Here is a 72,089-nt window from a genome sequence, read left to right on the forward strand (position 1 = left end):
ATGGTTACAATGTATAAAAATGAATATATTTATTTTAAATTTCATGTGTCCACGAAAATAATCCCAACTCGGCCTCCTAAATTGTTATGTGAACACCACAGGGGCCAAGCCCGTTTTAACATTAATTTCAATGTAACCATAAATAAAGGCTTGGTCCCTGTGGTGAACACTCGTAAAAACGGGAGGGTTAAAGGTGTTATTTGGACATAACATATTGTGAGAATTACTTCCTATATATGACAGATTTGTACACATTGTTTTAGACTGTCCAAAGCAACGCCACCTTCAAAATTCAAAACCCACAAGGAGAGGGGATACAATTTACAATTATAAATGACTTATTTTATTATAATGTTCCCACTGTTGATACAAATTGAAAAGTCTGCACATTCAATCACATTGATTATTATCTGAGAGGTATAGTTTATTTATACAGTCATCTGTTTTCTTATAAACCAATAACAGATTAAATATCGTCATGGAAACACGTTGTTTTGATATAGTCTCCTCAAATGCCATTTTTCAGTAATGTATGCCACGATGGTGAAGTTTTCTTTCTATACTAATTTCTTTCATTAGAATTAATCTGGGCAGCCAACAGTGTACGTTGTGAACTCCAACGGCAATCGACAATCCTCGGCTGATTCCATAATTGTCGAGTGCACGAGACCTTACGAGTGCTCCAACGAAGGACAACTTATTATCTATAAATCAAAAAGAGTTATTGAACTTGGCATTTACCCGAATAACTGTAAAAAATTATAATAAGAATTAAAAAGCTACAATGATTTGGCGGAAAAACATCAAAACTTAGAATTAGGCGTTTTTAGCAAAATTTAATAAGTCTCGAGTCATACATTGAATGACGTGATCTTACAGATGTAACTATGCAGACCAGGAAGTGTAAACAAGGTAAATATACCGGGAATGTTTAAGGTTTGTACAGCTTGAGAAAATGATGATGCTATCTGTATCAACAACACATTTTCATTAAAAATATCATTAACATGATTAAAGGTTAGGTGTTTGTACATCTAAATGGGGATCATAAAATTTTTCAGACACATGTTTTATAGGTTTTGATTATACTGGAACTTTAAAAAATGAACTGAATTTTAAACAGCTGATTAAGAGGACAATTTCATACATAGACACACAATGTATGTCAGGGATTCAAAATCTGTACACATGGTAAAATGTAAATCAAATATGGTGGTGTTTTTTTTCAGAATCCACGCAAGTTCATTGCCGGAACATGTACCCTAGGACTTGGGCCCAGGATGTGTTACGATGTCGTCTTTGTGAGACCCCGAGCCCCCCTATGTACTGTGACATTTGTCACATACATCTGTGTAAAGCCTGTGTGGGGGAACATCTCTCTGATCAATCCAAAGAACACAAAGTGCTGCCATTTGAAAACTGGGGATCTACTCCCAATTACCCCAATTGTCCTAAACATTCTGCAAAACAATGTGAACTTCACTGTGAACAATGTGACATTCCTATTTGTGCACTCTGTAATTCTGGAGAACATTTAGGACATACACCAGTTGACATTGTTAAACATATTGAAAGCAAAAGAGAACTTTTACAAAGAGAAATGCAAGAACTAGAGAAATTTATTTATCCTAAATATCAACATATTGTCTCTAACATCGCAGTTCAGAAAACTGATCTAAATAAAAACTCACAGAAATTGACAACAGCCATCAAGAAACATGGAGAAGATTTGCACAAAGAAATAGACACCATTATACAGAAACTGAAATCTGATCTTGATGAAATGGACGCCAAACACCTGGCTGTCTTAAACAAACAGGAAGATGAAATCACACACACCATTTCTGAAATCACACAGAGCATTGCCGATATACAGAAGTTACTGGACTCCAATGATGTCAGTCGTGTCTCTGCTTACAAATCCAGGATTGCTGAATTCAGAAGATTGCCTCCTAAACTCATAATGTCCTTACCAAGATTTACCCCTCTGAAGATCAACAAGGAACAGCTTTCTCAACAGTTTGGTTCTCTGTCAGCGTTATCCATTAAAACAGAAGAACAAGTCTACAGACCACTCAGTGATGTACCACAGGTAATCACAGAAATAAACACGGAATATGGATACTCTAATAGATTATGCAGTGTGTCATGTCTGAGCGATAATGAGATGTGGACGGGTGGTCAGGACAACAAGATGAGAAAATACAACTTGCGAGGGAAACAAGTGAAGTCTATCAAAAGCAAGTCAGGGAACAATCCATTTGACATAGCAGTGACAAGGAGTGGGGATCTAGTTTATACTGATTACGGTGATAGAACTGTGAACATAGTGAAGAATACACAGATACACACAGTGATCAGACTACAGGGATGGAAACCCCGCAATGTCTGTAGTACCTCCTCTGGCGACCTCCTGGTTGTCATGGTCAGTGATGATTATAAACAAACAAAAGTTGTGTGTTACTCTGGCTCCACAGAGAAACAAAGTATTCAGTACGATGACAAAGGAAAACCTCTCTATTCATCTGGTTACATTAAATACATAAGTGAGAACAGGAACCTAGATATCTGTGTGTCAGACAATAAAGCCTGTGCAGTAGTGGTGGTCAATCAGGCCGGGAAACTCCGGTTTACCTACACTGGTCCTCCCTCTATAACCAAAGGATCATTTAGTCCATGCGGCATCACAACGGACAGCCAGGATCGGATCCTGACAGCAGACCTTCACAACAACTGTATTCACATCCTGGATCAGGACGGACAGTTCCTCCGCTACATTGACAACTGTCATTTAAAGTATCCACAGGGTTTATGTGTGGACACCAGAGACAACCTCTTTGTGGCTGAGTACAACACAGGTAAAGTGAAGAAAATACAATATTGTGTGTAAACAAACTGTGTGCAAATCTACATTTAAAAACATGTAAACTGAGGTTCTTTTTTAATTTTTAAAATGCACTGTTTATACATGTAATGCGTGTATCTAAAGTATACAGACTGAATATAGGTACTAATGATATGTAAACAAACTGTGTATCACTACATATATACATAAAAAATTATGTGTTCAGAAAGCCGTGTCTATAATTACAAACTACTTGTATGTGTGAATATAACAATTTAACAACCATGTATAAATACCACAGATGAAAACATTTCTGTTAATATGGACACAAATAACATATATATATTTTATATATAAATATATTGAATGTGTATGTAAACAAACGATTAATGATTGTGTTTTGAATCAGTTACACTGTAAAAAAATACTTGATATCAATATGAATTTTAATACAGTGTGGTGTTTTAACTTTTGAGACTTTCTCTGTGGTTATCTTTGGTCTGTGTTTCTATTTTTGGATTAACGATGGCATTTAATTTAGTTTTCATTTCGCAAGTTTTGGAGCAATCTAGTAAAATACAATGCATTTACACCTTTTAAGAAATTGTTTCGATGCCATTTATAAAAATGAACACAATAAAAAATATACAGAAAAAAATGTTAAAATTTTAAAGAGAAATTTATTTTTTTGATGATTTTTCTGTTGTTCGGTAGGTAAGAGTTGCTTTTGTGATTTTTAGGACGTTATGATAGAATGAAGTTTTGTAGGAATACGTTATAAGAAATAACATAGAAGCAAAAGGAAAAAGTGTATACTCAGGGTTAGTTTTTTGTTAAATTAATGTGGACAGTGTACCAGTCTACATATGCTATACTCTAAATATCTAGCAAATTTGGTACATTTTGTTCATTGGACTTTTCTCAGATGGAAGAATTTATGATCTTTTAGTACATATGAGGTAGAAAATAATATTACTAACCACATATTAGTATTTGAGGAAAATAACTATTATAGTATTTTTAAAACCTATTCGAAGTGGGGAAAGTGACAATTTCCTATATATTCCTATTGTAAATGAACCTGTATTTTGAAATGGCTCCTTTAAGGACCAGGTGGTTTAATTTCTTGAAACTTTGCAAATATACTAGAGATAATGTATATTACATTTAGTTATAAAATACAGTAAAACACGCTTATAACGAAGTGCCAGAGACGGACGATTTTGTTTCGTTATAAACGTAAATCGTTACATCCGTCAAATTTACAACATGTAATAAAATCACATGGAAAGGAAATCACTTCACTGAGAGTGTCAATTCGTATTAAGCGTTCTCACTATAATTGTTTTTTTTTACTATAAAGAGTTTTAAATTGCTATTGTAGTTTTTAAGCCACTCCCCCATTTAGTCTTAAAACCTATGTGGGCAACAGATATGGTTTTATTATTATCAAAAGTCATTTGCCTTTTAGAGGGAAGTTTTGCGTTTCGCATAATTCATAATATGTGTTGTGCATTCGTTTAAGACATCAGATAGAAAAGATTTGATTGTTTTTGGATTTCTGTTGATTTATCTTTTGGTAATTAGTTCTTAACGAATAAGTCAGAATTTAACTATATTTATTCTTTTAAATCTGAAATGCTATAATATACAAGTATTGAATTCACTTTTAAAATAATTATTAAACTTATTATCTTTAAACTCACATTGTGTTAATTTGTAAAACATTATGCTGTTATATTGAACTTAATAAAGTATTGTTTTAATTATTAGTACGTGTAAAAACCTACTTGTGTTATCGTTGACATTATATTGTGCACAAGATAAGTATATAGTATATATATGTGTGTATTGTGTGTATAGGGTTAGAGTTTGGGTTTGATCATCAAGCATCAGGACTGTGTCCCTCTAGGAGACAATCTTCAAGTGTGCATTTGTATCAAAGCTACATTTATCTTTGCATTAAGACGTATTATGATCCTTTTGTTAATGTTATTCAAAAGGTATATTTTTTTTAATAGCATAAATGTCTAAATGATGAATTAGGCATTTAATTTACTCGTATCTGTTGCAAACGTTGTTTTTGTAAATTTATCAGAGTAGGATTATTTGAACTGGATACATATGGAATACAATATTTTGAGTTTATTGTAATAAATTCGGAAGAGAAGTAACTCGAATTAACATTCTATGCTACGTTGGCATTTATATATATATATGGCTTGTCTAAATCTTGTTTTGTACGACGGTGATTATTTGTATGAATGTGTTTTATATGAATAGTTACAGGATTATGTCTACTGAAAGATATAAATTGTATAAATCGAATGAACCCATTTATTGCAATCAATAATTATAGATTAGTTTTAGAGGGGGTTTAGACTTCCTCTGGAAAATTCGAACATTACATTTACACAGCAGATCAAGTTTTCATCAAAATAATTTTAAGGTCAGCTAGATTTTATTGAACTATTCCAAAAGCCTTGTCCATCTCCTTGCTGTTGAATTATAAAGAAAGGAGAATAAGACGAATGTACTTACATGTAATTTGCTGCTTTCCAAACTTGTTTCATGCGCGGATCTCGGGGAGTGGGGTCATCAGAACCCCTTGAAATATTCAAATTCATTAATCTCATCCAAACCCTGGCAAACACATGGACCCCCCTTGGAAATATGTGTTTGGAAGATTTTCTTTAAATTGAAGATTCAAACGAGACACTGTTTAATCATATTTACTATTTTGTATATCTTTTGACAAATTAATAGTAAAGGTCATGTAGTTCTTATTCCGAAAGACATATGAATCCCCGGACATGTATACAGTTCCCCTCAAGACAGTCTATTTCCCTCGGCTTTGCCCGGGAATTAGAATTGCTCCCGAGGAATAGGAATGTGACTGATTTATTCCCTCAGTGGTATACTGTAATTTTATTATAAATACATGGGCTCGTTCTTATTACCTTGTACGATCCTGACCTTATATACATTTTATAGGCAAATGGCACCGAGACATTTGCCATGTGAGTATATAGCACATCATCACGAAGCGGTTGTACGTTTCCTATGGTGCAGGGATAAGGCCGTCTGTTAGGGCGGTCTTCAGAAGCCATGCACGTAGCATCAGGAGGTGTCGGGAGGGTGGCCTCCCCTCCCTTTTCTTCGCGGCAAACATTTTTCTTAAAAGTGACTAAAGATGTAGTTGCACCCCTACTTTTTTCGAAGCGTGTAAGAAGTTGAAGAAAAACCAAGGAAATTGACAGTGAAATTGAAGTTAAATGATAACTTCGGAATTTCATGAATTTGATAATTTGAGAATGAAGTTGTCCTTTTTCGTTTTATTTTGTTCGTCAAGATTTTTTTGGATGAGTTTGCCCCTCCCCCACTTCAACCCCCCCCCCGATCCATCAAGTGTACTGTGCCTAGAAGCTTAACAGCGCGTTATGAAAAATCATTATGCCCCCACGCTGTCCCAAAACACGCCGTCGCGTATTCATTTGTTTTGTTTATTAACAAGAACCATACGATTCGTAGGTTTGACATATATGCATAAATCAAGTGAACAAACATATGTAAACATTTAAAATTTTAAATTAGTCTGCGGTTGTATTTACTGTAGGAGTTATTCCCCTTTGTACATCAAGCTACTACTTTTAAAAGTTACTTGTTGTGAGAGAAATTTAAATGCCCTTCCAAATGTTTGATGATGTATTTAACTATTATTTTACACAGCTGGTTTCTTTATAAAGAGTCTTGTTTTTAGCGACATTTATGAGAATTGTATCATTGAGCTTTCTGTACATTAAAACTCTTTTGTTCTTCAATCTATATAAATGATATTTCAAATAGAACATGTAATTTCACCTACACTTTAGTACCGGTATTTTTAAAGTCTGTATATCTCTTTATCCCATCAAAAGCTGTTTTATTGTTGGTTAATTGTTTTTCCTGGCTCTAAAATATTCAAATATACTTTTAAAATAGTACCATATTTAAGTGTTGCGTGTACTTTTAGATGGGTGGGGGTTGAGAAGATTGATAGCATATTTTTTTAATACCCTCTGTTAAAACTTTCTTCTTGGACAAGGTGACTGAGTCCGTTATTGTCGAGTGAGAAATCTCAACGTAGATTACGAGTGCAATGGCGGATTTAGAGAAAAATGAAAGTAGAACTACAGAAACATCAGTTTTTATTGTTATTCAGTAACCTAATAATATGTCAGGCACAGCTAGAATAGCTCAAAAAGTGTTTTGAAACCCCCCCCCCCCAAAAAAAAAACAACAAAAAACAAAAACAAAACAAAAAACCTTGGACTCCTGGCCCCCACCAGGGCTTTACCCTGGACCCACTGGCGGCCTCAAGGCGCCCCTCCCGATCCCCGGCCTCCCCCGTTCAATAAATTCTGGATCCGCCACTGGAGTGATCCAACGAGGATCTACAAAACACAAAAAGAGTTATTGAACTTGATATTTACCTGTCATGATTTATAAGAAAAAATCCCAATGATATGGTGGAAAAACATCAAAACTTAGAATTAGGCGGTTTTAGAAAAATTTACGTTAAACAACTTGTCTCGAGTCACATACACTGAATCACGTGATCTTACAAAGGTTAAAGCCCCAAGTTCGGGGGAATTTAATGCAGCCACTGTATGACACACACTGCTTGTTTTAAACTCAATTTAATTGGTTTGTTATCAGAATCTGTCACCTAGCATTAGATTCAGCTGTATATAGAGCAGCTGAGTTGCAGAGCCATCAGCTCAGCACTGCTGGTATATCACTGACTTTCATTGATAAAGACCAATTGCTAACTTTTTATGTAAAATTTCTCAAATTAATACAATTAATTAACAATAGCAATTATTTATCACAGCAAATAAACCATATTTACATAATATTCAGTCATCATTATCACTCTCAGAGTCCGAGTCTGAACTATTTACTTACATCTTTAATATATATTTTGCGGACAAGGTTGTTTTAAAATTAGTATGGTCAAGGTATCCATACCCACTTAGTGTTCCTTACCTTGGACACAAGTGGGAATAAATTTCAACATATTCTTGTTATTTCATTCAGTAATGCTGTAGCTTTTTAGGCAGAGCATCACTGCAGAGTCATAAATCTGACTGGATTGTAACCTTTTGTTGACAGCAGACCCTGATGAAAAAAGTTTCTCCCATGGGAGAAAAACTGGGGCTTTAACTATGCGAACCAGGAAGAGTAGGCTAAACAAGGTAATTATACCCGGAGTCGCCATGATAGAGTTTAACTTTAAGGTTTGTACAGTTTGAGAAAATGATGCTGATATCCTATATCCAGAAAACATCTTCATTTGAAATATCATCAAGATGATTAAAGGTTAGATGGTTGTACATCTTTAAGTGGATCATAAGATTTTTCAGGTACGTGTTATGCAGGTTTTGACCAATTGCACAAATGGGATATAATAGCCCGTTTGGGGTATAATAGCCCAAATAGGATATAAATTTTCAGTGCAAAAAATTATTTAGTAATTTTTGATATAGCAACTTTTGGCAGGGACGTATATGCTAACGTTAATATATACGTCGCTGCTTTTGGTTAGCAAGTTTTCCTACAAGCTAACGTTAGCCTATAGTTTGTAAGATTGATCCCCAAGAAGTTTTGGATATACTGAGGGATCAATCTCCGTAAAAGTATGTTTACAGAAAAAGTTGTATACCAAAAGTTGTTACATTTCATCTCATCAATTCTAATGCGGACTTAGTATATTTTTAGCATAATTTAAATAAAAAATTCTATTTTTTGCACTTAAATTTATATTACATCTGAGCTATTATATCTCAAACGGGCTATTATATCTCCTTTGGGCAATTGGTCCAAACTTGGTATGATTGTACTAGAACTACGAAAAATCAACTAAATCTTAAACAGCCGATTAAGAGGACAATTTAATATTTATAAAAACAAACTGTATATCAGGGTTCAAAATCTGTACACGTGGTAACATGTAAATCAAATATGGTTGATTTTTTTCAGAATCCACGCAAGTTCATTATCTGACTATGGATCCTGAGTGCAGCTTGCAGGATGTGTTACGATGTCGACTCTGTGAGACCCCGGGCCCCCCTATGCACTGTGACATTTGTCACATACATTTGTGTAAAGCATGTGTGGGGGAACATCTCTCTGATCTATCCAAAGAACACAAAGTGCTTAAATTTAAAAACCGGGGATCTACTCCCAATTACCCCAATTGTCCTAAACATTCTGCAAAACAATGTGAACTTCACTGTGAACAATGTGACATTCCTATTTGTGCACTCTGTATTTCTGGAGAACATTTAGGACATACACCAGTTGACATTGTTAAACATATTGAAAGCAAAAGAGAACTTTTACAGAGAGAAATGCAAGAACTAGAGAAATTTATTCATCCTAAATATCAACATATTGTCTCTACCATCGCAGTTCAGAAAACTGATCTAAATAAAAACTCACAGAAATTGACAACAGCCATTAAGAAACATGGAGAAGACTTGCACAAAGAAATAGACACCATTTTACAGAAACTGAAATCTGATCTTGATGAAATGGACGCCAAACACCTGGCTGTCTTAAACAAACAGGAAGATGAAATCACACACACCATTTCTGAAATCACACAAAGCATTGCCGATATACAGACGTTACTGGACTCCAATGATGTCAGTCGTGTCTCTGCTTACAAATCCAGGATTGCTGAATTCAGCAGATTGCCTCCTAAACTCATAGTGTCCTTACCAAGTTTTACCCCTCTGGAGATCAACAAAGAGAAGCTTTCTCAACAGTTTGGTTCTCTGTCAGCGTTATCCATTAAAACAGAAGAACAAGTCTACAGACCACTCATTGATGTACCAAAGGTCATCACAGAAATAAACACTGACTATGGAGACTCTAATAGATTATGCAGTGTGTCATGTCTGAGCGATAATGAGATGTGGACGGTGGGTGAGGACAGCAAGATGAGAAAATACAACTTGCGTGGGAAACAAGTGAAGTCTATCAAAACCAAGTCAGGGAACAATCCATGGGACATAGCAGTGACAAGGAGTGGGGATCTAGTTTATACTGAATACATTGATAAAACTGTGAACATAGTGAAGAATACCCAGATACAGGAAGTGATAAGACTACAGGGTTGGATGCCTCTCGGTGTCTGTTGTACCTCCTCTGGTGACCTCCTGGTTGTCATGGTCAGTGATGATGATAAACAAACAAAAGTTGTGTGTTACTGGTCGATCAGGCCGGGAAACTCCGGTTTACCTACACTGGTCCTCCCTCTACTACCAAGGGATCATTCTATCCAAGCGGCATCACAACAGACAGCCAGGGTCGGATCCTGACTGCAGACAGTAACAACCACCGTATCCACATCCTAGATCAGGACGGGCAGTTCCTCCGCTACATTGACAACTGTCATTTACAGAATCCATTGGGTTTATGTGTGGACACCAGCGACAAACTCGTTATGGCTGATTTGGACACAGGTAAAGTGAAGAAAATACAATATCTGATGTAAACAAACTGTGTGCAAATCTACATTTAAAAGCATTTAAAATGAGGTTATTTTTTTAATTTTTATAATGCACTGTTTATAAAAGCGTGTATCTAAAGTATACAAACTGAATATAGGTAATAATGATCTGTAAACAAAGTGTGTATTACTACATATATACATAAAAAATTATGTGTTCAGAAAGCCGTGTTTATGAATTACATATTTTAAAACAAGCTACATTAATGTGTGAATATAACATTGTTACAACTATGTATAAATACCACAGAGGAACATTATGTGCACAAATAACATGTATATTTTATATGTAGATATATTGTATGTGTATGTGAACAAGATGTTATAGATTGTGTTTTGAATCAGTTAAACTGTAAATAAATACTTGATATCATTATGAATTTGAACACAATGTGGTGTTTTAACTTTTGAGACTTTCTATGTGGTAATCTTTTGATTCTGTTTTTATTTTTCATTTTGCATGTTTTTGAGCAATCTAGTAAAATACAATAGATTTATAAGGCATTGTTTTGATTCCATCTATAAAATTGAACACAATGTACAAAATACAGAAAAAATGTTAACAATTTTAAGGAGAAATATATTATTTTGATGATTTTTTTTTGTTGTTCGGTAGGTAAGAGTTGCTTTTGTGTTTTTTATGACGTTATGATCAAATGAAGTTTTGTAGGAATAAGTTATAAGAAATAACATAGGAAAAGTGTATATACTCAGGGTTCATTATTGTTAAATTAATGTGGACAGTGTACCTGTCTACATATGCTATACTCTAAATATCTAGCAAAATTTGGTACATTTTGATCATTGGACTTTTCTCCGTTGAAATACAGATGGAAGAATTTATGATCTTTTTGTACATATGAGGTAGAAAATGATATTACTAACCACATTTTAGTATTTGAGGAAAATCGCTATTATAGTATTTTTAAGACCTATTCGAAGTGCGGAAGTGACAATTTCCTAGATATTCCTATTGTAAATAAACCTGTATTTTGAAATGGCTCCCAAAAGAACCAGGTGGAAGATTTTCTTGAACCTTTGCAAACATACTAGAGTTAATGTATATAACATATAGATATGAAATACAGTAAAACACGCTTATAACGAAGCGATTTTATTTTGTTCTAAACGTGAATCGTTATATCCGTCAAATTTACAACAAGCATTAAAATCACGTACAGGGAATGGAAATCACTTCACTGTAAGCGTCAATTCATTTTAAGTGTGTTCACTATAATTCACTATATATGTTTTACTGTGAAGAGTTCTAAATTGCTATTGTAGTTTTTAAGCCCCCCCCCCCTCCAGTTATGGATTAATTATTATCAAAAGTCATTTGCCTTTTAGAGGGAAGTTTTGCGTTTCGCATAATTCATAATATGTGTTGTACATTCGTTGAGGACATCAGATAGAAAAAAGTTGATTGTTGTTGGATTTCTGTTGATTTATCTATTGGTAATTAGTTCTTCACAAATAAGTCATAATTAACTATATTCATTCTTTTAAATTTAAAATGCTATAATATATATATATATATATATATATATATATATATATATATATATATATATATATATATATATATATATATATATATATATATATATATATTTATATATATATAAATAATCTAATTAACTTTTAAAATAATTATTAATTTATTATCTTTAAACTCACTTTGTGTTCATTGCAAACATTACGCTGTTGTATTGAACTAAATAAAGTAAATAATTACTAGTACGTGTAAAATACCCACTTGTGTTATCGTTGACATTATGTTGTGCACAAGATAAGTGTATATGTGTGTGTATTGTGTGTATAGGGTTAGGGTGTGATCATCCAGCAACAGGGCTGTGTCCCTCTAGGAGACAATCTTCAGGTGTACATTTGTATCTAAGCTACATTTATCTATGCATTAAGACGTATTATGATTTGCTTATAAGCAAAGCTGTGTTAATTATAAATTAGGCATTTAATTTTTTTGTAACTGTTGTGAACGTTATTCTTGTTTATTTACCAGAGTAGGATTATTTGAACTTTGTATGTATGAAATACAATATTTTGAGTTTATTGTAATACTTTCTGAAGAGAAGTAACTCGAATTAACATTCTATGTTACTTTGGCATTTATAAATATGAGGCTTGTCTAAATGTTGTTTTGTACGACTGTGATTATTATTTTGTATTAATGTGTTTTATGTGGATAATTACAGGAATATATCTAGTGAAAGATATTAATTGTATACATCGAATGAATCCATGCACATGTATTCCAATCAATAATTATATATTAGTTTTAGAAGGGGTTTAGACTTCCTCTGGAAAATCCAAACATTAAATTTACATGGCAGATCAGGTTTTCATTGAAATAATTTTAAGGTCAGCTAGATTTTATTGAACTATTCCAAAAGCCTTGTCCATCTCCTGGCTGTTGAATTATAAAGAAGAAAGGAGAATAAGACGAATGCACTTACATGTAATATGCTGCATTCCGAAATGGGTTCATGCGCGGATCTCGGCGAGGGGGGTTAGAACCCTTGAAAAACAGATTTTCACTTGGACCCCCTTGGAAATATGTTTTGCATCCGGAAATGTGTTTGGGAGATTTTCTTTAAATTAATTCAGACGTGACAATGTATAATTATATTTACTGTTTTGTATATCTTATGACAAGTTTAAACACTCATTGCATAGGCGTAGACCACTCAGGAAATGTTGGTGCTACTCATATTTCAGGCTCAGGTGATTTCATATGTTGAAACTCTGTCGTATTTTTTTCGATATTCTAAAACACAAATCCAATCGAATATGAATTATTTGATTTGTTAAGTAAACAAATATTTATTATATAGAATGGCGCCTCAAGCACAAACACAGAAGACTGTTACAGAGCCAATATATATAAAAAAAGTACATCATTATTTCTATCACATTTAAACTAGGATAGAAAAGAAAATGATCATATAAAACAGGAAGAGGAAGCCTGTTGCAATTTCTTAAAAGCAGCGAATAAATTAAAATACCCGAATCTACCTTAATTAAACGTGGCTAAATCATGCGTATTCCATAAACAATAGAAAATTTTGATTCTCCATTTTTATTAAAGAACCTACATGTAAAATCAAAAATATTTATTAGATATTCTTTCTTATACAAAATAACTATTCTTTTCTGGGAGAATAAAAATACCGATTTTAACCAGACTACCAGATGACTGTGTGTAGCCAGGATCAAGGTCAGAACAAACCACTGCGGTTATTGCTTGTCAGGATCATTTGATAATTTTGTTTTTACTTGTAAGCCCAAGCTTGCTGATGACTATAACAAATCACTAACTTTAGGTTATGATTTGCAGTGACCTTGACTTAGGCTATTATGTCAAACGCCAAGGTCACAATAGATCTCCGTGTAAAAGAAAACAATGTCCTGACGATATTTTTTTTAGTCACTTAATGCTATATATTGCATAAATAGTAAGTTGGATAAAGGATCATTGGTATACAACATAATGATTTATGGTTTAAACAAAATTATTTTGAATGACTTTTTAGGGTAAATTTTGCTTTTTCCTCATCATGTCTTTTCAAAGGTGGATCTTTTGGGATCGTCAATGATATATATATATATGCCACTTATTTTGACATCAAATTACAACGGAATACAAAAGAAAACAATTTTTCAATTATTTTTTGTTTAATAGGTAAGATCACAAAATTAATACTCATATTTACATATTTCATTTGGTATGTAGGTATTTCACCACTCTCTTAATCAAATTGTCTTAATATATTTTTCATCATATTTCGCGGGGGTGTTAAGGAAGCATATGGGCAATTTAGCATCTTATTTTGACTGTTATATTCAAAATCGTGAAATTAAATAATTATTTTGAATAAGATCAAAAACTTAGTATTATCCTTTAAAATAGATGTCAGTGCAATAAAATCAGGTAGTACATCACTGCCACATTGGTGCATTATCACGTGACAACTATAAATAGCTTATGTATATTCCTTAACATAAAATGAGGTAGAACAACACTACCCCGCGGTTTCAAAAATAAAATAAACATACCAAGTGAAAGCAAAACTTCTCAGTTTAATCAAAACCGCTGCTAGAATCCTATGTTTTTCCTTATCAAAAAGTTATTTATCCGGTTCTCGTAAAACCTTCCCAACTTTTATATAGTTTGCACGGAAAACGGCAAATTGCATCAAAACAACACACAACATGGGATTCTAGCAGCACTTTTCAATTTAAGCATTGATCAAACTAACGATACGTATACAATTTCAAGTTCAACATATACGGGGTAGTGTTGTTCTAGTCGGATTTTTATATTGTAAACAACGACAGAGGAAAGCCTGGCCGAGAAATAAAAGCAAATTTACATACCTTTTAGCGAATGATTGATAAAACCAACATCTCCCCCAGTATTCTTATGTTCAATTCTCAATAAATCACACCACAATACTTTATTAGAGTTCTTAGATTAGTTATATTTTGAATATGTTTACAATGCTTTCCGATCAAATTCACACGACATTCAACTTTTAGTCATGACGTCATCAATGTGTAAATCTACGTAATACAAACTAATTTCTGGAAAAAAATTGTCTTCAGTATTTTTTATTTGTTTTTGATCTACGTTTAGTTGCTTACATATTTGAATATGTACATAATAATTAAGATTTGTGATTTCACGGAATTACATGTAACTCAGATTCCATATGCTTCCTTAACACCCTCGCGTTGTTAAAACCAATTCGATGGTGAATTTAAAGATTTTTTTTTCATTAAAAAATTCACATTATTGATGAGAATGTATACGTCTTCACAGATCACACATAAACATATACTAGTATGTTAACATATTCATGTTGAGTTTTTCACAATGCCACAAAAATAAACACACAGAAACATGGACTGGAAAAACAAATATACACATTCGAAAACATAAACACATACAGAACCATGACAGACGAAATTAACATAGATACAAAAAATTATAAAAAAGTAGGATCAAATATTTTCTTTACATACTTTTTAGCTCACCTGGGCCAAAGGCTCAAGTGAGCTTTTCTGATCACAATTTGTTCCTTGTCTGTCGTTGTCGTTGTCGTCGTCGTTAACTTTTCACATTTTCATCTTCTTCTCAAGAACCACTGGGCAGATTTCAACCAAATTTGGCACAAAGCACCACTAGGTAAAGGGGATTCAAGTTTTTTCAATTGAAGGGCCACGCCCTCTTTAAAGGGGAGATAATTGAGAATTATTGAAAATTTGTTGGTATTTTTTAAAAATCTTCTCAAAAACTATTTGGCCTGAAAAGCTAAAACTTGTGTTGAGGCATCCTCAGGTAGTGTAGATTCAAGTTTGTTCAAATTATGGTCCGCGGGGGTAGGGAGGGGCCACAAGAAGGGGATCAAGTTTTACATAGGAATATATAGAGAACATCTTTAAAAATCTTCTCAAAAACTATTGGGCCAGAAAAGCTCAAATTAAAATGGGAGCATCCACAGGTAGTGTAGATTCAAATTTGTTCAAATTATGGTCCCCGGGGGTAGGGTGGGGTCACAATTGGGGGATCAAGTTTTACATAGGAATATATAGAGAAAATCTTTAAAAATCTTCTTTTCAAAAACAATTAGGCCAGGAAAGCTCAAATTTGAGTGGAAGTATCCTCAGATAGTATAGATTCATGCTCATTCAAATCATGGTCCCCGGGGGTAGGATGGGGCCACAATTGGGGGATGAATTTTAACATAGGAATATATAGAGAAAATCTTAAAAAATCTTCTTCTCAAAAACTATTAGGCCAGAAAAGCTCAAATTATAATGGAATCATCTTCAGGTAGTGTAGATTCAAGGTTATTCAAATCATGGTCCCCGGGGGTGGGGTGGGGCCAAAATGGGAGGATCAAGTTTTACATATGAATATATAGAGAAAATCTATAAATATCTTCTTCTAAAAATAATTTGGCCAGAAAAGATCAAATTAAAATGGAAGCATCCTCAGGTAGTGTAGATTCAAGGTTGTTCAAATCATAGTCCCTGGGGTAGGGTGGGGCCACAATGGGGGATCAAGTTTTACATAGGACTATATATTAAAAATCTTCTTCTCAAAAACTATTAGGCCAGGAAAGCTCAAATTTGAATGGAAGCATCCTCAGATAGTGTAGATTCAAGTTTGTTCAAACCATGGTCCCTGGGGGTAGGGTGGGGCCACAATTGGGGGATCAAGATTTACATAGGAATATATAGAGAAAATCTTTAAAAATCTTCTTCTCAAAAACTATTTGACCAAGAAAGCTCAAATTGGCGGGTAACCATCCTCAGATAATGTAGATTCAAGTTTGTTAAAATCATGGTCCCTGGGGGTAGGGCGGGGCCACAATGGGGGATACATAGAGAAAATCTCAAAAAAATCTTCTTCTCAAAACTATTAGGCCAGGAAAGCCCAAATCTGAGTGGAAGCATTTCCAAATCGTATAGATTCAAGTTTGTTAAAATAATTGTCCAGTGGTATGGTGAGTCTACAGTGGGGGATGAATTTTTACATAGGAATATAGGGCAACAAAATGGGAGGGGGGTATATAGAAATAGAGAAAAATCATCTTAGAGGTACACAACAAAAGGGGCTTGGTATTAACCAAAAGAAAGAGGTGGATAAAAATTGGCAGATTTTCATTTTTTTTTAGCAAGATCTACTGTACTTAGTTGTCAAGATATTTTGAAACTGTAATGCTAATTCGATCAGAATTAAGGCAATTGTTGCTAAGGTGAGCGATGTGGCCTCTGGGCCTCTTGTTAAACTCTTACCTTGAAAGATGTTTTCATATTTATATGGTGGTCAAGGGGGGTGGGGGGTGGGGGGATACAGATTTTAAGTACAAAAGGCGGAACAGTAATTAGCGAAAAAAAATATACTTGTATATTTTAATACACTTATGATTTCACTGACATAAATAAATTGACAAACACATAATAACATAGCAAAAATAGTTTACCAATGTTTTTCATAACTCAGAAAATCAGAGATACAGTTCTTAAGCAAAATCAGTTTTCCAATTCGTATTCTAGAATTGGCAGATTTTAACAAAAATAGAAATTTACGTGAACTGTGAGCTTAAGTAAGCTGGAGCTTTGTCCAAAACAATGTCTTTTTCTCATTTATTTTTGGGAATGAAAGATCTAATGCCATACAATACCGAGAGTGAAAATATGACAAACTGTCAACCATCTCAAAATCTATAAAACGAAATACAAATTCAAAGCAGAGCAACACGGACCTCCACAGAGATAAAGGTAGGATCAGGTGCCTAGGAAGAGTGAGCATCCTCGGCTGACCGGTCACATCCGCCGTGTGCTATTTGTTGAAATCGAGAAAAAAAAAATATTGAATAGTCGGCCGTAGACAATTACTAGTAGATGATTAATTATGGTCGAACAAGAAGTAAATATAAACGTCAGTCAGGATGCAACCCAGTGGAAGATTGTATTTGCTGACAAGGTCGTTGTATCGACCATAGAAATTACGAAAAAATGACTTCAAACGAGACTGTTGATAGTCCTGTTTTATCAACTGGTGTGTCAGTAGCTTGCCTCGCTTTAGAAACTTCATACAAAGAGCATGCCAATGCATATTGAGTTTACCGAGAGACAAAAAACACCATACGCAGGTAATGAAGTCATTGCGTTTATCGTAAAGTTTTGTTGTTAGGTACCATCAATGTCCATTTCTAGTATAATCTATTTCCACAATATAAGGAATTAAAATGGAGACTAGAATTGCCAAAGATTCTGAATGTTACTATAGACAAGAATGTTATGAACAAGACAATCTATCTAAACAAGAAGTCAAGAAATGATAAAATAAAAATGTAGGATAAATATATTCTTTGTAACGTTTAATTGCAGAAAACACAAAGAATTCTTAATTTTTTTTTGCCAATTTCAATGAATTCTAAGTATCCATATTCTTTTGTAATACTCGATAAAATATTTGAGATTGGACCGTTGTGTGCATTCGGATGACTTAAACTAATCTCATTTAAGGTAGGAATCTTCTCGTTATCAGACATACTTCTTAAACTAAGAAATTCATGGAATTTTAAACCGTCAAACAAATCATGTAACCAAATGATTGGTTATCAGTTTATTCAAATTTGACCATGTTGTTTTCGCATCAAAGATCAACGTCATTACATTCTTTTTCAACTTAAAGGATAATACAAATGAATGTACTTATCTGCAGTTATGTAGACATCTGTTTAAGATATGAAGTTCATATTCTTCAATGAAATAATAGAATATCAGAATGTCTTTCTGCTTATACTACTAATTTGAAATAAAGAACTAAACTAAAATTGATATTGCTTAGCCCGCTTTTCCTCTAATTTTCCTAAATGTTGAAGATATTTTGATATTTATTAATGCTTCTAATAATATTTCTGATTGTCCATATTATGAAGTTTTTATATAAAGATACAAATTGACAGAAAAGGTAATATATTGACCTTTTGATAAGAGAGAAAAAACAATTTTAGTGATTGTTTCATGCAAATCTATTTATAAAATAAGCGCTTAAAAAGCCAATAAAAATGTAAATTATATTCTAATAACATAAAAATTCTGAAACCCAAGTACCTTATCATTAGTTTACATTAATTGAAACAATCGAACATTAATAAAATTGTTTTAAAAGTGCTAAATCAACTCATGAATCTACAGCAATTCTGAATTGCAAAAACATGTGATATTTTCCTACCCCAATATTACGCCAAAAACATTGTTCTTGTTAGATTCTAAATTATGACTACATTTTCTTTGCCTAGTTGTATAATAGTAAAACAAGAAAGAAAATATGATATTTTAATATCCTTTCATCTGGATTTCATGTACATTTACTAGTAATTTAATTTACTTTTGACAAGTCGAAAACCAGATAAGACCCTTTCCATAAAGTTTTTTTTTTAAAATTTATTCATTAAATCAAAAACATAAAGGAAATGTTTATTATCCATTTACACAATTTTTTTTTTACAAGTAATATTGGATTATTTTTACTTTTCCGCTGATCGATTCAGCCACAAAGAGTTTGTCTCCGGTGTCCACACATAAACCACATGGCCGCCATAAATGACAGTTGTCAATGTAGCGGAGGAACTGTCCGTCCTGATCCAGGATGTGGATGCAGTCGTTGTATCGGTCTGCTGTCAGGATCCGACTCTGGCTGTCTGTTGTGATGCCGACTGGTTTAAATGGTTCTTTGGTAGTAGAGGGAGGGCCAGTGTAGGTAAACCGGTGTTTTCCAGCCATATTGACTACCACTATTGCACCGGCATCAAAGTCAGACACGCATATATCAAGATTCCTGTTTTCACTTATGTTTTTAGTATTATAATGTTCTTCAGATGAGTACAGAGGTTGGCCGCTATCATCGTATTGAATACTGTGTTTCTCATTAAATCCAGAGTAACACACAACCTTTGTCTGTTTTATATCGTCAGTGACCATGACAACCAGGAGGTCATCAGAGGATGCACAGCAGACACTCAAAGGTTTCCAACCCTGTAGTCTGATCACTTCTTGTACCTGTGTATTGTTGATTATGTTCACAGTTCCATCATTTTGATCAGAATAAACTAGATCCCCACTCCTTGTCACTGCTATGTCATTTGGTATGTTCCCTGACTTAGTTTGGATCGACTCCACCAGATCTCCTTGAAGATTGAAGAGTCGCATTATTTTGCTGTTACCACACATCCAAATATCTTGATCACTCTGAGGGGTCACGTTGAATAATTCATTAGAATATCCTCCAAACTCAGTGTTTATCTCTGTGATAATACGTGGTTCGTCAATGAATGTCCTGTCTGGAGAGGAGTGCTGGTCAACAGGAGTAACAACTGTGTAGACATGTTCTTCTGTGATAGACAACGCTGACAGAGACCCAAACTGGCGATATACATGGTCCTTGTCGATCAAATGAGGAGTGAAACATGGTAACGAAGCCGTGAGTTTAGGGGGTAAATTTCTGAATTCAGCGTTCTTGGATTTGTAGGCAGTGATAAGGCTGACATCATTGGAGTTTAGTAATTTCTTCAGATCAGCAATGTTTTGTGTCATTTTAGAAAGGGTGTGCGTTATTGCAACTTCTTGCTCATTTAAGACAGCCAAGAATTTGGAATCCATTTCGTTAAGATCAAACTTCATTTTCTGGATAACGGTGTCTATTTCTTTGCGCCAGCTATCTCCTTGTTTATCGATATTTTTTGTCAATTTCTCTGAGTTTTCAATCAACTCATCTTTCTGAACTGCATTATGAATTGAAAGTTCTTGGTACTTAGGATAAATGTATTTCTCTAAGTCTTGTAAATCTCTTTTTAATACAACCTTTCGATTTTCTATAATTTGCAAAGTGTCACATTTTTTATGTTGTTCATGTTCACCAGAGAAAATACATTGAGAGCAAATAGGAATGTCACATTGTTCACATTGAATTTCACACTGTTTATTGGAATGTTTTGGACATTTAGGGAAACGAATAGAACTTCCTCGCTTTTGTAATGGTAGCACTGAATGTTCTTTCGATTCATCTAAAAGATGTTCCCCCACACAAGCTTTACACAGATGTATGTCACAAATGTCACAGTACATAAGGGGACCCGGGGTCTCACAGAGATGACACCGTAACACATCCTGGGCACTACGCCGGGGGTCCATGGTCAGACTCTTTATATACAGTAGGAAATTCTGAAACAAAAACCACACGCCTTTTTTAAATTCTGGGGCTCTGTTTTATTCAAAACACGACATTTGAGTAAAGTAGTGTCGTACGATGTGACCCAAATTAATTATTTCTGAAGTTTTGTGTTGCATAAAACCTCTTATGTGAAGTAGCGACGTGCAATATGTAATGGACGATATGACCCAGATTCACAACTCCAATGCTCCACAAATTATAAATGTCGTACAGAGGGTAAATGTTTGTTGTTTATGTGTTATGAATAAATTTACACATCAATTAGACATCAACTTATCAATCATGATTTAATTAACTGCATGCATCAAATAATAATATTTTACCTAAATCCGCTTTTCCCTTCCTTGTAAAACATTCATCGTAAGACGATTAGACACTTACAGCATATCATGTGGAATATAATATAAGCTCCAGTCAAAGCAAACCCTAATTCAATATGGCAAATCACGAAAACTCTCCTTTCGTTCAAAATAATTTGTAAAAAACCACGTGATTAGTTTCATATGAAAGTGGCGGATTTAAGGAGTGATACCGCAAGACTGCAGAGTTGACGCATCATTTTCCCTATCTACATTCTAACGTTGAAATTATTCTTGTTTAAATTATGCACTAGGGTTTTGAAATGTGGGCACAGTTTGCGTGAAATGCAGGTGACCTACTGGTCATGGTTATGATTCCATAAATTATTTTTTGTAAGATTGAATTGAAACAGGCATCAGTTTATTGTCAAACTGTAAAACTAATGCATTTATCTTCAACACTTTTTGTACCTTATCATAACATAGAGTGGATTTCGATAATCTGTTTTTATGTGTTTTAGAATGGGAGGGGAGAGGAAGGGGTCATATAAATACATATATTTAGATTAAGTGCGTGTTTTTTTTTTTGTTTTTTTTTTTAAAATACGTTGTTTCGCATTTTCTAACGATTTGTCTTTTGATAAATTTTAGTATTTGAGTTAAAATAACGGATGGTATTTGACGGATAAAAACACTTTTGTCCTTATCCGGTTCTTTTGCGTTCCTTACGCTTTTTAGAAAATCTTGTTTGTTATAGTTATTTAAACTAATAATTTTTTGCAAACCACTTAACATGTTAGATTTCATCTACATTGCTCCTTGTGATAAAGTACTTGTACTTTTATGCATGCATTTGTGTGCTCAATGCTCCATGTTTCAACCCTAAAGTATCACCATCTTATGATACTTTCTGGGTGCATATGTTTTCGCTGATTGTTCTATATATTTTGTTCTATCAACTAACAATCAAAGTTAATGTAGTAGATTTACTTTTTTACACCATAAATCACTGATCTATTATTTCTCGCTTTTTCATTACCACAATAATATGGATTATCGAAAATGAAGTTTTGAAAATTAACTCATAATACAAATGCATTTCTAAAAAACGTCAATTCTTTTGCAGTAATACCCCAGCTTAATATTTTAAAGAGGACTGTATAAGGACATAGTTCATGATGATCTGCCAATATTGCGTACTTGATTATAATGTTCATCAGTTATCTTTCCTTTTTCACCACTTTCATCACTGCTCGTGTCTGATTTCTGTAGTTACTGTCATTCCGTTTTTATTATTAAGGTATTTGATGTATAACGACCACATTTTGTACCTTATAAATGAATGGTCCGATATTCTTAATCATGATACCATTTTGAAGGTGTTATCAAATAAAAATACTTTTTATAATCATAATTTTTATAATTTTGATTATGCTTCAACTAATTACACCTTGAATTTTGCATTGAAGTCTATTACCAACGTATGTTTTAACAAGATATTGTAAAAAGTAACTTAAAATTCGTTAAACTGTCTTGGTTAATTTATCATGAATTTGAGTTACTGTTATCTATTCATAAATGTACCTTTCCCTTTGTACAAGACAATAAATTACTCCAGTTATAATTGCTTAATTATGTTTTTATTAACTCTTACACCTCACCTTTGATTTTTAAAATTGACTCACTCATATTGAAGTTTTACTCTATGACATATGTTGCTCGTGCTTAAGTGCTAATTTCTATTGTTCTCATTTTTTATTTATATTGTGTTATACACCAATGTCGAGGGAGAGGAATTAGGTTTCGGATTGTTCGGGTGTAATTTTTGGATTTCCAGAAATCATCCATACCGACCTAAAGTTCAAATAAAGTGCTTTTTTACCATCTAGAGCATTTTAGTCTTATTGTCACCAAATATATAAAAACACCTTAATTTCCCCGGTGATAGTTAATTGTGACCGCGTAGCTTTTACGGTGCTAGAGAATTCTTCTGGATCTGCATCAGTCGTGTGCAGTACGAACAGGGTGATGGAATGTTGGCGTAAAGGGTATAAGGTATAGGCGCGCTGTAGGTCGTAAGGTAATAACGAAGGGTAGGTTTGCCGTATTCCCGAAGGCCCACCAGTATACAGTTCCAGAGAAATAAATAGGCAATTGATGCAGGATCATTATAAATTTATTCGACGCGACTCAACGATGGCAATATTATAACAATTTAAGAGACAGACATGTTACAAACAAGTCGGATATGGCCAGTAGTGGCCTCCGGACTCAAGACTCTAGGTGAGTCTGACGTGACCGAGGCTGGCCGCCATATTCCAGACTGCCGATTGACAATTGTACATAACTATATAAAGGAATTTGAACAATGACTATAAATTGACAGGTGAGTAAGCTGACATTAGTAAGCTGAGTGAAAGGTTCACAGATATAAAATAATTAAATAAACTCAATGAGTCTTTGATGTCCAAAACATGAAAAACTGATCATTGCACGATGTTGTTTTAAGGGATTAACAGTCCTTGAGACATGACACTCTGTCTCTTTGAAATCACATATAGAGTCCGAAAAGTGTTAATCACTAATTAAATAAGTAACTTTGTAAGAAATAGACTGTGAAAAATATTTAAAAAATATGTTGAATTTTAAAAGTAAGGTCCAAAATAAAGTTATAATTGAACGGTGAATTTTGCACGGTGATAAATAAATGCCCAAACGTTCTCTTTATTAAATATGAAATAAAATGAATCATTTACCGCAGATGATTTGATAAAATTAAAATTTTCTTTTTTTCATCAAGGAGAGATTACTCTTTAAAAAAATTAAGGTGCAAAATGACCGGCTTCTTATATGTTGTCACACATTTCACTTTTGTTGTTGTCTAGCATTACATATTTACCTAGTATAAAATGATTCAAAATTGTTCAATATCCCGTCATTATACATTGAATACCTTAAGTCTATATCGAAAATATAATTAATTCCTTCTATACCTTATCTTTGATTTCACATTTATTGTAATATTTATTTTGTCTTAATAGTATTTCCATCATGCATCTTATTGAATGTTCTTCTACTATAGTGTATAAAAAAACTCTGTCACTGAAATTCTTTAATATTTTGAGTTAATTGTACACATATTTAAACATGTATAATGAACGGTTTTGCAAAAGTTCTTTTGAATAAACATCATCTTGCTTATATCGTTGTCAGCCACAAATAAGTTATCTCTAGAAACAATACGGTCAATTACAATTCGTCAGTGTCATTGTATTGAATAATCTCTTTGGAACCGGACAACTTTTGTTTCTTTTCCGTTTTTACTGTTCATGAGAACCAGGAGGTCACAAGGGGAGGTACCACAGTTAATGCGAGGTTTTCACCCCTGTTGTCTGATCACTGTCTGAATCTATGTTCACAGCTCTATCTTTGTAATCAGTATAAACTAGATCCCCACTCCTTGTCACCGCTTTGTCCCTTGGCTTGTTCCCTGACTTGGTACTGATAGACTTCACTAGTACCCCCTGCAGGTTGTAGAGTCTCATCATATTGTCAAATAGACCACGCATCCACAATTCCTCATCTATCAGGAAGGACACACTGAGTATTCCATCAGAGCCTCCATCGTTCTATTCAGGACTTCTTCCAAAATTAGAGGCAGGATCAGATGCCATGGAGGAGTGATCATCCTCTGCTGACGGTTCACATTCGCCGTGTGCTCTTTGTCGTAATCGGAAAAAACGAAAAAATCCGTAGACAATGCGGTGAATAATAATGGCTTCACAATAAATTTGAAAAATGTCAGTCAAATTCGACCTAGCGGAAGATTATATTTGCTGACAATGTCGTTGTATCGACCGTGGAACTTACGAAATGATGACTTCAATCGAGACTGTTTATAGTCCTGTTTTATCAACGTGTTTGTCAGTAGCATGTCTCGTTTCAGAAACTGTTCATACGAAGAGCATGCCCTTGTGTATCGAATTAACTTAGAGACAAAAACACCATATGCAGGTGATGAAGGTATATTGCTACATAAGTAAGGAAAGTTGACTATAGAAAATTGAAGGCATCACGTTTATTATTAAGTTTTGTTGTTAGGTCTCAATCAAAGTACATTGTATTCTTCTAGCTAAATTTCTAGATATGTTGTATTAGATACTCTAAAGATGGTATTTTCTGGTCATTGTTTGTTATCATTTCTCAGGTAAGCGCTGTGGCCACTGGGCGTCTTGTTTTGTTGATGATTTTAAATGTGAATTTTCTACATCATAACTAATCTCAAAAGGAACCATTCGAGGGAAAGAAACGCAGTAAAACATATCGGGCTTTACTGTGTTTCTTTTAATGTTTGTGTATGTGTCCAGAATTCACTTTAATCTACAACTGTCAATTCGTTATTTCATATTCAAGCTGAATCGTTTGTTTTGTTGTTTCTTCCCCTCCCCCCTTTTTCCCAATACATTAAAGAGACAGTACGGCGCATCTTATTAAAAAACTGACTTGAAATTTTGTTCCGATTGGTTTCATTGTTTTTGCACTATTCATAAATGTATAAACTTTCAGGAAATTACAAATTTCTCCATGTAATAAATCTAATTATTTCATTAGAATTAATACTTACGAATAACCCATGCATAGTAGCCTTCTATACTATTACGCATGCGTATGTAATGTAAGCAAAACACATGCAGGGCTCGCGAAGATTCTACTGGACAAGTTTGTTGATAAAAATATGTCTTTTCTACCTACATCTCACAAGTAGTAATTGTTCAAAGTCTTTAAAAAACAGATTATTATTTTGTAAGCATGCAATTTGCGTTTTTATCACAGGATTGGGTACTAGCTAAATTTATATTGTAGGTGAGGTCCCTTGAGGGGTTGATTGAAATATTTATGTCTGTTCATTTGAAATTGAATTGGCAAATCATTTAAAAATCATCGAGAAAGTGATAATGTGTTCCTTTTAAAGAGTCCATTTTACCTTGCATTCTATGATAACCGTAGTCGGGTGAAGATCTTGTAGTTTTCAGCACGTGTCAATTGCTGTCAATCAAAATCCACGTGGTACAAAAAAACGACAAAGATTATTCCAGTTTGTACGACTCTTAAATTTCCGGAAGCTCATAATTACATTAATTAGGTTTGTAAAAGGGATTTTTATGTACTTCAACTGTCACAGCCAACGTTATTTCTTATTTTCTAACGATACAGTGGGTAACCCTGAAGTTAAACACACACGTGATTTCAGCTGTACTGTCTCTTTGAGTGATTTTTATCTAAATGTACATGTACTTTTGATTAACAGTTACGCTCACTGTTTTTATTGACTATAGCCTTTAGTTTTGATTTCTTGCTAATTAAGTACTTTTTCTGTGATTTAATAACAAACTGCCCTAAAAATAAAACTGTATATTCATTAATTTTCGTGAATATCAGTTTTTGTGGATTTTTTTTAGTAAAGGTAATGATAAGTTTTTAGGATTCATAAATCCTTGCATGCAAAATGCAAATTTTTGCTCAAAAACTTCAAGACTAAATACAATTGTATATATAAAATGCAGATTTATGGTTCGATTACAAAAATCCGGATTATTTAGGGTTATCGAACATTGCTTAGCATCGGAGTTTGTCAAGGTCCTTTTTTAAAAACATAAAATAATCATAAATTTCAGTAAAAAAAACCAGGTGCTTGCTTATATTATACTAATTTTGAAGATTGCAATACCCTTGATTACAATCTCAGGACTTATCGAGAAAGTCTTTTACCCAAACCATATTGCTCGGTGGTCAACATGTGCAAAAAAATAACCCATATTTTTAAGTTTTGGCAAATAATCGATTTCCTTGTACTAACGTTTCAAAACTGGAAAATCACTCATTTTTAAGTAACTGGACACGCATCTTATTTTAGAAGGTTTCATAGATGATTATATGCAGAACAAACTACGACTATGAAACATACTTTTATCTAAAGTTCACACTCGTTAGCTTTTCTTTACTACGTATGGTTTGTTACGATAGAAACATACATACATGTATTGTAAACGTCAATTTCATTTAAAACATGGTCAAACTCCTTTTTAATCAATTTTATTTAGATATCGATTTTCAGAACATTTCCTAAGACTAGTATGAAACAAACCTAATGATCTTTTTAAAAAAATTGTAGAACAATCGACGCTAATCCCATTATTGAATGATAAGTTCATATCAACCGGTTTCAATGAAATAAAATTCAGATATCTTTGATTTTTAATAATCACTTTCACATCATCATCATCATCATCATCATCATCATCTAGACGATATGTAGGAACATTCACACAAGACGTACAGAACGTTACATTAATTAAACACGGTGGCAAGTGATGAAACACAACAGTGTGTGTAATAAATAACACAATAAATACAAATGTATCCAATAAATTAAAACACAAACAATCTGATGACGTTTCACTCGCCCTCGGCGTGACTCTGAGTCACGTGGTGCGTCTTTAATGGCGGGGTAGTTGCATTCACCGGGTTCACAGAATCCTGTTTGGTTTTAGATGTTCTGGGCGTTGCCCCACTTCTGCTGTAGTTCGTCACAAAACTATTGGTTCGGCTGTCCACAATCAAAGAACAGTCTTTTGTCGCCTCTGATGGAATTTTGGGTAAAAACACATTCACAAAGACTTTCTTTTTGTCGGCTCTGTCACGTGACCTACCGTTGATCAGCGTTTCGTCCACGCTTTTCACAACACGACTCCTCTGTTCGATTCCATGTTTCTCCTGCTCCAACTTAGCCCGGGTGATCAGTTTCTTTTTTATTTGAACATTTTCAGGAAACTCAAATTCCCGCCCGTCTGCGTCTGGGGTGGTAGGTGGCGCAGACGGATATTTAGACTTCCGGTGAACACATTCTTCCACGTTATCAAAATCCGAGTCGTGTAAATGATTAGTTTCACAGAATTTACAGTACTCACGCGGCGAGTTGGATTTGTTTTCATGTAACCGACAGAACAAGTACTCCGGAACTTTCAGGTGCAAGCTTGGATCAAATTTTATTCCTTGCTTCTGTAACTGTTTTCCTATCATCCAAGCGTCTTTGTGACTTCGAACAAAATCCCACTCGTCCTTGAAACTGTATGACTTCACGCTGTCAGCTTCTTTCGGAACATCTCCGCGGTTTCGATAAATCCCCTCAATGATCTCCCTCTCCCCTTTGGTGAGTCCCGCTTTGTCACGTAGAAACATGCGCCCCGGGTTAAGGTTCGCGCCGCCTTTATTTCTGGCCTTGACCTTGTCGTGTCGTTGTGACGCCACCGCGAGGTCTCTGTAGAACTTGGACACGGATACACACTCGCCTAGGTCCTCCGACCAATCGTAGAATCTCGCGATACTCACGTGAGATCTCGGCATCGTCATCACCGCCGAACGGATCCTAGGGGTCGCTGCAAACGACTGGTGATGAAGCGGAAGTGACGTATGAGGTCGTGGTTTCTGGACCAGCGGCGTGAAGCTGAAATAAGAAAGAGACATGGTGACCATTTTGACAACTTTTGACAGATGACAACACACCCCATTTAATGAAAGTTTTCTTTGCTGATAAAACGTATCCCTATATTGATCAGAGATTTGGCTAGGTGACTTTAGTATTGATCTCGCGACTTTAATTTCTAAAAATCTAAGTGAGCTTTAATCAGCGGTGTGGGTAACAGATCTCTGCTCGATATCACAGAACACGAGCCCTTGGGTGCATCAAGTTGTTTTGTAGCCATCATCAAGTATTGTTGAAATACAGGTACAGTAAGTAGATACAGGATATTAATTAAACTCCATCAGATTGAATCAAAAGACTCTATTTCTCTGAACAGCCTCGAATCCGCCATCATTAACCTGTTTTCATCCTCTTTGATATCCACGTGGTTTTTTTTTTTATCTTGTGACCTTTTCAATATGTGTCAAAGATAAACAAATCATACACAGTCAATCTCCATTAAAATGATAACAAGAAAAACATTGAGGAGGGTTATTAAAATGAAAAAAAAACTTGCTGAAATGGAATTGAAACAAAAACAAATATTACTGCGTTTGTATCGCAAGGTAGATTCGAGCCGGTATCTTTGGGAAATGGTCCTGCAAGTACGTCTTTATGACACTGATACATGTATTTATCAATGTATCCAATTCGTGTACAGCAGAATTGTAACTTAGGTTTGGGCGAAATATTGGTTAGATATCAATGTGTAAACTATTTAGAGGACAACAATGAAACTTGGTAGTATAGAACAATCATTCAGTTTTCAAGAAGACAGAATGGAGACAGAGAGAGGGAGGGAGAGAGAGAGAGAGAGAGAGAGAGAGAGAGAGAGAGAGAGAGAGAGAGAGAGAGAGAGAGCGAGAGAGAGAGAGAGAGAGAGAGAGAGAGAGAGAGAGAGAGAGAAGAATGGACAGGAAAGAGGGGGTCTTGTCGCTGATAAATAGATTTGCGCCATTCTCCCTTTAATTGATAATAACTTCTCCCCGGCTCTGTTGTTTAAATACCCTGACTACACAAAGCCCGCTGGCGACCCCTGTGTTTAACTTTATGAAATATTAAGAATTATTGAGCTGATAACCACTGAGTTCTATTGAGACCCCGTGATGAGTTTTAAAACAAGGATTGACTACCGTAATGTGAGGGAATTTGGAATTCATCCCACAACATACCAATACGAGCTAACCGAATATTTATGAGGGAAATAAGATCGGGATATGTTCATCCCTTCTAAACTTTTATACACCCAGGTATTGACAACAGCTTTGAAATAGAGAGAGAGAGAGAGAGAGAGAGAGAGAGAGAGAGAGAGAGAGAGAGAGAGAGAGAGGGATTGATTTGCATTTAATGGTGTATTTGACCGTACACTGCTTTATTAAATCTTGATTTCGTTACGTAATTGTAACCGTGATTAAAACAAGCCCTGCATTTCCTGATCAGATTTGATCATACCAGTAGCCGAGTTATTATCATCGTTATCAATGCAAGCGATGACTACTCGATGATAATGTCGACGTGCCAGACATTATCTGATGCGCCATATCTCAAATTATTCCGTTTAATTCGCCCTGTGACAAATAAATCGTAGTAGCGTGATCGATTAGATACACAGAGGAATGAAATATCGAAATGTCGGGTTTGGAATATTAATGTCTGCCCTTCCTTTTTTTCGGCATATATTTTCTCTCTCTCTCTCTCTCTCTCTCTCTCTCTCTCTCTCTCTCTCTCTCTCTCTCTCTCTCTCTCATATTTGATCTCTTTCCTACTAGTCAAATATTAACTCCAAAAAAGTTAATACGAAGACTGAATTTAGAATTGTAAATATTACTGTCGTTTGACTGAATTTAGTCTTAGTTTTGTTTATTTTAAAATTCAACTTTGCAATTCTTCCTTATCTAACCTTATGTCCTTCACAAAATTGTTTTGAAACATGAATAGGCCTATCAGCAAATTGTAAAAGACACCATTATATTTTAGTTCTCTGCGCGGACATTTTTGATGTATTGAATATATATATATATCATTTTGTTATTATTGATATCAGATATGATTGTTCCTTCCCTATAGCCACAGTCCCATTCATATCAGATATAATGACGATAGTCAACGGCTGTTAATTAATTAAATATCCCCAATCAACGCTCAAAATCTCGAATACAGGCAAAGTACAGGTTAATTTAGTCCGTGAGAGCACGGATCCTGACCGTTATCGGTTCTAACATTTAAGTTATTTTGTCGATAAATACGCACTAAATAAATATAATACAAGATATGCAAAACATGCCGAAAAGATTTTAAACAATTTACAAAATCTTTATGAATTTTTTTTTTATTAATCTGTAAAGACCAAGGGTATGCATTTCAAATAAATCATCTAAACAGAGCATATTTAAGTGCTTGGGTTATTGAGATAGACGATATAGATGATAAATGTCTCCGTATATGATTTAATGACACAGAAATAAAATCATCTAATTGGAAAGACATACCTAGTTTCCTGTAAATTATTAATTAAAATGCTGCGAGTCAAAGAACTGTTAATACTTACAATCTGTTTCACGATTTAAGATGAGTATGACAGCCAAATCCAATTAGTATTATAGCAATCAATGGCCAACATGTACAAGCTTTGGAGTTGAAAAATAAGTATTATTGATGCAAAGAAAAAGATGTAGGTGCGTTCATTTCCAAGTGAACGGACTACTAGTATATACGTCTGCCGATGTCGTCTCTGTGTCAGAATTATTCTCTGGGCATGAAATGAAAGAGGTTTGTTTTCACTTTGAAACCATTAAATGACACAGTAAGTGTCATTTCCCGATCTTTTCGTGTGTTTTGCTTTTAGTTTTAATCTCTCTATTCTTTGAATACACACAAAAAGTGTAAAATTTATATTTAAACTGATTAAACAAGACAATATAGACAATGAATAATTATGTAACAAACTATTAAAGCGAAAAACATATGAAGAGTATCTATAACTCAATCTGTAGTTTTCGTCTCAAATTTCACAAGTTTAGGCGTTGTTCAAAAATTAGGAAAAAGTACAATCCTGATATAACGGTCCATAAATAGAAACACTGAATTCCGTCAGACAACGGGCGTACACATGCCTTTTAATTCAAAGGGTCTGTATTTAAATATTAATCATTTCACGAACCATTAATCAAGAAAATGAAAAAATTCATTTTTTTCATCTTGCAATAATTGGTCTTTGCAAAAAAAAAAAAAAAAAAAAAAAAAAAATAAGTAAATAATGTTTTTTCACAGAAATACAAATTTCTAGTAGCAGCCCCATGTATCTTTATTTCTGTTAGAAATGACAATCTTGATTTAAAAAAGTACGTATACTTATTTGATTAAAAAAAATGTTTTAATGCCGAGTACATATATTTAAGACTTACGTTCAAATTCCTAGAAGAAAACTTAGTCCAACTGAACCTAAGTGTGAACAAAACACAGTGAATTACTCTCACATGATTTAAACTCATTATATATTAATCATCCGCTCAGCATAGGTTCTCCATGACTTCCGATGTCACTATCGATATTCATATCAACACACGGCCGCGAAACCGTCACTCTTCATCGGAACTCTTTTGTGTTTCCGGTTCGTTCACTTTCTCCGCCGGTGTCGTCATGGTTCCTGACATCACGCTTTAGATCAGAAGAAATCAACATGAGGCTTCTGCACAGTACTCCTCAAATCGTCGCTCAGTGCTACACAATCTAGGTGCATATACAACGGTTAACAAAGACAATGCATATTATTTTCCTTTGTTCTTTTATCTCAAGGTCGTTAACGAGGCGGAACAAGGCGGGTCATGGCGCCGGTTTGTAAACCAATATGTCTGCCAGATATCTTGACGATTCCGGCGTCACCATGTGTTGACAGTCGGCGTGAACATCGGTGCAAGTCCCTCGCGCTAATCGGCGAGTTTGTGTGCCGTGTTTGCGCCACGAGACCATCAGCGAGAGGGTTTTAACTGAACTTAACAGGATGAATGATATCAAAACAAAACGATTTGTCGGGACAGGGTGTTTGAATGGGGAGGGTTTACTCCCCTGAATGGTGTATTCTCTGGAATCAATACACAGCGGAGATTGGTGATTACACAACGTTAGCTGCATGTGTCGGCTCTATTGATTGAAGAGAAAAAACAACAACTCAAAGAATGGAGACTGGAATCGGAGGAAAAGTACCCGGACTTCTATAGTTCGTCAAGATCAGACAGACATGCACTTAAACTTCTCTCTTCTTGTCATACACCGTCAATTCCCGCGTATCATAGCTTAAACAGACATCTGGACCCTGTAGGCGCATGGGCAGTACACCTGTTGATTGATATCTGTCGAAATTTCACTCAAAGTGTAAAATAACAGAAATATATAGTTGATATCTGCATCTATAGATATCTACCGATATCTCATTCAAAACTAATACACAAATATTAGACGATAGCCATGTTTCTTAGATAACTGTTTATATCTCACTCAAAATGTTTAATCACAAAAAAATTCAAAATGAGATCTGCATCGAATAGATATGTGTCGATATCTCACTCAAAATGTTATCAACAGGAAAATTAGCAATTGAATTTCAACTGTTTGAATTACATCTTCATTGCACTGCTAAAGATGAAATGACAAGATGGCATAGGTTTGCCGAATCCTTCGCTGTTACCGTCAGACTACATGTAAGTGTTATGTAGAGTCAATTGATAGATATCGAACTCACGAAACGCTATGGTAAAAGATGACGTCACTTCCGTTCTGGTTACAAAGCGGAAGGGAAGTGTCTTTTCGACTTGAGAAGCTTTGACGACAACATAAGAAGTAAACTTAAACCAATGCCCGTGTCAGGCACCGGAAGCATTCACTACTAAGAACAAGAATGAGATTCTTCAGCTAAATAAAGATCAAACAAAGAAACTGACAAACAATACAAACTTCAGACATCATTTCTTCTTTCAACTCTTTGTTGCTAATGATAAATAAATCAAAACAAATTAGACTAAAACAAATTCTGACGATTAGCAATACATCACAAGAACACTCGCCGGAAAAATCGAAGGATATCACAATCAAAGGATATATCTTTTCATAGTACAATAAAGACACACTATCTGATTCAATCAATGGATATCGCAACTAGTGCAGTTAACCTGCATTGTACATGGTTTGATGTTGAATGCAAAAGTGATAGCAAATTCTAACTTCCTAGGAAGTAGGACATGCATTGGCAAAATCGAACTCCAGTTAACCTATGCACTCTCATACCTTGATCTTATGTGAGCAATAATGAAATTAGTATTTTGAAATCCGCCCACTTATTTCAGAATCAAGGACTTGAGTGCATTGATTTGAATAATGATACAAATAGAGTTAACAATGATCACTGCAGCACGCCATCAGCCAAGATATCGTCAACGGATTACTACTGGTCTCTTTCATTTTTGTTTATATATATGATATCACATGATGATACCATATGATATTTTTGTGCGTTTTAAGGATATCACAACAATGTCGACACATGTAGCTGATATGGGTCAGTACTGTACATTGTACATGTCGACACATGTAAGGGATATCTTGGGTCAGTACTGTACATTGTACATGTCGACACATGTAACGGATATCTTGGGTCAGTATTGTACATTGTACATTGTCGACACATGTAACAGATATCTTGGGTCAGTACTGTACATTGTACAATGTCGATACATGAAACAAATACCTTGGATCAGTACAGTACATTGTACAATGTCGACACATGTAACATATATCTTGGGTCAGTACTGTACATTGTACAATGTCGACACATGAAACAAACACCTTGGATCAGTACTGTACATTGTACAATGTCGACACGTGAAGCAAATACCTTGGATCAGTACTGTACAATGTCGACGCATGTAACATATATCTTGGGTCAGTACTGTACATTGTACAATGTCGACACGTGAAGCAAATACCTTGGGTCAGTACTGTACATTGTACAATGTCGACACATATAACAGATAGCTTGGGTTAGTACTGTACATTGTACAATGTCGACACATGAAGCAAATACCTTGGATCAGTACTGTACAATGTCGACGCATGTAACATATATCTTGGGTCAGTACTGTACATTGTACAATGTCGACACATGTAACAGATATCTTGGGTCAGTACTGTACATTGTACAATGTCGACACATGTAACAGATATCTTGGGTCAGTAGTGTACAGTGTACAATGTCGTGACATGTAACAGATATCTTGGGTCAGTACTGTACAGTGTACAATGTCGACACATGTAACAGATATCTTGGGTCAGTACTGTACATTGTACAATGTCGACACATGAAGCAAATACCTTGGATCAGTACTGTACATTGTACAATGTCGACACGTGTAACAGATATCTTGGGTCAGTATTGTTTAATGTACAATGTCGACACATATAACGGATATTTGGGTCAGTACTGTACATTGTACAATGTCGACACATGTAGCAGATATCTTGGGTCAGTACTGTACAGTGTACAATGTCGACACATGTAACGGATATCTTGGGTCAATACTGTACATTGTACAATGTCGAAAAATGTTGTAAAATCACAAGTGAACTGCGTGTATATACTTATTGTGAAACAATACGAACAGGAAAATCGAGGTTACTTCATTTTTAAATATATCTCAAGATTGCTTTCAATATACGTTGCCCATCTTACCGGTATTGATTTCCTTAAATATTTTGATTACCCTGTTTTGAAAAATAAATTTACAATCATCTGAAAAAAAAATTACAATCAAGTAAATAGTTTTCATTGGCTACAAGGAAAAGGGTCGGCTAAGTAAACTAGTACACATGAATTGTGTACTGGATGTGTAAACACTGTAGAACTAGGGCTTAAGTATCGTAACTTTTGAGGCAAACCTGACCGTGTAAGCCGACTCTAAGATATCTCTAATCTTAACCCACTGTTCCAATTTTCATTGACCACAAGAAATCGATTATCTTTTTTATCCTCGCCTTAAGGTAATCCACCTCAAACCCCCGGGACCCCCCACAAGTCGATGTCATACCCAGACAGAAAATCGATGACTCGGGGTCAAAAGGTCAACCGGAGCTTCAATCACAGTTGATGGGGGGCAATCCTAAAAGGGACCATTTTCCGATCTGTGACAGAAGTATTTCAACCTTATACCGGCGTGACTTCTCTCTCCATTACGAACGTCCGTCACCAATGGCTGACATTCCCCCGTTGAGAACAAACAACTACTGTAGGATTGATTTGAAGTAGGAACTCAATGTCCGAATTGACTTGATTGGTCTGTTTTGGGTTTGTATGTTATGTGTAATTAGCCGGGAAGGCCCAGTTTCTTATTTGTCAAGAGATCTTTGACAGCTTCATCACGTATCGTCAATGTCTGCCTAGGAATTCATCGGTATAAAATTTATTTAACGTGTTGTTGACTTCATTGATTTTGACAAATGACGAGGACATTTCAGTTCTATTTCTTATACATGTATACGTGTTACATTAGGAACACACCTCTGAACCTGTCATTCAACTTCGTCACTATTACACACCCTCAGTCCCGAGGGTGAAGCAATTGGGAGGGGGGTCCGACAAAGATTCTACCATCCCAAACTGACTTGATTAGTCACTAGTAACGGTTCCGATGTTTGGACTCTGTTACTGAGCAAGATCGATCAGACTGCACTATTGATTAATTTTGATGCAGTGGCAACTTACAGTAAAGGTATCTAATGCTCAATGCACGCTATTCAATTTTGAAATTGGTGCAATATGATTATCTTATTGTGTACTTACTATCGATTTGAGAGAGAGAGAGAGAGAGAGAGAGAGAGAGAGAGAAGAGGATGGAATATAATTGTTGTAGGAAAACTTAATATCATCAATTACAGATACGTGGTCTAGATTGATAGGGAAAAAAATAAATTCATTACAAATACATTAAACTCTGCTTCCTATAACAGTTATGAACCCAAAGGACAATTAACGACATCTTTACATCTGCTGAGATCGAAATTCTATAGATTCAAATACAGTAGTTGATTTTTTCCCACAAGTAAATGAGCAACCAGCAAAGAAAGGACCATCCCACGCAAATTCTTCAATGACAGAGGGGGGCCTTTTTTCCGAGTTGCTGAGAAAGGGGTAGAGAGGTGCATATATCTTGTTAATGGATGCAGACGAGACTCTTTAAGTTCCCGCTGCCATTAATTTGATTGCAGAGTTTGCATCAACAATAATCTTAATCGATAACTGTCCTTTCATGATTTGAATGAAATATGAATAAAACATTTGTTTCTACGTAAAAAATGGAATTATGCATATTCATGTAATTTGCTTCAAAAAGAGTTTTTACAGAATTTGTTTAGATTCTATTAGCTGCTCAGCAGAAATTATAAAAATGATGCATAAAATTATGTGAGTGCATGTATAAATGCACAATTGAGGTGAGAGAGAGAGAGAGAGAGAGAGAGAGAGAGAGAGAGAGAGAGAAGGAGAGAGAGAGCAGGGTTGTCTCTAAGACCCAGGGCGGGGAATTTACCCGCCTTAAATGCCTTAATTACCCTGCTATTACTGCGTTTCAAATACAATGTAGCTATAAGGAAGACCCCCTGACCCCCTTCTACTTTTTCATTTCTTCCTTCTATTTCAATTTTTAGAGACAACCCTGGAGAGAAAGAGAGAGAGAGAGAGACTGAGAGAAAGAGAAAGAGAGAGAGATTTATGACTGCACGAGTTATCTTTCTTTCTAAATGCGATCATTTGATAATGGTACAACTAATCTAACATCTTGTTAAAATTTTCCACTATCCTAAACTATTGTATTCGAAGCACCACTCAAAATCTCAATGCACCACTGATTCCCATAATGCACCACTCATACCATTAATGCACCACTCACTAAACTGTAGATGTTGTCCGTAAAATCACCCCGGTAGACAATAGACAAGAAGTCATTACACATTCAAAAACATTAATAGGGAATTATTAATTATCGTAAATCACTTCCCGGAGTATTGTCCAAGTCCATGCCAGGTAGAACAAATATGATACACGAGTTGGTGAGAACAATGGCGGCCTCTTTGACTGTGGGCGATCTGTCATCGGTCCTCTGATTTATATACAGTAAATAACCGTCAACTAAACATCACGCACTGACACGATTCCAGCTGACTGAATGCAGCACTTAAATTCTTATTGACCCCCCCCCCCAAAATTAAGTGTCCCACATCGAACATCTAACCCCCCCCCCCCCCCCCGATGACAACCGTATAGTTGACTATAATATAATTTTTCCCGACCTTCTGACCCCCACCCTTTTTCTGGCTGATATACTATCCCTAATATGACTTTTCCCCGACCCTACTGAACATCCATTCCTTGAAGGAGATACAAAAAAGTGTAAGCAGAGAAAAATCCTTCGATTCACTGAGTGTTCTTATTGCAAACTCCGCCGAGGTAGCAAGAAATCTTTCTGCTATCATGATTTTCATAATCTATTATGCAGGTGTTGTCAATGCTAAATTAGTATAAAAGAATTAAAAGCAGAAAGAGAAAAAAAAACTAATTTTTCAGCAAAACATCACTTCCTATTTAGAAAACTCTATCATGTTTTTTTTTTGGCTCATTGTTTATTTTTAAAACGAAACTGATAATTGTTTTGGCAAGTCTTTTTTAATACATTTAGTTTGAAATTGAATTCGTACGACCGTTTATACAAAATAAAATAATCATCATGGATAACTGTAATTTTTCATTTGTTCATTAAAAACGATTCTATTAGTAATTTGTAAAGATTGAAAAATAAATATGAAAAGAACAAAAGAAAGAGGAGAACAGACAGGGAGTGAATGAGGAAGGAAGAGAAAAAGAGGAAAGAAACAGACAAAACGTGAATACAAGAAATTAACCTACCCCGCGCGGAAGGCGTTCGTCGGTTTAACAAACTCCATTTCGTGATTTGGGAAACAAGGGTGAAAAGTTCGATACGGAAGTCCATGGCATTCCGTTACCATGGCAACAAATTTTTAAACACTTTTCTTCAAATGGGTTTCTTACTTTGCCTCAGTTCGTGGACCAGCCTGAATCCCTAACTTTAATCACACTTCGATTTATCGTCCAGCGAGAGTTTGCGGAGTCTCCCCACAGGAATAACTGTCGCCTGTCACGAAAACTTCAAGGAAACTCTCGCGAATTCTCGCTCAAGTAGAAAATGAGCCCGTCGGTGCAATTAGCACAACACGCAATTTTGTCTATAATGTCAAATTCCTGTCAGATTTTACGGGATAATTAAGTCCACATTTGTTTTGAACTTCACTTTGTTATTTTTCTCCTCGGTAAAATTACAGAAATTCTGTGATGTGTTTTAATCTTTAAATGGATACCTACATTCCCCCATTACATCATTTCTGCCCTTTTCCCGACAAATGGCGGTGTGTTATCGATGCACACCTGGGAATTCGGATAAGATCCATTATTTCGGATTTTATCACACCTTGATGTTGAATAAAATCAGGTGATAAATCAGAAAAAATGAGAGGAACAATTAGCGAGTGACGCGGCAGATTGATGGGGCGATTCATTGCCGGGGGTGTGATGCAGACAGCCGCACCCCCCAAAACAAACACTGGCGGGGTGATTCAGCCCGAAAATACAGGGAGCTAATATTTCAGTAAGATTCATGCATGGAAACGATGTTTTAGCAATGACAACTCCAAGTTTCCTATGAAACTTCCCAAGAGTCGTGATAAAGACTGGTTGTTGTTTAAAAAAGCATCAAGTATGCATAAGGTGATGCATTCCTAGTACTTTAAAAATTCCGTGTGATTGTCTGTCTGTTTGTAGTCTGTATTTTTCTGACAAACTCTTTCTTTCTTTCTTTCTTTCTTCTTTTGTCTTTCTTATTATTGATTTTATGCTACGATTTATCCTAATGGACTACATGTATAAACTGTGAACCACCCCCCCCCCCCCCCACTTTATTTATGCATGTAATTCTGGGATCCCGAGTCATTTCAACACATTCAGATTTTTACTTCGCTCATCATTTCCCCACTTCTCACACAAACTTTTTATGAACTTTTTACATCAAAGGAACCTCCCTGGAGATTAATCCAGGCCCCCATTATTTTCACATATTTTGCGGGACCAGCTTTCATAAAGCCGAGCATTTCTGCACCCGCCAAGATTCACGTGCACTTTGCCACCCTGACACCCAGGAATTGTATTGTGGTACGCGTGTAATTATGAGGATAAATGTTAACAATTGTCCGTCGCATTAGTATAAAGCAAACATCAGTGAGAACAGTATTTGTGTAGGTGTAATAATCTACAAGATGCTTATAACGTGTCAAAAAATTACGTCGTTCACAACTAGTCAACACCCCCCCCCTTTTTTTTTTCTCGCAGCAACCAGTTTTCTTGAATTTACATAGAAAAATTTAATAGTCACGGAGTTGCCCCTCTCCCACTTTTCTGGAGGTATGTAAAAAAAAGAAATGAAAATAAGAAAATGTGGAGTGAATTTGATATACTGGAGGCCCCCCCCCCCTCCTCACCGGATTAGGATTTTGAAGATTTTAGAAAGTTTTGTCTTGCATGTCAAGATTATATTTGGGAAAAGTCTGCCCCCAACTTTCAGAAACGATGCTACGTGCCTGTACGTTACATTTCCCAGTCTATAAACTATAGGTTAGGCAGATGGATATTACCACAAGTTCATACATTTACATTATTACAAGACGATAAAAGAAGAAAAAAATGAATCAAATTCATTTTTTAACTTTTTCTTCCAAGATTTATAAGGCGGTAAAAAGATATCCCAATTATGGTATAAATGCGGGATAACACAGTCAGACTTACCTAGAGGGTCTTCTGGGTGATACGGTGACCGCCATCTTGGATTCAGAGAAGTTCCGGAGAAACTATGAAGGAGTTCGGTACCAGACTCTGAAACAACAAACAACAGTAGTGTCCAATACAGATACCTAACTAACTCTTACTCCAGTGTCCGCGGACAGGCCAATACCTCTGTTGTATAAGCGATATTTGAATGAACAGAAACAGAATCAGTTATTTTGTGTAGGCGACACCTCAAAACGACTCCAGAACGACCAACGTATCCACAACAGACGGCTTGTCTGTGTCAGAAATTAAAGTCCGAGAAACCGACATCTTTGTGGCGGAGGTTAATTACGTAACATGCGTGAACGAGCCGGTAATTGGCTGAAGGATGCTTCTCGTCTTTCTCTCGAACCTTGCGAGATTTGCGCGTTATCTTCAGCATCTCTCTTCAAATTAGTCTACTTCCGGTACCTTGCGGAGGTCCCTGGGTTCTCTGACGACCTGCGTCTGTCTTTCATATCGTAATCTACCCGATAATTACGCTACGTGAAGCCGATCCTGTATATGATGCGGACTACGAGCCGTTACCTCAATTCCCTGTGCCCCTAGAGAGAGATCAAGTTAACAGGCAGACTAATTTTTCCAAACCAGATCAATTCTGAATATCGTACTGAACATCCTCACAAATTCCATCTAATGAAAATTCTTTTTAGTAAAACGAAATTCGAGACGACTGAAACGTTTACCTTTTTTTTTAGAAGTTATTCCAGTTCAAACGCCAGCAGCTAGGGTGACTCTGATCTCAGCTTGTTGACTCGAGGACAATACCTCACAAACATGCTCCCAGAAAACGTTCAAATCAGAAACCAAAACAGAATTCAGGAAATAATTGCGTTAAACCAACGTTAACTTCTGGTCAAACAATGCCTTTCCTTTGATGGCGGGGAAACACACACTCCCTCATTAACCCTCCATTTAAATAAAATCGACAGTTATACAGACATGCATTTCGCGATTTAACACCAGAGTCAACAAACTTCGAGCGGCTTCTAAATCGGACATAGATCGGCTGGCCTGTGGTGGAGAAGAGGGGGGGGGGGGGGGCTCTCGAAGCTCTCTCTATGTCGGCCCAGCTACCGCGGAACCACTGTTGACTCAGACCACATATGCCCCACTCGACTGGCACTTGTCGGGCGGTAATAACGCGCGGACCCGCGATTTATGGTCCTCATGGCTGCTAGTTTTATTGTCCCTAAATGGTGATTCGATTACATATTTCTCCTTGTCGCTCCTTTGACGATGAATTTACGGGGCTTAAAAGTCTGATATTGTTTGTCCTTAGTCCAATGGCCCGGTAGTGTGTAGTGATGAACACCCGACACTTACTGACAAAGACTTAGTACGTCTGACGGAATATGCTTGTGTGTACTTCTTAAAACTATATACTCCATAGTCAGCGTTGTGCCCTCTAATCCAAACTTTCTGAATACTGACACCTCAAAGACAGAGAAAAAACCCTAACAGCTTATACACATACATGTAGAGACAAACGCCGGACTGAGTGGGCTAGTTAGTACTGTAGATTCTGTAGTAAGAGTAATGTCTTCTAATTCATACATGTAATTGTTGTGATCATTGACTTCTCAATAGCTGACCCCCCCCCCCCCGCCCCCCTCTAGAAAACAACGAGAAAACGACTTTAAAAGTAACAATCAGACACACTAGTAAGTACGTAGAGTTGTGGCTCTTTAAACAAAATCACCCCCATCCTAGAGCCAAGAATACCCCCAAAACAACATAGGGGCAACAATCAAACAAAACCTATTGCCATAAACAAGATTCTGTGAAAGAATTGCACTGGAACTCAGTATCATTACTGTCTGTTAAAATTGATAGCGTTATCAAAACCTCATGATTTGAAATTAAGGTAGCTCGCGGGTTTACCTGCTTGTGAGAAAACCTACCTTGAAAATTTGTCCACGTGATCCATAGGTTTCATAGTTTTATTTCTGAAATTTATTTAAGATTCGTCTGCGCGGTAATAATGTTATCGTGTTTCAAATACAGTGTCATTAATAAAATCAAGCAACGCTATTTCGATGAAATATATAGTAAAATGCACATTTTAACCGAGAAACGCATTACAAAACTATGCTCCAAACTTTTAAACGATTCAGACGAAATTAATCATACTCTACACAAAAACAGAGGAGATAATTATGAATCAATTCATAAAAAAATATCAGTATGTGTTCTCGGCCAATTTTTGGCAAAAAAACTTTAAAGATTTAAAAGATTTCTCAAAACCTTATATTTTCATTCCGACGTTAGCCTGACGTCATCATTTCCTTACTTCTTAGAACACCAAAATTGAAATGCATTTATTGACAAGACTAGCTGTTTAACACATTTTAGAACATGTTAATGCTTATTAGGCATTATTGTGAATGTTATTAAAAATGCAATTAATGTAAGGCTGTAAAGATACAGAAAATTGCTATTTTTGTTTTTATGAAACTCTGAGTCAATCAATGCAAAACTAAAATGCCAGGCAACTACTGACATTATAAGTAAGTAATCGAATAAAACAGGTATCTCAAGCCAAAAGAAATTTAAGAATTTAATCGGTAGTACAGATTACGGAAGTTATAATTGTAAAAAAAAAGCGAAGTTAATGCATACATTCTATTTTAAAACATGACTTTAAATGGAAGAGTTCTAACGCACTCATTCTTTATCTTAATAGAACAAAATGTGAAAATGTATGTGACATCTTTAAATTTTCAGCACTTGATATCATAGATCTTTGTATAATCAGTCATAAACCGCATATATAAGCTTTTTAAAATATTTTCTTTTATACTTCTAAATATCTCATTTGTCATTTTAAAATAAAATTATGAGTTGACTATGACGGTCAACTCTTTACGTCGATTCCTATTGTGACGTCAGCAAACCCGCGAGCTACGTTAAACCATATAGAGTATGAATGACTATCGTCATCATCGACAACATTATCATCTTTCTTCTCTTTGCGACCGGTACAATAATAATCATCGTCATCATCATCATCATCATCCTCATCATCATTAACATCATCATCATAAGCAACAACAAATAAAATCCTCGAAAACTACTGACAAAATATATTAATATCCAATACTGACGATTTTGAATTTCAACCAATTCGTTATGAAAATTCTATTTTATAAACAATGATTTGTTATATAGGAGTTCGCTATAACTGTAAAATTTTACAGGGAACTGCCAAGGTAACTCATTAAATTAAGACTTATGTTATATCCGGTATTTAGCTATACCCGTCTTCAGTTCCAAACTAGTTTACTGTACTAGACATAAAATGTTTGATGTGTACTTTAGAGTTATTTCCCTTATAACGGGCGAGTAAAACCATAACACTTGCGCTAAATGTCCTATAGAATGGATTAAATATTTATAAAGATTTTAAACTTGGATCGCAAGTAAAATGCACATGTACATACGCATGTAACTGGAAGAGAGAGGCAAGTTCACTAAATTAGAAGTTGACTCTTTTTTACTACTATCGGGTTGAGTTTAAAAAAAGCAATCATATTCAAATCATATTTTTTAGTTTCAAATAACTGTTGAAACATTGTTCCAAATTGAAGATATTTTTTTCCATAAAAAACAGCATTAAATGACATAGTCAATATAAATATAATATTAAATTGTAAGCTTAAAACATCAAAAACTTTGATGAAACATGTACATGTATCTTACTTTTGTGCTGAAGATCTAGCTAATGGTACAAGCGGGGTCTCCGTCGTCCGACGAGATCTTGCGAGATCTCTCATCCACGGACTTTATGGCAAGTCAAGTTGACAGATAATGTTTTATTAAATCTCGGTAATTATCCTTCATCATTTCCCTTTCTATTGATCGATCAGTGTAAGCATATGCTAGCATGATAAACTGTTTCGGAATTTAAATTCATCGCTTGTAGAAAAAAAAATCTTTTTTAAACACTGTTTAACACTTAATGCAGTTTATATGTGATTAGGAGATTCCAATGAAACCCCCGGGGGGTGGAGTTCTTGGTTGGGGGTGGTGGTTAGTGTCAAATATTAAAAGCCATTCACTGCTTTAGGGATGCTGACAAAACAAAATATACAGAGAACCGCACATAATGGTCTCCATCAATTCTCCATTAATTGTTAACGAGATGTCACGTGTACTTTGCAGTCAGAGCTACGTCGAATTTTTTTTTTTTTTTGAGGGGGGGGGGGGTAAAGAAAATTGGAGACGATTTTCTTTTCACATGGTAGAGTATGTGGGGGAGTAATAAAATTATTAACCAATGAAGTGATCACAATCACCAATACCAGTATCGATCATGTCGATATCTAAATAAAATATTAAGACAAGATAGTAAAACAGTACATGTACTTGAAAATAAAAGATTAAATACTATTTTCAAAAACGATTCCAAGTTCTTTGGCTTGTTATATTAATACTTTTCAGTTGCAAAATTGAATAAAATTGAAATAATTTTTTTTTCAACAAACGAATCAAACAAAAATATTAATCTTTTACTGAGAGATATTAAACCCAACGTCATAGTCTATTATTAGTGACATTGAATCCTGACAGAATTGTAGGAAATGGAGGATGATGGAGGATGTTCATTTTACAGCGATAACATACACAGACAAATCAATCGTTCATGTAGAATTATGAAAGATTTTCTCTCTCTCTCTCTCCATCTCTCTCTCTCTCTCACTCTCTCTCTCTCATCTGTTTATTTAATGAATGTGAGTTCATACCCTACAAACCAGACTACAAACACTCCCCCTTCTTTAAAAAAAAACTAAATCGAAAGAAAAAATATACTTCCGTGTTGTAATTATTGTTTTAGCTGACGAATGAATTATCATTGATCGAAAACATTGGGTGGTGATTGTATAATGTTTATTATATCATTTGATATCGTGCACATCTATCTGCCCTAGACCTTCTTTTTTCCCCTTGCGCAGTATTTACCCGATGTTTCTTTTTCATGAATCACGTAGTTTATCAATACAGACATAAATTCAGCCAATCAGAGACCGCGAATATAAATTTACCCTCAATTCGGCCTTCACCTCTCCAGAAAATTCTAGCAGGTTCGACAGCGTAGCCCAGAATAGAGGAGAGAAGTCTAGCAAGTGGACGCTTTATTTTAAATATCGTGGACAGTCCGCGGTGTGGAAAGCAATTTGTGAAAAAAGAAGTTAGCTGTGTTTGAGAAACAGTTGAAACATTTTGACGCAATGGATTTTCTGCCAATTTCCTTCTACCGACCCGGATACCAGGCCCAGGGAACTCCAATGAGGGACCTGTTGTCTTACATGCTACAGGACGAGCTAGGCTTTCCCGTGACAACTCACGCCTTGCAGCACAGAAAGAGAGAAACCCCGGAGAAATGGCACAAATCATTCCGCCTGGACGGATTCCACCCCGACGAGGTGAAGGTTTCGGTGAGTGATGGGATGGTAAGGATCAAGGCCCGCCACGAGCGCGGGGACGAGGATAACCGTGACGTCAGGGAGGCCACCCGGACCCTCAAGATCCCCGCGGGGGTGGACCAGGGCAAGGTGCACTGCTTTATGGACCACGACAACCATTACGTTGTAGAGGCGCCCTTCATCCCGAAGGAAGAGGACCAGGAGATGGAACTGAAGATTGAGGACGTCCCGAAGGCCATCACCCAGGGGGACGAAGACATGCAAGTAGCCGAGGCGGGGCAGCCGTTCAAGGAGAGTTTAGACCTGTCGGTGTTCGAGCCCGACCATATTAACGTCAAACGCAAGGGCAACATCATTTCCGTAAGCGCTGACCACGACAAGGAGGAGGACGGGATAAGGGTGTCGCGCAGCTTCAGGCGGGAGTTCACCGTACCCGAGGGCATGGACTGCAGCCAGGTCAAGGTGTGTCGTGACCCCGAGGGCAGGCTGACCATCATGGCGCCGACCAGACCCGAGGAAGAGGACAAGTAAATACGTGACCAAAGGACTAATCCATATAAACTTATTAATAATTCGTATTTCCATTTTTTGTTTGATACAGAGTTGCCATATGTGACCAATTTGGTCAATACCGGTTTTGTAATATTTGCATTTTGTAATCGAAAGATTGTAAATGTTCAAACGTACCATATTAGTATTAATCCTCGTTAAATATTTTGCTCATTTAGATTAATGACAATGATGCTTTGTTATATAGACTATTGAGTAAGCAGTGTGACTGCTGATTTTGTGTCAATTTAAGAAATAAACATTTGTATGTTTATATGGCTTTTTTTCTATGTAAATCATCTAAACTTGTTACTGCGCAAAAAGACAAAATGAAAGTTGGTAGCTATTGATTGGGGAATTCCGTGATCTTTAAATAGAACGTTGACTAAGTTGTTTTTGTCGGCCAGAACTAGATCGCTTACTGCGCAGAATTCCAATGAAACAGACACCGGATGTTAAATGCACAACTTTTTACAGTAAACAGCTTGCTTTAGTGAATTAAGATACCGTTAAGTATCTTGTTGAGTTTAAAAAATTCTTAATAATCGGCTAGTGTCTGCTGTATTGTAGGCTGTTACAGTTGTCGTTCCTTGTACGTATGTGGACATGTTTAGTTGAGCCGTCGACAAAGGTGACGGTTTATTTTGAATATAAAACGTGCTCAAGGACAGAAGCGTATAAGGCATTCGTGCAACCCACTTGGGGCAATAAAACAACTATTTTCGAATGTCGATAAAACATTTTTGACTTGTATAATTTCACGATGCATACACCCGTCCGCCTACGGCCTCAGGTGGATGGAAATTAAAAACAGCCCGGGATAAATCCCCGTACACCCTTGATTGAACCTGGAAAACTCAAATGTCCTTGGCCAGTACAAATAATGCCAAATAGCAATAGTGTCTAGTTTAGATATTTTTTGAGACCTTCACATTGTAATGTTAAGAAATTTAACTTAGAAATGAAACTAAGAAAGGTGAGTGCGTGTGTTTTAAATGGTCAGATAATGAAGTTATATATAATAAATGTACCACTGCACATCTTTAAATGTAAGATTCCTTTCGAAGAGATGTACATAAGTCGTTTAAATATCCTGAGTGCGGGGGATATGACAGATATTGTACGCTCATCTCCTTTTCTAGCTGCAGGTCTGTAGCTCCCGGTCTTAATGAATTAAGATGGACTACCAAATTCCATTAACATTCATTTTTATGTACACAAATCACATAAGATTAAAAATAATATATTTGACAAAGAATCATCATATTACTTAAATTACTATTCTGAAAAGAGAAATCGTACAATTTATTGTTTCCTAAAACATGCAACATTTTTTATTGTATGAATAATGTCATTTCTCCTTTATTCTTTGATGTGTATAGTTTGATTCGCAGAAAACGGAAGTGCGGAAAACGGGATTTCGACATGATTCTTCGGCTCTAGAACAAGGAAGGAAGGAAGTTTTTTAACACTGAACCAAATACAATGACTTATAAGTTGTTAGACTAAATTATTTCCATATAGATTTATAGCACAGTGTATTTATATACAATACATACACAACATCGATATTACCAGAAAAAATGCCTTATTTTTCCCTTGAAAGTGTTTTACAATAAGCTGCCAGTTCATTTGCGGATCTGCAAAATTCAAATTTCCTCCCTCACAAACTCGTATAACCAATATTACAAATGTCCTTTCATATTCATTTTTCTGTACTTAAATAAGATATTTGACAAAGAATTACCACATTACTAAAACATACTACTAATGCTATTCTAAAAAAGAGAAATCGTACACATTCTTCCAAAAACGTGCCGAATTTTTCAGTGTATGAATAACTTTATTTTCATTCACATATTTTACGTGTAAAATTCGATTCGCGGAAAACGGAAGTACGACACGATTTTTCTTTGGTCGAGAACGAGGCCGGAATTTACATGTAGTTGCATGTATTAAACTTAACCAAGTTAAAGTACAAACCTCCACCCTCACTATGTTTTCCCGTTATATGTTTTTTTTTTAAAATGATCAATCAACCAAAAGAATGTGTAATATTCAGTGAGAAAATTTCACTCAAAGAACACACTATTTACCCCGTGTCACACAGGGCTTTATTAACAGAGAGTATCAATTTCTCAGAATTAAGCTTCATTAGAGATTCACGGGAGAATTTTGTATGAAGTTAGGTGTATTGAATTTATTCATTAATTTTCTAGGTTTTTGATAACTACAGCGACTTTATATATCAATGGTAACTTTATTATTTGTTCGATAAGCTAACATATTCAATGGTTTTACGAAGTCAAGTCTACAACTGAAAAAAAAAAAATAGAAAATGATATCTTAGTTAATTTAGCCAAAAAAGATGACTTTTAGACCCAAGTTTTGTGTTAATTTGCAACCTAATTATTAAATATAAACCGTTTAATGTTAAAGTCAAAGTCCGATAACTCGAACCTCGTTGATACCAAAGCCCACTACAAGATCGAAACTGATATTTATAATATTTTAGCAGAAGATATGACTTTTAGACTCAAGTTTTGTTAATTTAAATTTAAAAATAAACCGTTTCGTGCAAACCCCACTACAGGATCGAAGTACAGCATTTGATGTGACCAAATTAAACAGAGAGAAGACAACCTCGTTTGGCTCACATTAAATTTAATTGCATACTTGTCCGGGAATATCTTAAGTTTCACATTCTGAAGTCCACATATCAGTATGACGTCGTCCCAGTACCTCCTTAATTGGAGAGTTCCACTGAAATATGTTGGGTTCAATTTCGAAGTTCATATATCAATATGATATCGTTAAATAACCATACACTTTTAAGATATTCGTACGCATTGGATTAAAATAAGAGCATTGCATTGATCCAAATTTATATTTTACTTTTATAAAGAAAAAATCAGATTTAATATACATTAGCATACATTAATTAGTAGATCCAGTGTTCTGTGATGTCATACTTTATTGTAAAACGTTGATATTTTTAAAATTTGTGCAAAATAGTTTTACTTATTTGATGTGAATATAATCACATTGTTGTAAATAGAAACACTGTTAAGTTCAAGATATTTTTTCAGCTCAATTTTATCCTAAATTTCCATTTTTTAATACATTTTATCTATGCTAAGGGGAAATAACTCTTTTTCTGACCTCTCTCAGTTGTATGTCTAAATGCTATAATTTCTTTAATCCCAACAACCAATTTTAAAATGTGTTTTAGTTTTAGTTTTCTAACACAGTTGACAATAAAATCAAAAAAGATAAACAAGTTTCTGCCTACAAAGATTTTACTTTTAGCAAAAAAAGGACGGTTTTCTGATGCTAAAATATGCTCTAGTTCATGTTTATCTGACATCTCAAGTAGTGTGATGACATGTATATTTTTTCTAATAATTGATGAAATTTAAGTCTATTCAGTTCTGTTTTTCAACTTTCATCAGAGAATTTTACGAGTATGGAGTTACCTTAAAGAAAACAACAACGAATGTTTAATATAAACAAAAAGAATCGGCTTGAGTGACAACGGCTAAATGCTATCCAACCTGGATTTACCTGAGTATATTTGAATTTTCCTGACTTCCCTGTATTTGTCTGTGATAACACTTCAGATCGTTTTGTAATGTATAGCCCTATACATTCAATCAATGACTTTTCAATGTTTAATCGTACAGTTGCTGAATATTATATAAATATAAGTAATAAGTAATCATTCTTTGAGTATAAGGACTAGTAGGTGATCAAATACGATCTGGCGTGATCAAATCTATCATAGAGGCCGTTGGGTTTCATGCGCGGATCCAGATAATTTTCGAGGGGGGTCCGAAGAATAATTGTGTTTGCCCGGGGGGGGGGGGGGGGGTCCGAGGCATATTTGCGATAATTTTACTAGGTAAATTTAATAAATTTTCATTTTCCACCCCCACCCCCACCCCGACCCCCTTCTAGATCCGCGCATGGACTTTATTGAATTCGGTGACCTACAACCACATTTGATCACCTCACAGTACTTAAATTATAGGATGTAACCTTATTCCTTAAATACACGTGGATCGATCATTACATGTAAATGTACCAAATGCATTTCACCAAATGACATAAAGGATTCTTTAGTCAAATATCAATCAACTATACATATCCTGCACACAAATTAAAGCCTCGTTCGTCTTAACCAACTAAATTAAAAACATTCAACATGTATATGTATAATAATAGAAACAACATATGAACGCTAAAAAATGTATCAACACTATATATAATGGAGAGAGAGAGAGAGAGAGAGAGAGAGAGAGAGAGAGAGAGAGAGAGAGAGAGAGAGAGTATAGGCGGGGGTTGGAGGGAGCGATCATTTTTGGTCAATATCTCGGTTGTGGTCATCGTTGTAATTCAGTCACGGTAAAAATGCCAACGTTATGGACAGTCGCCCGCAATTCATTTCACATAACAAGCGGTTTATAAGCTTTAACTAATCTTGTCTCTGTCTATGTCGTTAAGTCGTAATTCTGTTGCACAATGGTCAGTTGGTTCCTTTGGGACCCAGCCCCTCCTTTCGTCGCTGGCGCTGACCACTATGGTGTGAGGGTAGGCGGACTGGTTGATAATCGCCATTATCATTCTCTCTGTTTGCTGACAAAGTCTCTGTTCGATTCCATAAGCTTCTTTTTTGCGGTTTCATTTTATCAATCCAGGTATGACTCAGAACCTGTTTTGCTTGGTAAGCAAAGCAATTTTTTTTATGTCCGGCAACTCCTGTTTCACCGCGTCCACCCTCTTTTACGTAATTACTTACATGTAACCTAACCGTATTCTATAGATTTCCCCCTTCTATTGCCCGCTTTATCAATTGAAAACGGATCTCAAATTGTACCCAGACTCATACAATAGGGGAGTCTCACCCACAGGCACCTGACGTTATATCTTTTTCATAACTACATGTATAATTATACATACAAACCATCTACCGAATTATACATCAAGTACACATCTAGGATCTATTCAAATCTGTCACATCAGCTGGAATTTTCGCGTGAAACTCCTCGGTAAAATTATTTTGCGACCCTCTCCGTCTTCCTGTGGGTCTTTCAACATCTATTATAAGCTTTCAACCTATTCAATCAAAACCGCACCACCACAAGAATAAATATGGGTTACGCCAATTCCAAGATAGTCGACTTTTTAATTACCTGAATTTCAAGTTAAAATGACTTAACTTGTTAAGGAACTGGCGTACATTCTACTTGTATATTATAGTTCTTCGTTTTCGAAGCAAATACTGACATCATTCTTGTGTCACCAGCAAACAGTGCACCCACCCATCCTTAAATTTTGCGTGATAAGTAACAAATTATAACCATGAAAGTAATATAATTATTGTAATACTTTAAGCAATATTTATTTGTGAAAGAAATTATCAATCGAAGAATGACCTATATTTTCGTAAAAAAGACTGAGGAATAAGCTAGCGTAGGAATATGAATACTTCCTATTTCTTGGGGAAAGGTGGTTTAAAAAAAATAATTTTACGTTAATTTTGTTTTTCTCCACGTATAACACATACGTCGATATTCTATACATTTGTTGTAATGTTGTATCTACTGATTATGAATGGAACTATACTTTTGAGGGCAATTGTGTAAAGAGTACCTGACTATAGTTATATATCTCAAATAGAAAGTAAGCACTGATCGAAAATATTAATCAAAGTACTGAAGTACTGAAAGCCAGGCTCTAATGGTGTGTCTTTATGCATTTTGTGTAGTGAAGACTGACAATCTCTCTCTCTCTCTCTCATGCTTTTAATGTCGGCAAAGCGTCAGAGCGTCAGAGAGCGACCAAATTTTGTAAGCGATAATAAACAAAAATATTTCTGTCTAGTAAAAAAAGTTTAACAGATGCTGCCTTGAATTTTGCAACAAGCGTTATATATTCAATAGAGTTAACGTCTTCAACGCGCAGCAAAGTAGTTCATGGAAATAGTCTTGTTTTTAAAACACGTTATTGATAAGAACACTAAAAAAGATAGATAATTCTCTCGAAATTAAAAAAAAAGAACAAAATGCTAACTCTTTTGAGAAAACGTGGCTCTTTGTGTAACTATTTGGTAAAACGGAAGCTTTTACTTTGACGCTGTTTGGTTTTTTATTTACATTTGAAGTTGAGCTATTTATAGTAACATTGGCGATTTGCCTGCCTACAGCCAGGACTCTGCTTTCAGCACAGCCCGGCTAAAAATCACACCTCGATCTGCATCTAATGCCTTAGATACACGTGTATGCGATAAATCGTTAAATAGCTTAGATGTTGAAGGACCGATCGAAGGACGGTGTAGATCACAATAAAATTTCACCTTTTAGTTTCAAGCGAAACTTCAGCAGTTGATATGTCAGTTTTAAATAAATCCAAGATGTCGGCAATGTGTACTTTGTATACTGTTATTTAGAGGGTATATATTTTCATTATTAGAAAAATATACCACATCAGAGGGCTGTGGTCTCATCCTTTACCAGCTCCATCTTACTATCAATTATAAGTATTTTTTATATATATATATATATATATAGAGAGAGAGAGAGAGAGAGAGAGAGAGAGAGAGAGAGAGAGAGAGAGAGAGAGAGAGAGAGATGTTGTGCAAATGTATAAGAGAGAGGAAAAATTACAATTACATTTACTCAAACCCGGTTTTTATCCAAGCGACCACCTGTTGATTGAGCTTTTATATGTCGACGTAAATAGCAAGAGATTTATGTGAACTTCTTTTTTCTTACAATGTAATACAAGAAAACATTGATGTGACGATTGTCGCCCGCGAGAAAAAATATACAAAGGAAATATTTTTCTTTTCACGAGAATATGTATAAATAATTTTAACATCATGAAAGGCCTTATTATTATTACTGGTCCTGACTTCACCAAACTTGCATGGATGGATGGTGCGTCGTACGATACTAAAGCACCTAAACACACCTAACAGACTTGAATGCTGAATTTGAGCCATAGGTTTCGGATGCTGGAGGAAGTTAAGGTTTTACGAACTGCATAAAGTTTTTTGAGCACGTCCCTCTGATAATTATATCTTAGATATAACTGGTTTTGATTTCACCACACTTGCATGGATGATGCGTCTTCTTAAACTAATATCGATGCATCTGACGGACTTGAATGCTGAATCTGAGCCACAGGTTTCGAATGCTGGATGGGTTTTTTTTTATCATGTCACATGTTTAATAGATAATAGTACTATTTCAAACTTGCATAGTTCATTTAACTTTAATATAAATGAAAAGCAGAGGTCGCTTCAGACGCAGAGCCTGGTCACCTTTATCAAGGATGCTAAAAATCTTCTCCCTCACTGAAACCTGCTTGATAGATGTATTTGCATTTTTAAAAATGATTTAACATGATTCTTATGATATAGTATTGTATGATATGATAAACTTTTATATGTTTTATACTTTTGTTTTATATGATAGAATATTATATCATATATTCTATTGTAAAAAATTATATGATACGATATGATATTGTAACAATTTTTTGTATATTTTGATTTAATATTGTACCCCGATATTATGTATAGTATTGTATATTATGATACAAAATTGTATAATATGATATGGTATTATACGTTATAATCTCACATGATAATGTTTCATATGTATTTGTAATGTAAGGATTGTATTATATGATACAATATTGCATAATATGATATTGTATTATTTGATGTATTATTATATCAAATGAAATGGTATCATATGATACTATTTAAATAGTGCCTGTTTGGGAGGGTAACAGTTGAAATTGACACCCCGAGAAAACCATTGTCAAACAGGCACTATTTATTTTGTTATACTGCATGTCTTTTTTAAAATTTTTAAGAAAATTTTACTGCTTTTATATAGGAATAACGTGAATTCTACAGCGAACCGTACGCGCATAATTTTCGCGCATGTAACATTTTTTAATGTTACCCGTTGCCAAGTGCGTTGCTAACGCTGAGGGTAATAGTAAATATTATTAACTGCGTCTTAACCAATCAGATTTCAGTATTTAACATGAAAGTATAACAAAATATTATATATAACAATATCATATATAAAAATAATAGTTTATTTCCAATTTTGGGCCCAGAGGGCATACAAGATTACAGATATTAGATAGAAATGCCTAAAAGAGAGATTCATATGTTAGATCATTTAAATGATATTATATGAAATTGTTATGTATAATATTGTATCATATGATACGATATTGTTTAATGTGACATTGTATTATATAATATATCACTGTTTCACATAATATTGTAACAGTATTTTATTGTATCATATGATTGTATCATAATTACATATCACGATAATGTATCATGTGAGCTTTGTAATTTGTGATTACCTATGTTTTATTATTATTAAAGTGTGAGAAGTTAAGCATGCAAATTATAAAAATAAAAAAAAGATTAATTCTAATAGATAAATATTTTATAAGTTATGCGTTAAAATCAAATGAACTCTGCCCTGAAAATAAAACCAACATTTAAACTTTTTTTTTGTTAACAGCAGCTCCGTCCTTCAAACTGAAACAACAATTATAACTGAAACAATGATACAGTTACTAAAGATGTATTGAAATGTCAAAATTTTCGCGAAGAATTAAAAAGATATGAAAACATCGTCCACACTATCCAAAATTCTGTGGGAAACCTTGATGACCCGTCAAAAAGCCTGCGTTTACCCAGATACACCAAGCAAAATTGAATTTCCGTCAATTTGTTGTTAAAGTAGAATGCGTGGACTTAGATATTTTTCGAAGGGGGAAGGGGATTTTAGATTTTTTTTTTGCCAGGGGAAGGGTGTGGGGTCTGGGCTCTTTTATAAAAAATGGATATTTTACTATGAAAATTTTATCTAATTTTCATTTGGGGGCGGGGGGAGGGGCACCTGACCCCCCACAAGATCAGCGCAAGAAACAGTAATTATAATGAACCTTATGAAGCTTAAATGTACAGAGACAATAGGATTATGCTCTTTGCTCTAAATCTTTACAAGTACACGAAGTACTGATTCCAGTCAATGCACTCAGAATACAACCAGGAAATAAGATAAACTTGATTGTTTATTTTACATAATCCCGGTCGCTGTAACCTTGATTGCATTTAATTAGAAGGATTTAACAATGCTATTACTAATGATTATGAACTTTGAGGTTTTCAGCTGTCGAACGAATTCAATAACCATTAGAATTAAATACTCATCAACATATATGCATCACTTAAAAAAGTGAAAGTTAAGTTACTCATTACATGCATTTATCACCAAAACAAGTAAAACACAATTTGAACGAAAAAAACCCAAGTTCTTGGCACCGACACAGACCTGTATTACAATCACATACACTCTTTCATTGGGCCCCCTACTGGACACAAATTAATTTATCATGTATATTTAATCGGACACAAATAGCGCCCCCTGCTGGGGGCCACCGGGTTCTCCCCGCCAAGGATGGGATTAAGTAAACCTCGGATGTACCCCGGAACCTCGCTGATTGACAGATCACAAACCAGCCAATAGCACGCGGAGGTGATCCGTCAAGGGGTCCATTGTTGTCTACAGTACTTACCTGTACTTACCTGTGTAATCCACCTGTTATTCTCACCTTTATACATCGGTCTACATTTCGGTCTGACCTCTCTCCCTGAGTGATGAAGAACTAGACGACCCGGGGGTCCCGGTGTTAAAGACCATTATATCAATATATATCCCTATGTACCTACTTATAGCGGGTATCGGATGCTTCCGGTGAAGAGGATTCTGGATATGAATGTCCATCCCGATGTAGAAATCGTCTCTTTGATGTAGAGTAAACCTTTAAAAATGATTGAATTAGTGCATGGACAATTCGAATCAAATCTAATTGAAATCTATAATTTATGGCAACAGGTAAACATATAAGGATTGAGCTAAAAGTAATAAATGTCATGTGTGCGATAAAATCTTGAAAACATTTTTTTTTGCAATTTTAAAATGTTTAGATATTTATATTTCACAGTTCAAATATGAAGGTAACATTTATATAGAGCGTGACACACGCCTGCGGTTTATTTCTAGAATCTCTTTTGTATATAAGAAAAAACAACATTAGACATTGCATCGGTACATTAAAAAAACGACATTAGTTATATCAACAAGTACAATATTCAAACTTCTTTGAGCCTAAAATAGGGAGGGGGCAAAATTCCCGATCAAGTGTTTCACAGTTCCAAAGTTCCACAGCTCCTTCTATATACATGTAACAGGTATTGAATTTCTAGACATATAATTTAAGAATCTACAATTAGTTTGTAGTCCTTTACATCTTTGAGGGCGTACGACGTTAGCTTTAAAATTCCCCTGACCACCAGTCTTTCACTATAATAATTAATTATCAGAAATATCATTCAACGAGGCATATAATACTATACAAAGTTTAGAACATTCTTTACTGCATTTTGTTCCGCTCTTCTTTTATTTGATTTATCGTTTTCAATACCTTCTCTGGTAATCCATATATTTGTCAACGCAAAAATAAGAACATCATAACATCTCAGTTCGTATGTACGGCCTTTCTGTTCTTAATCAAGAGACAATGAGCATCAGGCAGATAAATAAAATCAACAAAAAACTTTTACTATAACAAAAGCTAGAAAAAGTATATGCCTAATATTGTAAAATATTGTGTGATTTTAAAGCTTTTTTTTTTCAAAGTGTCAGTCGTGAAACACAATTGCTTTGTCATGTTGTAAATTTTGAATTTACCGGGTGGCAGTAAATACAAAATTTTGTATTTTTGTATTTTGTATTTTGTAATTTTGTAATTTTGTATTTTGTATAAATTTTGTATTTACTGCCACCCGGTAAATTCAAAATTTACAACATGACAGCTTATTTACAAGGCGGCGGTATCATATGAATCCATAGATGTATTAAAAATTTGCTTTTTTTTAACTGCCAATTGTCTAAAAGTGTGTGATATTATTTGTTATGTGACGATCTCCAAATCGACTGGTTTATTTTCAATTTCATCATGAAAGATCAAAAAGCAATTGCTTTTTGTACAGATCCTGTTTCATTTACTGGTATATATATATATATATATATATATATATATATATATATATATATATATATATATATATATATATATATATATATATATATATATATATATATATATATATATATATAACACTGTGCAGAATAATTATGCCAGTGCCAAGGTGGCATTTTTACAACCGCTTAAGATACAGTTTTGTAAAATTCCGTATATACCAAATGATAAACCATTGTCTAGAGAGTATATAACCATTTTTGTTTTAGTGTGTTTCACCTGACACTTGAAATATTACCTTAAAAAATATCAATATCCCATAGGAAAATAATAATTCCCATGCGAGAAATGATTTTCCTACAGGAAATATTGAAAATCCTTTCGGATTTTCTAAAAACTCTATCGGAATTATATTTTTAATAAAAAAGTATTACCTGCAGGAATTTGATTTAGAGTGAAAGTTTTCCTATAGAAAATTAAAATTTCCTATCGGATTTTAAAACCCTATGTAAGTTTTGTTCAAATCCTAACGGAATTAAAATTCCTATAAGAAGTTTTTTTTACTCCGGCGGGATATTGTATATATCCTATAGGAAAATTGTTTTTCCGAAATTGGATTTTTTTCCCTTTAGGAATTATTTTTAAAGGTAAATATCTCAACTGTCAGGTGAGATACATTGGTAACAAAGGTGGTTATAAACTCTTTAAGCAATGGTCTATTGTATGGCATATTTAAATATTTCGACATATGCAGCTAAGACGGGTGCAAATTAGCCACCTTGGCACTGGCATAATTATCCGGCACAGTGTTATATATAGTATTAAAACATAGCTCATTTTGATTATGATATTATTCATGTTCAAATGTATAAATGTATGCTATACTATGCTCTGCCACGCTTTGCTATGCTTTGCTATGAAATGATATGCTTGCTTTACCATATCATACCGTACCATGATAAAATATCCTTATAAATGGACTAAGTTTACTGATCTTAAAAGTCTATAGAATGACAGTGTTTATTTTAACACAAACTTGGCTTTTGTAAAACAATATTTTATATATACTGTCAACATTCGACGATATTTAACAATCAAAACTTTTAATGATATTCACCCATGTCTTCAAATTTTAAAGTTTTTCTTCAGAATTCTTTAGTCTAAACTACGTATTTGAGATTTAATTGAAGTCCAATGATACGTAATTCTAATAGTAAAGCAACAATTTAAAAATGCTGGAGTATTTTTTTCAGTAATTGCATCGAAATCCTATGAATTCAATTTCGTGGATGTAGAGATGTCACTTACAGTGCCATTGCCATCGATTTATGTATATTATACTTTTTTAAACAATTAAATGTTTGTGCACACTATATATTGGATATATACCAAAAACAGTTCTGTATGAAAACATATCAAAGAGTTTTGAGGCCAGTTTTCGCCGAGAACTGTCCTTTTTCATACAGAAGTGTTTGAGGCTTATATAATAATTGAAACACTTCCTTTGAATATCATTGATGATATACACAAGACAGTCTGATTTTGAAGGATATCAGTACTGTAATAATTGGTATCGTTCTGATATTAAGAAGCTCACCAGTATCGGACTGTCACAGGTAAAATTTTAGACTGCTCGAACAAAGGAATGACATAACAGCAGTACTAGTGTTTTAACAATATATATACATACATCTTACAATTTTACGGCTTGTTAAATAGTTTTAATGGATTTCTTTTTATGACCAATCAACTATTAAACAGAACTATATTTCTTTTTTAAAACATTTGTTTTCCTGCAGTTAATTTAGATTGATTTATATCAATATCATAGCATTATTTGCTTCTTCTTTTTTTTACACTATACTTATTTCTAAAAAAATAAAAGAAACTCAACTCAAATATATCAAAACCATTAACCTTAGTGATATCTTTGTTGAAACTGTTCTAAGAGAGTCCGATGGTCGTGATATGTTGTTTTTTTTTTGGTTGACCATCCACCTTCCTAAGTATGTATAAATAACAGTTTGTATATTGTTGACATCGTTCCGGCCTCTTTCTCATATTTTCTTTCTTTTAAATATATATTGAAACATAACTAGAATAGCAGATTTAGAAAAAAATCATATATATTTCAACAATTTCATAAATAAATAGATATAAATACACAGCTATAGGGATGTAACAGAACGCACACATATACACTCTTGCACCAATAAATTACTAACATTGCGGCTTTCTTAGCATACAAAAAAAAAATCTTACCATTCATATATAAACAGAGCATATCACAAATTTAAACATTTCAACCAAGCACCTGCTACTTCATACAGTAAAAGCAAATGAGCTAACTATTATATCTACACAGATCAACCCCCCCCCCCCCCAAAAAAAAAAAAAAACAAAACAAAAAAACAAAAAAAAACCCCAAAAAACAAAAACCAAAAATAAACAAAAAACTAAGCCGATAAATTTTAGAATACAGCAGAAAACACAACAAAGAACAAAGAACCAACTAAAATGTTACTTTTTGAAATAGAGAATAGAAAAGAATCATACAAAACTATAAACTGTTGTTCCAGTTCTTATAGTTGACAATAAAATGCAGAAGTTAATTTACATACATAGTTTAACGAAACTAAAAAGCTCGAAAAAGTATCTAATTTAACCCTATTCTAGGTTATCTATTTTCACATGCTGCATATAACAACATAAGTTAAATGTTGATCACGTGATGAAAACATTGCACAATATCATTACTTTTTAAGTAGTATAAAATTTGTCCTTCATCAGTAAGAAAAAGTTGAACTGTACTCCTTGAGAACTAGTATAATGCACCAACAGTACTGGGTTTTACATGAATCACCCTGCACTAAATGGTCCTTCCCAGCTGAGATCGTTAAGATTAGGGCGAGAGGTGGACAACAGACACAACCTACATTAAGAAAGGACGACAGCGTAAGCGGACTGCAAAGCAGTTCAAAGTAACAGCAGGAGTCTGATCCGGTAAGCATGTAGCAATCCGTTCGCACTCACACAAAAGTTAAATGGAGGGCATGGTCTATTTATGTTACGTCACAATGTCCATAGGTATGAAAGACAGTATTTGATTGGATAATCATCATCACAGATGCGCATAGCATCACACTTGGAGGAAATCAATTGATGCGGTAAGGAAATTTAAAAACCGTCTAAAGCACCTGTCTTTTGTACCGTGTTACCATTTAATCTTTCCTTTGATGTTTTTTTTTATCAAATCTTTTTTGTAGACAAACCCTCCAACGATGAGCATATTTGCGGTAGCACCAATCGAACTCGGAAAATATATCACACAACTTTCTCAGTTTTATTTAACTGATTCTGGATACTTTTAAAAAGGCCTTTGTGTCGGAAAATCTACAAATAAATTAAAATATTGTTCTTAGTATTAAACAATGTCCATTCCTACAAGAAATATAGCTATCTGCCGATTTATTAATCATTAACATTCCGTTTTCATTTCAATTTTCAACTTTACTTAAAAATGCCTTATTTTTAAGTTAATTAAAAGAATAAAATTATGATAGAAAATATACTTACGCAATTGACAAGGACCTTGATTAGTTTTGCTTTTACGCAGGAGTCATCATCCAATGTGCGTATTTTATGTAGAAGATCTACAAGAAACAGAAGACAGAATTATAAATGTAATCTTATTTGTACAAGTTTAATTCAATATCATTCAAGAATAAACTTTAAAAATTTTATTACGAAAGTGTTAATGTTTTATATTGAGATTTAATATACATGTAATTTATAAAAAACGAAACAAATCAACACCCTTTTTGCTGATCTTTTTTTTATACTTATATTTTACACTTGCAGCACTTTGAAAACAAATTATCACTATCCATCTATCCTAATGAAGCAAAACACTTTTTTTTAATATCAAGTTATTTTTGAGGTTTCAAAAGGCTTGAATTTTAGTCAATGAAAACCCAAATACAATTGCTTTCATCACAACCACGTCATCATGATTTATGACCAGAGAAAATTCTTGCAGTGAAATGATTTAAGTGCATTGTGTAAGAAATGCATGGCAAAAGAAGGAGAAAAAAAAATTAATGAAAAATAAATGAATAAAAAATAATAATCTACTGTCAACAAAAAGTTCACATACCTTCATTGCAATGATGCGAGTTTGCAAACGCGACTGTGACGGCCAGGAGAACCATAATCAAACACATCACACGGGCCTTACACATGGTGATTTCAAGCGTCTCCTTTCGGGGTACTTCTTCTCTACTTCTACTCTTAATTCGCCTGATTTAATGCCAGGTAGTAGATTTTCGCCTATATATACATCTATCCGTACACCACCACTCCTTCTATGGGACTGCCTCTACCATTGGATGACAAAGTTTGAACTAGGGGGCGTACATTGCCAAAATCCAGTACTATTCTTTTCCTCGAGATGGTCAACGAGAGTTGCGAGGGCGTGAAATGGTTGAAAAAAGACTTGTTTTCTAAATCCATATTTAAATCACAAAAGATGTGCTGACGAGATTTTCTATAGAATATCTTTTCATTTGAATACCCCATGGATAGAAATTGATGTCACAGAATTGATAAATAAGTACATATAAGAGGTAAACATGCGAAATCACTGTACGAAAAGTTTTAATTTTACTTGTTACCCATACATATTGTCTTGTAACTATAAAGGTACTAATTCATGTTACATATTTTAAAAAAAAATTTTATTTCGGTTGCTTGAGGTATATTGATGTCAACAAGTTTATCTATCTTTGGAAAGTTCCGGAAGGCAACTTCGAGGATACGGCATGTTATGTAGATTATGAGGTGTTATCAAATGCGAGCATCTTCTTTCGATTTTAGTTACAGACTTACCTAATTGTTTGTACTGCTAAATGAAACAGCTGAAACTTTAGTGTATAACAGTTATACACTGTAAATACTCCATATATTTTACATTCAAACAAATAATTTTGTAAGAACGTATGCTTAGCCACTTAATTATCATGAAACAGTTATCAATATTCATGAATATCATACTGGGCATGTTTGTATGAAAATTGGTACAATATGATACAATAATCACTAAAAAGTTTAATATCTTAATTTTTGAAAATTATAAGTGCTACAAATCTTAAATTTAAGATTAATATTAAAAAGTGAAAATGATGATAGAGACGTGTAATGGTGGAAGATGGAATGAGATGCATTTTTATAACTTTTAAAATTTACAGACTGGCGGTCAACATATTGCCCATTTATTTCATCTTTATTCTACTTGTGGATATTTAATGTAAGATACAATACAAATTGCATATAATCAGAAAACATAAAAAGAATCCATCAATACAGAACTAAATGCAAAGTAAGCATAAAATATATGCAAGTAGAAAAAGGGGTAATTTATGTAAATTATTTTAGGCAGCTACTTATATATTCAAAGCGATAGCTTTATTATAAATAGCGATGGCCCCACAAACAATTTTTGAACATAAACAGGTGAAGTCGTTCTTTTTGTGATGTTTTTACAGTGTACTTGGCTTTATCAGTAATATGTAAATTGTAAAAAAAAATGTATCCTTATTAAGATAAGATTTTTATACATATAGACCAACCATCTGATTTTACTATATTTGACTATTTACTATTACAAAATTAACAAAACAAAACAAGAATAAATGATCCTGCCTATCAATTCAATGTTCAACTCGTTGTCTTAAGGATGTGAATATTAATTGAAATAGGCCACCACTATCCATTTCTCACAAAAAGAAAAAAAAATCAATATCTATAAGTAAATCAATTTTTAAACATTTTTAAGTATGACGACAAAAACAAAAAATATATAGCCAGAGGTCAATTCTTCGACATAGTTGATATTTACGATAACTTATCGAGGATTTTTCACACCAGAACTTGTAGTTCGCGGTGAGTTGATGAATGCAAACAATGCATGTTATCAAATTCATCAGCAGCGTACAGTAAGTCCGGAGTAAAAAAAAAACGATAACAAATATTCTACGTAGGAGAACAAAAAAAAAAGGATGCACCCAACGCGAATAACGTCTGTTCCAAATAAGGACTTATTAGTTCACGTCATAAGATTTTACATTAAGATAGTTAGTTCCGTTGATTTTCTGAGAAAAAAAAGACATTTTTGATTCTGATTATAAAAGGCACATACATGTACCTCTCGTATGAAATAAAACAGTGATTTTTTATTATACATATTGAGTAAAAAATTAAGAAGATGTTTCTTAGACAAACTAATTTTAAGAATCTTTTCAAAAAAAAAAACAAATGAAAACCGTTGTATCAAAATGCATACATGATAAATTTAAAGCTAAACACTCTATAGATAAAAGGAAATTTTGCCTCTATGCTATATGAAAACTGAAAAAAAAAATTAAGTCATCAAAAACTTTAAACATATTTAATAACAATTTGTTCTGTAAATCACAATGATATTTACAATAAAAAACATCAGTTGATAAAGACTTCATTAACAAGTATAATCGAGTTAAGTCTGTACGTACACAATGACGTAAACGACCTTAAACATTATCTCCTACTTTAAAAAGCCGTAGTATTTAAGAGTTTGATTGACAGCTCCCATCCATCAAGTTAAACCTCATGTGTAGTAAAATCGACGGAAATCTAGCCATGGTTCAAGTAGTCAACTCATTGAGAGATTGTATCACTTCCCTTTAAATGGCGACCTTCGCGCTACAAATAGCTTCTGGGGTCTAATGGAATGTGCAGCAGGTACAACGGTTTAAAATGATGAATGGAATTCTTTTTACTTCACACCTGTCGGCGGCTATAACGTTTCCTCTCTTTGTAAGACATCCCGTTTTGACTTCAGGTATATAGACATAGTGCAAAAATCTTTTCATGGTGACAAAACAATTTTTAAGTTGCACTTAGTTTTATTCCTATGGAATTCGGTCAATGCAGACGCTTATGATTTGTCATCTATTCCATTTGACTAATATGATATATATCTTGAATGTGGGAGGGTTGTGAGATTAAAGAAAGAGACAAGATAAATGAAATTACCAGCAGTTCTTTTTGATTGTGGTTTAAACCCTATTTTATGAATTAAAAAAAGTAAAATATCTAAATTCCTTTAGAGACCATAATTTCTCTTAATATCAATTGTGTTTTATCTTAAAATTACAATTCGAATGACAGATTGAGCAAGAATGCAATATAAAAATGAATTATATTAATTAAGCATTTTTATGACGAGAAATAAAATCAAAGGAAAACTTTTTTTCTTAATTTTTTTCGCTAGCATGACAAAGCACATGAGAGAACTTTAATTTAAAAATGGTAAACTGGAGGTACTGAAAAACGTACTAACACTATATTGAACATTAAATCATAGACATAACTCCCAAATAAAGTTGTTATATTTTATGTTAGGAAAAATTAAAGGGTCATTTAAATAGCGTTATGGGATTTGTTTCTTTCATCTATCTGTATGTTGTAACTATGCAATTCCCCGATTAATAATTACTGTGCGATTGTTTACAATGCCTACAAACATGTTACGTTGTTGCGTCATTCCACAATATATCTAAAACTTGCATTATTCACAATAAACGAAAGGATGGAATAAGTGTTACATATCATATTATAAAAAAAGTCCTTTAAGAGCTGCTATAATGGTAGCAGTATAATCTTGTGTAGTAATGGATATGTTATTAATTCTTATGATAGTAAAATTCATACCGCGTTACTAGCAACTGAAAATGCCTTTTTAAATTGGTTGGTACAGTGTACATTATAAAAAAGAACTTTTAAGAACAATGATGCTTAGATAAAACAAACTATCTGAGTTGGATACATTTTCGTCAAATAGTGAAACGAAGGCATACATAGCGACCACAAGTTAGTTTTTATCGTAAAACATTTTCTTTTGTTTTACCAATTTGCTTTTAATCATTCAGAGTGATTTGGATTAACAATGCACATTATTTTACAATAGTCGAATACCAAACATTTTACATTTACAAAAATTTAACATTGTTAAAAAAAACTTCAATGAGATTTTATTGTTAAACTTAAAATGCTGCCACGTTTAATTATGAATCACAGTTCTTTTTTATGTTGAAATGTTACATAATCAAGTGGTGACATTGGGCACAAATGGGGTTGCGGTGCTATTGCACATATCTCTACGACAATAAGACGACATCAAAGCAAGTAGAAACAGACAGACAGACATTTTACTAATATATGCACATCCCCTATGCTGTAGGGAAGTGCAAAGCCTTAGCACCGGATGTGAATTAACACATGAAAATTAAAAAACACTTCCTCAACCTTGTTACTGTGACAAAACGAAAAAAAAAATAATAAAAGTTTTTTTTATGTAGTAAATCAAAATTGTATAATTAAGATTAGATAGATAGCGAATGAATTAATAAGAACATAAATTCATTGTAAAAAAAGCGTTAAATTTTCGTTTTGATATTTTATATCTCTGAGGTTCATTTTTAAAAAATGACATGTGATGGGTGTTCAAAATCAAAAATCCAAAGGAAAATATTAAACATAAGCAGTGGAAACACGGACCTTTAAAAAGAAATAAAATGAGAGGTAGGATCAGGTGTTATAGAGGAGTGAGCACCCTCTACTGATAATTCACTACTGCTGTGTGCTCTTTAATTTGTCGAAATCACTTGAAACAGACGACATGAAATATGTTTCGCAAATAAGATAATATAAGCCATGCAAAAATGTTAGATATTTAATTGTTTTGATATTACATAATTTTTGTAAATAATTGCAATTTTTTTTACTTTAATTAAGAGACTATAGCAACATCGAAGAGGTGATGTATTTTTCCTTAAACCAGAGATAGTTTACCAATGGTTTGAAATAAGTTTTATCATGCAATTACTCCCTGCATTGTCGAAATAAAGTTACAAATAAACCAATAAACCGACATGTACATATACGAGTTGATAATACAAACTAAATTTAGTACGTTTACAGTATTTAAAAGATTATTTTTGTTACAAAAGCCTTATTTTGTTGCAGTCAACACACAACCATAAACACCCAATAAACTTTTCAAGAGACAACAAGATGTGTGTATAATAGATAACGATACAACCCAATGCTTTCATATTTCATTTACAAGTCAAAATAATGGAGAATTCTGTGTTGTCCAAATATCATTTTAATCAAGTTTCATTCCTGTCAAATTCCCCCAAAAAATATTATCTTGCAGCATAAACGTGGAGACCATTTAAGTTCCATATATAATGCAAAATAGTACTCCCTTTGACTATTATGACGTCATTCTAAGAGTATAATGACTTCATGTTTTACCCAAATTTAAAACAATTAAAAAAAGTTTTAATATTGTCTTGCTGATAATTTTTGACAATATTTATATTTTTGGTTATGCGTTTACTGGGGTTATTGCTTAAATATCTCTCTCTCTCTATAAAACACTTTTTATAATCAACAGATGGACGGTATCAGTGATACATAAAAATGAGGATTTTTAAAAACTTTTACATGTATACAATCCGAATTCAGTTATAAAGAAAATATATAGAAAATTATAGAAATTTTGATCAGACGACATGGAATATTTCCATACCTCTTTCATACCGAGTAAATGTTACGGATAAAAAGTTCCGTGTTATAACTGGGGTAAATGATACATTTTTTTGATGTTTGTTTCACAAATTGCGTCCATGTTATGAGATTTAAACCCCTTTAAATCAAAGGCACATTATTTACAGATTCTTTACATTCAATCATAATCCACGTCCGAGTTATCATGCTGCTTGTCTTTTGTAATTTCACTTTTTTAAACTTTCAATTTCACTACTAACGGAAAAGAAACACACAGCGTTGGTCGTGAAGACGGTGTTTGCTAAACTGGTAATCTTTAAACATCATCACGTAATGTATGATATCATAGATGTCAAAAGAAAAAAAAACCATGTTGAATGTTTTAATAGAAAGTAAATTACATTATCCGATATTAATTCAAATTTAATTAAAAACAACTTATTTAAACAAAGTTTTTTTTTAAATCAATTTAAAAAAAAGAAGTCATTATTGTATACACAAAAATGTGTCACCTGTGTGGTATGCATTATTTAACCACAAAAAGAATTTGAACATATTTGAGTTTTTTTGTTCATACAATTAAAAGAAATGCATTTAGGGATAAATATCATTATATTATACCATGGCTTTTGATAAAATAAATTAACAAGAGGTCCATGGGCCACATCGCTCTACTGCGCAAGAGTTCTTGTAACGTTCTTTTTCGAAATTTTTAAATATGAATTATATATTATAAGATGTGAAAATACATAAGACAATATAGAAAGAGATGCGTATTTCTTTTAACATCATATTCTTATATCTTAAACTACTCAACTTCTCATTCTGATTGTTTAGGTCTCTTTTTATTATACTAGATTATCATGACAAAGTTGTAAAATAAACAGCTAGTTATTAATAGTAAAAAAGGTCACTATGACCTTGATAAGATAAAATATGATGGTACTTACAAAATAATATTATTAAACGTTGCATTGTATTTTTTGAGAAGATATTTTTTCCTTTTTACTTCTATGTTGAACTCTGAGCCTCTCTTTGAACTCCAGTATTGGACTAAGGTCACGGTTTGTTCAATATAAAGCTAACATTGTTTAAAGATATTTGTAAAGTAATCTCATAATTTGTAGCATTGTAATTCTTGAGTCGAGGATTTTGAAACATTTTCCCTAGATATTTGAATGTTTGACTTTGAACCGTTTCTGCCACCCGGTATTTGCCGGGGGGGGGGGGGGTCATGGTTTGAACAATGTATAATCGACACTAACTTAGGATGCACGAATGGTTATCTTACAAATTGTAGCATTGTTATGTTTTGATAGAAGATTTCAAAACATTTTCTTTATGTCTCTATGTTGACCTTTGAATTTGAACTTTGAACTTTTAGGAACCAAAAAAACAAGGAAGGCCACAGGAAACACAATTCAACCTTTGTCAGATGTGTAGTTTGTTTTAACTTTATTCCTGTGACTATTTTGATATTATTTTCTATATATTTTAAATCTGGTACATGAAAAAAAAATATAAGCATTTAGAAGAAGTTTCTTTTTTTTGGCCCCCTAAACATTTTTAACTCATTGAAAAGAGTGGGGGCAAATTTCTATTTTATACTTGATACATGTAATTAGAGCCATAATAAAAAAAATCAATAAAATGTATTTAATAAATAAAAAAGAAAAAAAGCTTAACCCTCTTCAGAGGCAAAAGACGTCACAGACAGGATAGCACACAACAAAAGCCATTTTGTGCCTAGATATTTAAATACCAAATCTCATTGATATGTGAGAAATGCTGGTCAATTTTATCATTGCACTGTATATTCTGACTTGAATAGAATAAGACATGAATTCAATCTAACCACTGGTCTCCAAATTGGTAAACATCGCTAACAGTACCAGTAGGAGTTCCCCTTCCGCAAACTTTTGTTGGTTACAATATGAACTACAAAAATTCCAAATCAATGCTTCATAAACTCTGAACCATTTTTTTTTCAAATTGGGTAGATTTTTAAAAATATGTTTTGAATGTTGAGAAAACACTATATTATACGTTCTTTATGAGTCAGGATTGTTTCTCACTGCGTTACTAATACAAGCAATTTGTTGGACTAGTTTTCGTATTTTTTTAAAAATATTTCTTTTTTGTTGCTAGATTCACTAATCTGGAGTGTTGGGATTATTTGATTTACAAAGAGCACACGGCGGGTGTGACCGGTCAGCAAAAATAATTACTTCTTCAAGGCACCCGATTCTACCTCTATGTTTCTCGAGGTCCGTGTTGCTCTGCTTTAAATTTGTATTTCGTTTTATGGATTTTTAAGATGGTTGACGGTTTGTTGTTTTCATTTTTGTAAATATATAAAGCGTTTTCATAATTTTTTTTTTTATATAATAAATGGTCTCCTGGAAACATGAGGTTGTATCAGTAAATCAAAGAAATTGTGTTTAGAAATAAGATTGCATTACTTTAACAAGAACAAAAATAAATCAGCATTGATAATACAGGTTTAAGGAAACAGAAGAGAATCCATATCGTGTGAACTTATGAATTGAAGCAATACGTTAACAATGTATGATCAATGCTTTTTCCTATTACAATTATAAAAAATTATAACTATAACTTTGTACAAACAGCCAATCAAACAAACAACTACGAGGGTTGTTCGGAAATTATTGAGACAACTCGAATATTTTCTATTCTAATTGACGAATTTTTGTGAAAATTGACATGGGCACTAAAATAATGCCAACAAATAATAAAACAAAGTAAAATTAAAAGAATATTCAATTTTTTGTTTACGACGGTAGATAAACAAGTCGGTGGTCGGGGTACCCGGCGCAGCCATGAACTCGGAGATTTAATAACTTAAACATCTACTTTATAAGTTCCGTAGAATTACAGTTAATGATAAAAGAAATCAAATTAAATATGTTCATTTCGCTATTCTTTGCGACTTACTTTTGATTAAGTTTCACTGATGTTAGAGTTGAAATACAGAAATGGTACACATATATTAAACAAACAATAGAAATCTGACAACGACTTTACATTGAATTTTGACGTCAAGGCGGCGCATTGAAAACCGTCAAACTGGTGGAAATCTCAGAAGAAGACCTTTTAAGGCCACGCAATTGCTTAAAAACTATACCATGACAAGACAAGGTATAGAAATCAGCTAATCAAATTTTTTTATCATTGATTGTTTAACTAGAATTAGGCCAAAGGGATAAATTATCAAGTACTTTTGACACACTAACTGTTGTCAACAGTTCTAAAATATATATAAAAAAAATGACTGCAGGAGAAATTCACAGTAACTAGACTTTCGGGTTAAAATAACTCGATTTTTTCCCTAAAAAACAAGAACGAGAGAAAATGTAAATGATGATATCTTGAAATGAAAACAAAAGATGAGAAATAAAGAATAATTCTTATTTCCGTTCGTTTGTAAGGTGTTTAAAACACATAAGCAGCGTTAAAATGACGCTGCAAAAAGTTTGCGGTTGCGCCGGGTCACTGGACGAAGACAGGTTGGTCAGTTTACCAGAAATGATCTTTTCATGCTATGGACAAGAAACTTTTCACATTGATAATCTCTATCCTGATTTACGTTTTGGTGAAATTTCAAAAGATTATCTTTTTTACTAAAAGAATAAGAGAAAATGTCTCAATAATTTCCGAACAACCCTCGTAAATAAAAAAACCCTAACATGAAATAAAAACAAAAACAGTTTTCGTTTTGTCTGTAAAACTGCAAAGCATTTTATTTTTCATCAACACATTTAAAAAAACAAAATCAATTCAGTGTAACATTAAAAAACATGTGTGCAATAATAATGTTTATTATACTTTCATGTTTAATACTGAAATCTGATTGGTTTAGACGCAGTTGGTAATCCGTTCTATTACCCTCAGCGTTAGCAACATACTTGGCAACGGGTAACGCAACGAATTGTTACATGCACGTAAATTATGCGCGTACGATTCGCCGTAGAATTCACTTCATTTCTATATAAAAGCAGTAAAATTTTCTTTAAAATTAAGACATTCAGTATAATAAAATAAATAGTGCCTGTTTGGGTGGGTAACTGTTGAAATTGACACCCCTCGACAACCATTGTTAACCTCCGCTTCGCGTCGGTTGACAATGGTTGTCTCGGGGTGTCAAACAGGGAATAATTATACAATAACGTATAACCAATTCTTTATATAATAGATTTCTTGACATCATCATTTTATTGTTAATTTTTTAATAAAAAATGTAGTTTTAGATGTAAAATATGTTAACATACAATCAAACACAAATTTTGATTAGGTGAGATATTAATTTGAATGCCAAGAATTTACGATGTTAATCGTTTAAAACTATTTAAATTTGCTGATTCAGGAAAAACAGCACACCACTAAGGAGATTTACTCTCTGTTTTGTCCTTTTTTCTTTTTGCTTTTATTTCGTCATACATTCATTTCTTTAGGTATGAATAATCAATAAT

The 72,089-nt window shown here is 34.1% G+C and overlaps 4 protein-coding genes across 9 annotated transcripts; 2 read left to right on the plus strand and 2 right to left on the minus strand.

Annotated features, from left to right (window-relative positions):
- Positions 1–370: 370 nt before the first annotated feature.
- Positions 371–12,428, plus strand: LOC128183599 (E3 ubiquitin-protein ligase TRIM71-like). Its single transcript, XM_052852700.1, has 5 exons — positions 371–936; positions 1,230–2,858; positions 8,867–10,096; positions 10,192–10,356; positions 12,424–12,428. The coding sequence occupies exons 2-5, from the start codon at positions 1,256–1,258 to the stop codon at positions 12,426–12,428; spliced, it is 3,003 nt and encodes a 1,000-aa protein (XP_052708660.1). The 5' UTR covers positions 371–936; positions 1,230–1,255.
- A 5,918-nt stretch (positions 12,429–18,346) lies between these two features.
- Positions 18,347–21,698, minus strand: LOC128186192 (uncharacterized). Its single transcript, XM_052855966.1, has 2 exons — positions 21,495–21,698; positions 18,347–21,161 (listed from the first exon to the last, which is right to left on the minus strand). The coding sequence occupies exon 2, from the start codon at positions 21,129–21,131 to the stop codon at positions 19,446–19,448; it is 1,686 nt and encodes a 561-aa protein (XP_052711926.1). The 5' UTR covers positions 21,132–21,161; positions 21,495–21,698; the 3' UTR covers positions 18,347–19,445.
- Positions 21,699–27,523: 5,825 nt separating this feature from the next.
- Positions 27,524–44,651, minus strand: LOC128186199 (uncharacterized). 6 transcript variants are annotated; one of them, XM_052855980.1, is made up of 3 exons: positions 44,630–44,651; positions 40,886–40,972; positions 27,524–28,974 (listed from the first exon to the last, which is right to left on the minus strand). In XM_052855980.1, exons 2-3 carry the CDS (start codon positions 40,918–40,920, stop codon positions 27,927–27,929), a joined length of 1,083 nt encoding a protein of 360 aa, XP_052711940.1. In that variant the 5' UTR covers positions 40,921–40,972; positions 44,630–44,651; the 3' UTR covers positions 27,524–27,926. The 6 variants fall into 6 exon arrangements, with proteins under 6 accessions (XP_052711940.1, XP_052711939.1, XP_052711941.1 ...); XM_052855979.1 differs by lacking the exon at positions 44,630–44,651 and adding an exon at positions 41,614–41,922 and having other exon boundaries at positions 40,886–40,970; XM_052855981.1 differs by lacking the exon at positions 44,630–44,651 and adding an exon at positions 41,116–41,378.
- A 1,348-nt stretch (positions 44,652–45,999) lies between these two features.
- On the plus strand, positions 46,000–47,176 carry LOC128186208 (uncharacterized). The gene has a single exon (XM_052855995.1). It carries the CDS (start codon positions 46,159–46,161, stop codon positions 46,882–46,884), a length of 726 nt encoding a protein of 241 aa, XP_052711955.1. The 5' UTR covers positions 46,000–46,158; the 3' UTR covers positions 46,885–47,176.
- Positions 47,177–72,089: the final 24,913 nt, after the last annotated feature.

Source organism: Crassostrea angulata, chromosome 5, assembly GCF_025612915.1.
Source record: "Crassostrea angulata isolate pt1a10 chromosome 5, ASM2561291v2, whole genome shotgun sequence".
Taxonomy (NCBI): Eukaryota; Metazoa; Mollusca; class Bivalvia; order Ostreida; family Ostreidae; genus Magallana; species Magallana angulata.

What these genes read in the sequence shown, in the direction of transcription:
- LOC128183599 (XM_052852700.1), top strand. Translation starts at nt 1,256, where the DNA reads ATGTACCCTAGGACTTGGGCCCAGGATGTGTTACGATGTCGTCTTTGT. An exon ending in TGTGGCTGAGTACAACACAG is followed by an intron (nt 2,859 to 8,866) that starts GTAAAGTGAAGA and finishes GATTTTTTTCAG; the next exon opens with AATCCACGCAAGTTCATTAT. An exon ending in TAAACAAACAAAAGTTGTGT is followed by an intron (nt 10,097 to 10,191) that starts GTTACTGGTCGA and finishes GCATCACAACAG; the next exon opens with ACAGCCAGGGTCGGATCCTG.
- LOC128186192 (XM_052855966.1), bottom strand. Translation starts at nt 21,131, where the DNA reads ATGGACCCCCGGCGTAGTGCCCAGGATGTGTTACGGTGTCATCTCTGT.
- LOC128186199 (XM_052855978.1), bottom strand. Translation starts at nt 39,039, where the DNA reads ATGGTAACGGAATGCCATGGACTTCCGTATCGAACTTTTCACCCTTGT. An exon ending in ACGAACGCCTTCCGCGCGGG is followed by an intron (nt 28,975 to 38,938) that starts GTAGGTTAATTT and finishes TTCTTATTTCAG; the next exon opens with CTTCACGCCGCTGGTCCAGA.
- LOC128186208 (XM_052855995.1), top strand. Translation starts at nt 46,159, where the DNA reads ATGGATTTTCTGCCAATTTCCTTCTACCGACCCGGATACCAGGCCCAG.